The sequence below is a fragment of the Natator depressus genome, chromosome 14, assembly GCF_965152275.1.
Source record: "Natator depressus isolate rNatDep1 chromosome 14, rNatDep2.hap1, whole genome shotgun sequence".
NCBI lineage: Eukaryota > Metazoa > Chordata > Testudines > Cheloniidae > Natator > Natator depressus.
Window position 1 is genome coordinate 33401777 of NC_134247.1, and position 70154 is coordinate 33471930.

At 50.6% G+C, this 70154-nt stretch overlaps 3 protein-coding genes and 1 long non-coding RNA gene across 16 annotated transcripts in view; 3 read left to right on the forward strand and 1 right to left on the reverse strand.

Annotated features, from left to right (window-relative positions):
- LOC141998742 (uncharacterized) overlaps nt 1–979 on the forward strand; it is an 18935-nt gene extending 17956 nt beyond the window's left edge. For all 5 annotated transcript variants that reach the window (XM_074971744.1, XM_074971742.1, XM_074971740.1 and 2 more), the window contains one exon: nt 1–979. This exon is cut by the window's left edge. The gene's annotated coding sequence lies outside the window, so the exon portion shown is untranslated.
- A 10643-nt stretch (nt 980–11622) lies between these two features.
- Nucleotides 11623–50163, forward strand: LOC141998853 (uncharacterized). Its single transcript, XM_074971826.1, has 4 exons — nt 11623–11826; nt 12501–13523; nt 24851–25895; nt 45477–50163. Exons 2-4 carry the CDS (start codon nt 12567–12569, stop codon nt 46493–46495), a joined length of 3021 nt encoding a protein of 1006 aa, XP_074827927.1. The 5' UTR covers nt 11623–11826; nt 12501–12566; the 3' UTR covers nt 46496–50163.
- On the forward strand, nt 21140–22692 carry LOC141998769 (uncharacterized). The gene is made up of 3 exons (XR_012641914.1): nt 21140–21326; nt 22282–22416; nt 22636–22692. It is a non-coding gene; the product is annotated as an uncharacterized LOC141998769 (long non-coding RNA).
- An 8936-nt stretch (nt 50164–59099) lies between the features above and the next one.
- On the reverse strand, nt 59100–67116 carry LOC141998692 (zinc finger BED domain-containing protein 6-like). 9 transcript variants are annotated; one of them, XM_074971623.1, is made up of 2 exons: nt 67035–67116; nt 59100–64800 (listed from the first exon to the last, which is right to left on the reverse strand). In XM_074971623.1, the coding sequence occupies exon 2, from the start codon at nt 63217–63219 to the stop codon at nt 60514–60516; it is 2706 nt and encodes a 901-aa protein (XP_074827724.1). In that variant the 5' UTR covers nt 63220–64800; nt 67035–67116; the 3' UTR covers nt 59100–60513. The 9 variants fall into 9 exon arrangements, with proteins under 9 accessions (XP_074827724.1, XP_074827726.1, XP_074827731.1 ...); XM_074971625.1 differs by having other exon boundaries at nt 59100–64797; nt 67035–67102; XM_074971630.1 differs by having other exon boundaries at nt 59100–64797; nt 67066–67093.
- Between the last annotated feature and the right edge of the window lie 3038 nt (nt 67117–70154).

A 70154-nucleotide genomic window follows, 5' to 3' on the forward strand; every position in this document is an offset into this window, starting at 1 on the left:
AGATTTTCAAAGGTATTTAGGTACTTAGAGATGCAGATAGATGTCTAGTGGGATTTTCAAAAATGCCTAAGTGCCTAACTCTCATTGAAATACCTGCTCAAATCAATGGGTGTTAGGCATGTAGGCAATTGTGAAAATCCCTTTAGGTGCCTAAATAATTTTAAAAATCTAGCCCTTAGGCACTTTTGAAAATTTTACCCCCAATTTCCAGAGCTGGGTGTCCAAATCTCTTTAGATGGTTTTGAAAAATCTCAGCTGACCTCTGTCAATCATAAGGTTTTTTCATAGAACCCATCACCATACTATTTAAACACTTCCCAGGAAAATGAAATCTGATTTTAAACTGATGGCATGATCTGGCTCAAAGTGCATTGTGTTGCACTTACCTGCGCTGAATTCCATCTGCTGTCATGTTGTCTAGTTCATCTAACATTGTTAGGTCCCCTCTGAAGTAACTTAGCCTTCTTTATACACAAAGTAATGCAAATTTTGCCACCTCAGTTCTCATATTAAACACTGGCCCTAGGCATGGGCAAAGTTTGGATGGGGCAGAGAGGGTGTTGCCCCCAAAACTGCAAGCCTTGGGCAAGTGTGGAATTTGCCCCCCCAAGCACAGCCCCATTGGCCTGACTGGAGCTGCCCCCCAAATATAAAAGTCAAACTGTGACCAGATGTCCTCATTTTATCAGGACTATCCTGATTATTATGGGCTTTGTCTTATGTAGGATCCTATTTACTCCCTCACTCCCCCATTACCACTCCCTTGTCCTGATTTTTCACATTTGCTATCTGGTCACCCTAACTAGTTCTAATACAGGACTGTGAAGGCACCCCTCTGTTAACCTCTTACCATATTGAAAAACTGATTATTTATCTTTTTTGTTTTCTGCCTCTTAGCCAGTGTCCAATCCATAACAGTACATTTCTCGTTCATCCTGTGACTACTTGGCTGCCTTAAGAGCCTCTGCTGAGGGACTTTGTCAAAAGGTTTTTTTGAAAGTCTAAATAAATTAGATAAATGAGAACCAGTTTGTATATTAGTTTTTGTTAATAAATGATCAAAGAATTCCTCTAGATCAGGGAGACATGATTTTTCCTTTGCAGAAGCTGTGCAGGTTAGTCCCAAACATGGGCTGTTTTATGACTCTCTGTCTCTAGAGTTTGGCCTGAAGTGGACAAGTTGCCCCAACCTGCCATCTCATGCATTTGCAGCCCTGGCAGGTCTTCCTGCATCTCAAATAAAATCTCATGCATGATATGTGTTAGTGGGACTTGTGCATAAAACAGCACTTGGCCTAGGAGAAGGTGCACTTGTGAGCCAGGTGACTACATTCTATGCTCATTTCTGTTGCAGAGTAATATTATTATTTCTGTAGTTCACAACCTGATTGACTAAGCTAGGTCTCTAGCTGGAAATAGATCCAAGATCCCTACAATGCCAGATCCAAGTTTCATATCTTTACCGGTGATGTCTTTCAGAATACATATGCCATATCTATGTACGTGGCTACCCTGTCTCTAACCCCAGTTCTGAACACACTTCTCTGCCAAACCCAGGAGCCCTGATTCTCAACATTCCACTGTTGTATCACAAATAGTTGTATAATCCAATGGCAAAGTGTATGTTGCATCTCTCTCTGTATGGACCACCTCCTAGAGGTTAAAGCGTGGATTCACAAAGGAGCAAGGGTACTTGATCCTCGGTCACCAGGCTACAGAGTCATTCTCTCTCTCTTGCTATGGCCCCATGACTCTTTAATTATTTATACACAGTGGAACAGGAGAAATTGAGGGAGCCCCACACCAGAATATCCCATAGCTCAGTGGTTAGTGCTCTCCTGAGAGGTAAATACTGCGACCCGGAGCTTGGCTAGGCTATGCCTACTGTGAGAAAAGGTGGAGGCAAAACAACACCATGGAAATAACCTTACATTTTAAACTTTATAAAGGCAAAACAATCAAATAGAAAGTAACATCAAATACTCACTTAGGAAAATACTAACCTGTAAATCACCATTCACAATAAAAGAAGTTTTTCAACAACATGCTGTGTGACCCCAGGAGGGAATTAGTTCCTCCTGTCTCTGGCTGCAAAGTCCAGCTTTACCCCAGCTGTCCCACCTTTGCCTCTCTGCAGCGTGTGTTGCTCCTTTGATGACTGCACCTCTTTCTAATGAATGTCAGCTTCTCACCCAGCGATCCACACCTAGGCACCAAAGTATATTCCCTCTGTCAGTGTCCCAGTGGTCAACCTCACCGATCATATGCTCTGTGCCCCTCACCACCAGGCTGCTTGCACACAGGCCTTCAAGGGCCAGCTTTCCCCTTTCCAGCAAATCACATTTTTACCCAACACATCCTCTTTTCGGTGCCTTCTCTGCCTTTTTACTGGTAGATCCTGAGCCTCCTCCCCACTTGAGCTGCCCTCTTCTTGTCTGTCCCTCTCTTCAGGACATCATTTTATGCTGCTGCACCACATGTTAGTGCCAGGGCCATGGTTATTACCTGGGAGACCCTTGTTCAAATTATTTCTCCCCCACAGGCAGAGGGGGTAAGTGAACCTGGGTCTCCCACATCCCGGCTGAGTGCTCTAACCACTGAGTTAAGCTGGATGTCCACATTTTGAATGGTTCCCGGTCTGGTAGGTGGCCTCTGAGCACACCTACCAGACCTGGCCCTACAGGCAAGATAGGGGTTCACCCACCTGTCTTCTCCAGTTCATGGATTGTTCTGGGCCTTAGGTGGAGATACGTGTCTGGATGCCTAGAGGCAGGCAACAGTGTGCATGCTCAGAGGCAGAAACATAGGCACCTAGGGAACTTTTACCCTGAAAACTTAGATGGGGTAAGTTGGGGTGCTTGCAGGCAGTGGAGTGGGGTTTGTGGATCACAGGGGAGCCTAAACTTGGGACGTAGGTGCCTAGCAGCCTGCTTCTGCTACCAATTGCTCTGTTAGCTCAAGAAGAAATCCAGGGTGTGGGTCTGCATGGCCTCAGCCCAAATCCTCCTGAGGGAAAACACAGTCTGTGATCTTGCAGTGACAGAATGTATTATAATGCACCTGCACAAGGGGCAGGGTGAACATAAGAACAGCCAGATTGGGTCAGACCAAAGGCCCATCCAGCCCAGTATCCTGTCTGCCAACAGCGGCCAATGCCAGGTGCCCCAGAGGGAGTGAACCTAACAGGTAATGATCTAGTGATCTCTCTCCTGCCATCCATCTCTACCCGCTGACAAACAGAGGCTAGGGACACCATTCCTTACCCATCCTGGCTAACAGCCATTAATTGACTTAACCTCCATGAATTTATCCAGTTCTCTTTCAAACCTCTCTCATAAGTTTACAGTTACATTATTTATTTAACATTTAGACTGCGATAGAGCCTAGAAGCCGCATCCAGGTCCGATCTCCACTGTGCTGGGTGGGGTACAAACATACAGCTAGTGACAGTCCCTGTCCCAAAGAGCTTAGCACAGGGGTGGTGAACCTGTGGCTCCGGAGCCACATGCGGCTCTTCAGAAGTTAATATGCGGCTCCTTGTACAGGCACCAACTCCGAGGCTGGAGCTACAGGTGCCAGCTTTCCAGTGTGCCTTGGGTTGCTCACTGCTCAAACCCTGGCTCTGCCACAGGCCCTGCCCCCTTCCCACCCCGTCCCCTAAACCTGCCATGCCCTCACTCCCTCTCCTTCCCCCCCCCCGCCCCCCAGCCTCCTGCACGCCACGAAACAGCTGATTGGGAAGTGCAGGGAGGGAGGGGGAGATGCTGATTGGTGGGGCTGCTGGTGGGCAGAAGACACTGGGAGCAGGGGGGAGGAAGCTGATGGGGGCTGCTGACATATTACTGTGGCTCTTTGGCAATGTACATTGGTAAATTCTGGCTCCTCAGACTCAGGTTGGCTACCCTGGCTTAGCATATAACAGGTGGATAAGAGGAACAAAGGGACGGAACTGAGGTAACAAAAATAATGGGCTATACACAATACTTTGCCACTCAGGAGTAGTAATTATAAATATGCAAATTAGCTCATTAAATAATTTGCCTAAAACATCACACATGGATCTGCACAAAAGTTGGTAGCTCTGTACCACACACCTTCCACTGGAGCAGAAATGGAATATCGGTTCTTGTATTTCTCTCTCCTGCCTTCTCATCTGTCTGTGCTTGTTTGTGTGTGCTGGGGAAAGCTGGAGTGACCCAACAACTTTGTGAGTAAGCTGAGAACACTCTGGCTGAAACCCTGCAAACACTTCCAGCTTTAGCTGAGAAACGCTGCCGTTCTTCCCCAGCGGATTTAACTTTCAGATAGTTATTGCACATGATGAAAACCTCATGAGCTAAAGCAGGGGTGGCCAACCTGAGCCTGAGAAGGAGCCAGAATTTACCAATATACATTGCCAAAGAGCCACCGTAATACATCAGCAGCTCCCCACGCCCTGCTCCCAGCGCCTCCTACCCACCAGAAGCCCCGCAGATCAGTGCCTCCCCATCCCTCCTCACACCTCCTGATCAGCTGTTTTTAGAGTGCGGAGGCTGGGGCGGGGGGGGGGGGGAGGGCAGAGGAACGAGGGCATGGCAGGCTCAGGGGAGGGGGTGGGAAGGGGGCAGGGCCTGTGGCAGAGCCTGGGGTTGAGCAGTGAGCACTCCCCAGCACATTGGAAAGTTGGCGCCTATAGCTCCAGCCCCGGAGTCGGTGCTTGTACAAGGAGCCGCATATTAACTTCTGAAGAGCCACATGTGGCTCCGGAGCCACAGGTTGGCACACTCTAAGGCTTTAGCTCAGGGGTGAAGAAAGTAGCTGGATAGAAACATGGCCCTTTGGGAGACAATTGAAGCTGTGTAATTGACGCCATAAGGAACAGGATTCCACCTCTGAAGTTTCTGTCCCAGTTTTGAGCTGCACTAACTCCTGCTTAATCCATAAACCTCAACAACCCCCAGATACGTGCAGATTTTAAAGCCAGAAGAAACAACTCTGATCATCTAGACTTACATCCTTCCTAGCACCGGCCAGAGAGCCTCACCCAGTGATTCCTCCATCCAGCTCAATAACTTGTGGTTGAACCAGAGCAAATCTTTTTTTAAAAGCCTGCCAGTCCTGATTTAAAGGCTGCTGGTTAGATCCTCCGTTGGTGTAAATTGTCTGGAGCTATGATGCTTTATACCAGTAAAGGATGCGCCCCTCCATGTCCTGGAAAATCCATCACGTCTCTAGGTAAGTTCCTGTAGTTAATTACCCGCACTGCTAAAAAACTGCCTCTTATTTCCAGACTGATTTTCACCTAGCATCAGCTTCTAACTTTGGATCTCATTCTGCCTTTCTTTGCCAGATCAAAGATCCTTCTGCAATCAGAGATCTCCTCCGCATGTAGGTATTTCCATACTGTGATCAAGTAACTTCTCAGCCTTCTCTCAGATAAGCTAACAGTAGTGCCCAAGCATTCAAAAGTCATGAGTCAGATCCCCAAACCATAAGATTGGCTTAAAAATCATCAGATTTTTAATTGGATTTATTTAATTAATTTATTTATATTTTCATTTGCCTTCTGGTTTTTCAGCCTTCAGGGTAAAGCTGTGTCCCTCAAGACGTGAGAAATTTGGGTGCAAAATTCAACCTGAAATACATATGGGGAGAGGTAACCTCCCCACTGGCTGCTCAGAAGGACTTCCCTTACTCCTCTGCTCTGGGAGCTGTCCTCCTACTCCTCCATCTCCTCCCTGTCACTGTTCTGTCTCCCTCCGAACTCTACCCAGTCTCCTCCCCCACTCATATTCTCCCTCTGTACTCCCCAGCCCACCTCTGCATTAATCTGTCATCCACAATTTCCCTCCCTTTTCCGTTACAATATCTCCCTGCTCCACCCCCACACACACACACTTTGACATTTTTTTCTCTGCCTCCCCTATTCACTCCACATTCCCTGGTGACCTCTCAGCATCTCTCCTGTTTCCCAAATTTCCCTGTCTCCTCACATAGTCCTGTCCACTCCCCTAACCATAAAGCAGTGGACATCCTTCCTGAAGACAGCCTGGGCTCAGTCTAACTGAAAATCTGGGGAGGTGGCAGATGTTTTACTGGGAGCAGCCTCAGTCCCACACGCTGAGTCTGCAGGGAAAGGGCAGCCACTTTGAAGGAGAGCAGTCTTACTTGAGCCCCAGGGGGGAGGCCTAATGGAAGAATGGCCCAGTGGTTAGGGCACTAGGCTATGGGAGACCTGGGTTCAATTTCCTGTTCTGCCACAGGTCTCCTGTATTATCTGGGGCCAGTCACTTAGTCCCTTCTTGGAAGGATGTGGATAATAGTACTGTCCTACCTCCTAGGGGTGCTTTGTGGCTATGTACATTAAGGAGGGTAAGGCCCTAAGGGAAAGGGGACCATATATGTACTGTAGATAGATGGTTCAGGCAAACACACATGTTTGACACCAGTAAGTGTCTGCGATCACACAGAACATTAAAAAGCATTTACTATTGTGGATGGTGGCAAAATTACCAGAGGTGGCAACACGGTGCTAAACAGATTGAGCTCCTTAAGGCCTTGTCTACACTACATGGACAATAACAGCATAGCTACAGTGCCTTAGCTATGCCAGCATTACTCTGTAGTGCAGATGCAGGCTAGGGAAGGATTTTTTTCTTTGCTATAGGACAGCCACCTCCCTGAGTGATCGTAGCTAGATTGACAGTAGCACCTTCCATCAACCTAGCTGAGTCTACACCAGTAGTTAAGTTGGCAAAGCTAAGCAGCTGCTCACGGGTGTGGATATTTCACACCTCTGAGGGACATAGCTATGTTGACCTACATTTTATGTGTAGACCAGGCCTTACCTTCGTCTCTCACTGCAAGGCAGGTTTTCCCAAGATTGAATTGTTCTTGTAGCTCTTTTCTGAGATACCTACTTTATATTTCCCTGCTCAGACATTATCAATTTCCCCTTCTAAAGATCAATTCTCTGCTGCTTCCCTAAAATCATTCAACTCCCTGACAGCAATTAACTCTCCTACCCCCTTGCAATAATTAATCAGTGCCCTCCATGATCAATTCTCCCTAATCACCCTGTGTGAATCCCCCTACTCAGTACCTCTTTGCAAGTCTCAGGACATGCTAAATAGGTTCCTCATCTGCTCTTTTCCCGCTTCCCCCACATTCCTACACAGTGTAGCCCCATAGAGCTATCCCAAGCTGCAAGTCTGCCACCCCCACAGAGTTGGAGACAGACCAGAGAGCAAACAATGCCAGAATTTCTGACTAAGAGCTGGACTTGTAGCAGGTCTGATCCGAAGATCTCACAAGCAATGTCCGTCCCACCCACCAAGGCCATTTGTGGGTCATGGACTGCAGCAGGAGGGGGCTGGGAAGGGCTCTGGGCAGAAGCTCTGCAGTGAGACAGATAGATGCAGAGCAGCTCCAGGGTTAATTCTGCTTCCATCATTCCAACACTTACAATTCAGTGTTAGAAGAAAGTGGCTATTTCTGTGATTATTTATTTACACAAAACAACCCCTGCCAGCATCCAGTTGTCAATTGTGGTAGCCTTATTGGCATTGGCCTGCATCTTCTTGGCACAACAGGTACTAAGAATGCTGGGGCAGACAGGTCTAGGCCCAGTCATTGGACCCAGGCCACAAGTGAATTCTGGGGACAACAAATGAAAAAACAGGGACAGGAGTGAAGATTAAAGGTTGGAAATGAGGGATCCAAAGAGGGACACTGTGCAGAGAATCCCTGACAGCACCCACTGCTTCAAAGGTGTCTAAGGAGTCAGTGGAGAGCACCCAGAGGAACTCTGCCCCGTGGTATGATCAGATGAGGGAGTGGAAATAGGCCTCCCAGTCGCAGAGAACCCCTTGTCCAGCGTCCTCCTTCTGGAGTGATGGATGGCTGTCTTGGCCAGTGCCAGAAGGAGGTTGACAAGATCTCATGACTTTGTGGGCCTGCAGATGGGGTGTGCATGAATTAGGATGCGCAGGGAAGTGCAGTCAGAACCTCAGTAAGAGTTTCTGAAAGAGGAAAAGCACCTTGATGCATCTTACATAGATGTGCACCAGGGTCTCCGTCTCTGCAGAAGGGACAGGAATTACGTGAGTTCATGAACCATGCCAGGTACATGCCTATGCTTATGGCTCCATGGAGGGGCTGCCAACTAATATCCCTGGCAGGCTGTAGAACCATAGGAGAGTAGAGGCTGGCATTCCTCCCCCTCCTCAAGTGGCAGCAGGTTCCACCATGTGGTGTTGGGGTGGGACAGGCTGGTGAGGAAGTGGAGGATGTGACGCATGAGCATGTACTGGTATTTTCTGGGTGCGGTTCGGACACGGATTGGCTGAATGTCATGCAGGTGACTCAGGTGGCATGTTGGGAACAGCCAGTGAGGCTGTCGGAGCCCAATGACGAGTTCCAGAGGGCCAGGGGTGAGAGATGGACAGGAGGCACTCTCCCACAGGACCTGCTCAAGAAAAGCCAGAGAAGCACGAGGCAAGGCTGCCCTCACTTCCTGGAGCACATGACAGGGACACAGGGTGGGCAGCCCCATACACTGGCTGAATGCTGTCGGGTCCATGCCCTCCCTTTGCTGCTGCGCTGGGCAACACAGTATGGGGAGGAGGTGAGAAGCCCTGAGTGGTGAAAGAACAGGTTAAGGACTATTTAGAAAAGCTGGACATGCACAAGTCCATGGGTCCAGATCTAATGCATCCAAGGGTGCTGAGGGAGTTGGCTGACGTGATTGCAGAGCCATTGGCCATTATCTCTGAAAAATTGTGGCAATCGGGGGATGTCCCAGACAATAGGAAAAAGGCAAATATAGTGCCCATATTTAAAAAAGAGAAGAAAGAGAACCCAAGGAACTACAGAGCAGTCAGCCTCACTTCAGTCCCCAGCAAAATCATGGAGCAGATCCTCAAGGAATCCATTTTGAAGCACTTGGAGGAGAGGAAGGTGATCAGGAACAGTCAACATGGATTCACCAAGGGCAAATCATGCCTAACCAACCTGATTGCCTTCTATGATGGGATAACTGGCTTTGTGGATATGAGGAAAGTGGTGGATGTGATATATCTTGACTTTAGCAAAGCTTTTGATACGGTCTCCCACAGTATTCTTGCCAGCAAGTTAAAGAAGTACGGATAGGATGAATGGACTATAAGGTGGATAGAAAGCTGGCTAGATTGTCGGGCTCAACGGGTAATCATCAACGGCTCGATGTCTAGTTGGCAGCTGGTATCAAGCGGCGTGCCCCAGGGGTCGGTCCTGGGGCTGGTTTTGTTCAACATCTTTATTAATGATCTGGATGATGGGATGAATTGCACCCTCAGCAAGTTCGCAGATGACAGTAAGCTGGGGGGGAGAGGTAGATACACTGGAGGGTAGGAATAGGGTCCAGAGTGACCTAGACAAATTGGAGGATTGGGCCAAAAGAAATCTGACGAGGTTCAACAAGGACAAGAGCAGAGTCCTGCACTTAGGAAGGAAGAATCCCATGCACCCCTACAGGCTAGGGACTGACTGGCTAAGTGGCAGTTCTGCAGAAAAGGACCTGGGGATTACAGTGGATGAGAAGCTGGCTATGAGTCAGCAGTGTGCCCTTGTTGCCAAGAAGGCCAACGGCATATTGGGCTGTATTAGTAGGAGCATTGCCAGCAGATCGAGGGAAGTGATTATTCCCCTCTATGCGGCACTGGTGAGGCCACACCTGGAGTATTGCATCCAGTTTTGGTCCTCCCACTACAGAAAGGATGTGGAAAAATTGGAGAGAGTCCAGCGAAGGGTTATGAAAATGATTAGGGGGCTGGGGCACATGACTTATGAGGAGAGGCTTAGGGAACTGGGATTATTTAGTCTGCAGAAGAGTGAGGGGGGATTTGATAGCAGCCTTCAACTACTTGAAGGGGGGTTGCAAAGAGGATGGAGCTAGGCTGTTCTCAGTGGTGGCAGATGACAGAACAAGAAGCAGTGGTCTCAAGTTGCAGTGGGGGAGGTCTAAGTTGGATATTAGTAAACACTGTTTCACTAGGAGGGTGGTGAAGCACTGGAATAGGTTACCTAGGGAGGTGGTGGAATCTCCCATCCTTAGAAGTTTTTTAAGGCCTGGCTTGACAAAGCCCTGGCTGGGATGATTTAGTTGGTATTGGTCCTGCTTTGAGCAGGGGATTAGACTAGATGACCTCCTGAGGTCTTTTCCAACCCTAATATTCTATGATTCTATGATCGTAGTCCAGGTCTGTGAGTCTGGTGTCACCAACCAGAACCATCATCCATTGCACCAGCGGGGACTCCACCACTTCACAGTGAGGTGTGGATTGTGCAGCAGGGGTTCTGTGCAGAGGTTCTCCCACTCAGCAGCACTTACAGCCTGGTCTCTGAAACTAGCTTCCTGGTTCTGAGGCGGTCCTGGTAAAAGACCGGCGCTTACAGAGCTCTCTTGAGAGACCTCTTGGATGGAGATAAAAGAGTTATGTGGGACCCTCAGAGGCGGCATGGCATGGACCGGGCTGTGGATGCAAACCAGGCCCTGTCTGCCCTCACCCAGGGGGAGGATCAGGACACCCACAGAGACCCAGTGCAGTCCTGGCCAGAAAAACTTCAGGATCTTCTGGAGGCTAGCCAGGGTGCCCGGGGAGGGGCTCAGGATGTTGAACCAGTGCCAGAGTATGGACTAGACCAACAGGTTGATCACCAGCACCCTCCTCTGAAGGGAAAGGCACCAGAGCAGCCCTGTCTACCTCCACATCCAGTCAGACACCCTGGCCTCTAGATCAATCCAATTCTCCAGTGGGGAGGGATTGGTGGCAGAAAGGTATATGCCCAGATAGGCAGGCCACAAGCGACAGTCCTGCTTTTCTAGGGTTTGTGTCCCATTCAATACTCAGACAAAACCAGATGTGTTTTTTTTCCAGTGTGGAACAGGGGATGCCATTATGAAGCGCATGTCACTCCGCCGCTGCTGGTGTGACCTCGCATGCAAGGTCACACAGGAGGGGCAAGGGGGCACGTGAGGTGTGATTTCACATCCACCATGTGTCCAAGGTCATGCCAGCAGGGGCAGGCCCACGCCATTCTTGGAGGTACCAGAATGTCCGGTATTCTGGGTATGCATGAGCAACCACCCTAACATGAACCAGTGCACCTTGCCTCCACCCCCCCCTTCCATGGCACGGAGAGCAGGTGGGAGGGACCCATCCCAGATCATCAGGCCAGAGTTCCTGGCACAATTGACTTGGGTGGAAGAGACAGGCAAAGAGATGGCTTGGCATGGCATGCATCCACCTCTGATGAACACATGTGGTGGGGACAGGAAGGAGGAGAGTCCAGAAACTCCAGTCAGAAATTTTCTGAGGCATCCCTGAAATAAAGGCCCCAGGGGTTCTCAGAATCCCTGGCTGGCAGCAGGGGCAGGTTTCTCTGTGGCTCTGTCTCTGCTCCTTTACCTCTGGAGGTTTCTCTCTGCTCAGGAGAGACAGAAGGATTCTGGCCGAATCCCCATTGTGACACATTTCTGTGCTGGGTGTGGGGGCAGGGAACGTGTTTTCAGTCAATGTTGTCGCTAGAGGGCCCTGGTTGTTGCTAAGGGAGGGGAGGCTGCTGCTGTCCGCCTGTCTGTTCCGCACATCGGGGGTTGAGCTTCCTGGGTCAGATTCTGCCACCGCCTCCATTGTGAGCCGGGAGCCGGGGCTGAGCCGCTGCCGCTGCCCAGCGGGGTCTGTGCGGGGAGAGCCCTTCCCTAGCGCCCCTCCGGGCCCAGCCGGGGGAACTTTCTCCGGGGGCTGGAACCAGCCCCTGGGCAGCCCCGGGCTCTGCCGAGACCAGCCCCTGAGCCGGAGCCTGCAGGTGAGGGGAGAGACCCGGGGAAAGGGCTGGGGCCGGGCAGGAAAGTGACTCTGCACCAACGGCCCCTCCTCGCCCCAGCTCTGCTTCTGGGTGGGCTGGGGTCTGCGAGTCCCGGAGCTGCTGCCCTCCCTGACCCCACCCCGGCTCTGCCCCCCTGAGCGCCTGCAGGAGCCGAGCCAGCGCCGGGAGAGCGACTCCCCCAGGACCGGGCCAAGGACCGAGTCTCCCAGCCCGAGGGGAGGGGAGGGGGCAGGGGCAGCAGGAGCAATCAGTGGGGAAGGAGGTTCCAGGCTCCCAGCCCCGTTCCCTGCAGCACCCTGGGCAGATTGACTTTCCTGGGGCAGGGTGAGGAGCAGGGAGAGGAAAAGCCAGTTCCTGCCTCTGCCTGGTCCCCGCGCTGCTGCGGGGATGCGCTGCCCTGGGGACAGAGTCATTGGGATCTCCCAAAGCGGCTCCTTGGATTATGCTCTTTTCTAGTGTTTGGTTCAGAGAATCTATTGCTGGGGTGTTAAAAATGTCTCAGTTGGTTTAGTCTTGGTGCTAGATGATGGCTTTGCACCATAATAAAGTGACTAAGAATTTAATATTCTCTGAGTGGGTATTTCTGATGGATGCCCCATAAATACTAATACATTCTGAAGGAAATTAATTGAAGAGTTGTTTTGATTTTGCAGCTTGCAATGGGGTACAACTGAATGTAAGGAGCTGAATCGTTATCCAGGGAAGCCAATACACCGAAGATGTCACCCAGGAAATCCAAGAGGAATGTGAGCCAGAGCCCTGAGCAGGACAAACCCTGTGAGAGCCAGTGCAGGCCAGAGGAGCCAGATCCCATGAAGAAGAGACCAGTGAAACTCATCCAAGGAATTAAGAAGCGAAAGGACTTTGTGGTGCACCAGGGAACCCAGACAGAGGAGAGCCCCAATATCTGCATCGAGTGTGGGAAAAGCTTTACCCAGAACTCCAGCCTCATCAACCACCGTAGAACCCACACGGATGAGAAGCCCTACAAATGCCCTGACTGTGGGAAATGCTTCGGCGTCAGCTCCAGCCTCAGTAGGCACCAGCGCATCCACACAGGTGAGAAGCCCTATGCCTGCCCTGACTGCGGGAAGAGCTTCAGCGACAAGTCCAACCTAACCCAGCACCAGCGTGTCCACACGGGTGAGAAGCCCTACAAGTGTATTGACTGCGGGAAGAGCTTCAGCCGCAGCTCCCACAAGAAGAAGCACCTGCGGCACCTGATGGGCAAGAGGCCAGGCAAGTGTTCGTCACCGCAGCAGCGTGAGGGTGCCATGGGGAAGGCCAAGGCCAGGAGGAAGGTGGAGGTGCTGAACACGTGCACCGAGTGCTGGCAGAGCTTCAGCCAGAATGCCGATCTCATCAAGCACATGAGGATCCACACGGGCGAGAAGCCCTTCAAATGTACTGACTGCGGGAAGAGCTTCAGTGTCAGCTCCAACCTCTTCCGGCACCAGCGCATCCACACCGGGGAGAAACCCTACACATGCTCTGACTGTGGGAAAAGCTTCACTGACAAGTCCACCCTGACCCAGCACCAGCGCATCCACACGGGCGAGAAGCCCTACATCTGCACCTTCTGTGGGAAGGGCTTCAGCCACAGCTCCCACCACAAGAGACACGAGAAAATCCACAAGGGCGAGAACCCGCTACTGACCTTCCCCACCCAGACATTCTGAACAGCTCGAGGTTTGAGGATCATGCAGGGATCAGTGTGGGCTCCACTGTGGGGAGCGGTCTGCATGGTGGGGATTTGTCTTCTGGAGATTAGGAACGGCCACAGAGATTGCATAGATGTTCAGAACAGAAGGGACCATTAGATCATCTAGTCTAACTTCCTGCACATCACATGCCTGAGAATCTCACCCAGTGATTCCTGCATCCAGCCCAGTAACTTGTGGTTGAGTGAGAAAGTGTGTTTTAGAAGGAGGAATCCAAAATCAGTTTAAATGCTCCAAGTTATGGAGAATCCACCACAGCCTTTGGGATCTGTTCCCAGGGTTCACTACAATCCCGTAAAATCTTACCTCTTATTTTCAGTTTGAACACTGCTGACTTCAGCTCCCAGCCACTGGAACTTTGCTAGAGTAATCAGTCCTCTGGTATCAGCAATATGATCCTCATGTAGGTACCTAGAGGCTGTGATTAGATCCCCTCTTAACCTACCCTTCAATAGCTAGAGCTCCGTAAGTTTCCTTTCACTGTAAGGCATGTTACAAATCATTCTGTGTAGCCCTTCTCTGAATCCTCTGCAGTTTTGCAACAGCCTTTTTAAAGTGTGGACACTGGAACTGACACAGCACTCCAGAATGGTCTCTCATCCATAGGATCAGAGCAATTGTCCTTCTACTGCCATCACCTGTCTCCAAAAGTGGCTATTACCAACTCCCTCAAAGAAAGGTGTGAAACTCCCCTAATGAAAAGTTTTCCAGTAGCCTACTCATGGGGAAAAGCTGTCGCATCTATCCAGGAAATGGATGGATGGCTTCTGCTCTTTACATAAGCACCCCTTATAAATGTTCCTCCTAGCCATTGTAACTAAGGACGGTATTTCTGTCCTTCACATCAATGTCTAATGTCAATGCTACTGCTTGCCTCCATACACCTTGTGGCAGAGATTTCCACAGGTTGTTTATGCATTGTGTAGAATAGCATGTCTATCAGTTTTACATTTTCTGTCTCAGTTTCATTGACTGTACCCTTTTTCTTGTATGGAGAGAGAGGGCAAATAGGAGCACCTTCTCTATCCCATTCATTGTTTTATACACCTCTACTATGTCTTCTCATTAATCTCGTCTCTGACACGGTTCCAATCTTTTCATTCTCTCGTCATACAAAAATCTCTTCTGGGCCTGTAATTATTCTTGTCACCCATCTCTGAATACCTTCCGTTTCTCCTATGTCCTCTCTGAGATGGGGTGATCAGAACTACACACACCATTGATTTATATAGTGGCATTAGAATATTCTCAGTATTATTTTCTATCCAACTGTTTATATGTCTTGTGTGTGTGTGTTTCTTTGTTAGCCACTGCTGCACATTGTGCAGAGCTTTTCATTCAGTTGTCCACCAAGCCTTGTAGGCCTTTTTCCTGAGATGTTACTAGCATTGTGTATGAGTAGTTCATCTTGTTCCTTTTCATAGGCCATGTAGTGCCATTAATTTTTAAGCAGCTCTCCCTAATCAAGTGAATGGAGAGTTATAAAAAAATCTCATATCTATCTATAGTACGGTTTTGATAGCACCCATCACCATAGTATCTAAGCACTTTCTAGATAAATTGAATCTTCATTAAAAAATATGAAGGCATGCTGTTGTCTGGTGCATTACCTCACACTTGTCTGCACTGCATTCACTCTGCCATCACATTGCCTCAGCTTTGCTAGATCCCTCTGCACTCAGCCTCCTTTATACGTGACTAAACTAAAATAATTTTGTGTCATCTGCAAATGTTGTCACCTCACTGCTCACCCTGTTCCTTAGATCAGTAATAAATATATTAAACCACAGGGCGCCCTACCTATCATTTTCATCGCCTCTAATGCGCATCTCCTCTTTGCTGTGTCAGCATCTCTCTGTGCCTTGTTCTGACACACCACTCCTCTTCAGAGTCCCCTCTGTCCTATCCTTTGTCCTGAGTTGGGGGGTGAGCTCTAGGCAGCCAATAGCATTCTCAGCTTTTTATTTGCATTACAGTCCAGCCTAGAGTCCCTAACTGAGATCAGGGCCGCACTGTGCGGGAGCTGCACATACACATGTTGAGAGACAGTGCCTCCCGCAAAGAGCTCACAGGCTAAATGGACAAGACAGACAAATAGGGGAGGGGAACAGAGGGCAGGTCTACACTTAAAATGCTGCAGCGGCACAGTTGCACTGCAGCAGTTTCAGTGAAGACACTATTATGCCGACGAGAGAGCTTCTCTCCTTGGCATATTTAATCCACCTCCACGAGATTTTTCACACCCCTGAGTGATGTAGTTATACCGATTGTAAGTTTATAGTGTAGACCTGGCCAGAGACCCAGAGAGGGGTAAGGGACTTGCCTGAGGTCACCCACCTGGCCAGTGGCAGGACTGGGAATGGAATGCTTTTGCTCTCTTGGGTTGTCCAGAGTGAAATTACCCAGAGTCTCGTCCTTACTTAGTCTTACTCCTATCGTCTCCTTAAAAACAAACCAGATATATTCAAAATAGAGAAACTATTCTAGTAAACTCAAAGAAACGAATTTCATGACATATCTAGATGTAAACTGCTTGTAAACTACACTAGATGACGTACTCTCAGCTTAGTTACAGAAGACTAAAAGGAAAATATGTTAAATTTCTAGACATCAGGAAATTTCTCTACACAGGAAAGTTTTACCAGTTATAAACGTTTTACTATTTTACCAGTTAAACCCCCATGTGGACAGTTTTACTGCAGTATAGGAGTGACTTTTTTCAGCTTATTTTAAACCCTGTCCCAAGCGACATAAGCTATACCAGAAAAAAGCTGCTTTAACTGGAGTAGCTGTCCACATGGTGAGATATATACGCTGGTTTAAATTCACACTAGCCTATACCAAAAAAATCTTTCCTGTGTAGATGAGGCCTGACATTCTGTTTGTCAGAGCCCAGCTATCCGGCATCCATCTCCTTTAACCCCCAGGGTCTTTTCCTCTGTGATCTGTGTTTCAAGATCCTTGTCAGTGTTTCAGTTATTTTGATATGCCTGGGTTAGTGATCCTCAGCCACTGATACCCCTCACAAAGGCGATTTCTTGCGAATTTCTTGCAGTTTGTTTGCATGACAGACAGCTCCTGTCCCCAGCCTCATAGTTCTTTGTGGGCAAATCCACAAGAGGTGTTTGTTACCCATTCATCAGGTATGCTAATTAACCTCCTTCCAAATGGTTAACTTGGGTCAGATCCATTAAACATCTCTCTTTCTGCATTTATGAATGTAGCTGATAGACCTTCATAATATAACTCTATTCCATATTATATGTTATTGGTATTAGATCAGCGCCTCGAGACCCCAACCAAGATTAGGCCCCTTTGTTCTGGACGCTGACACATAGTGAGAGACAGTCCCTGCCCCAAAGAACATGAGGATATAGGAATTGCCAGACTGGATTAGATCATGGTCCATCTAGTCTAGCCTCCAACAGTGGCCAGCCCAGATGCTTCAGAGGAAAGTGAAGAAGCTCTGCAGTGAGTAATTATAGGCTTATCTATCTCCAGGAAAACTTTTCTCTTAACCCTGAATGGTTAAGTTCCAAAGCCTGAGGCTTCATACCCCTCCAAAACCTGTTTGGAGATGTTTAGTATTTATTCTGAATATTCTTGTCTGTATATAGAGCTTATTATCCAAATAGAGATGGGAGGGGAAACGACTTGTCCAAGCTCACAGAGCAGGTCAGAAGCAGACCCTTCATTTGGTGGCTCCTAGGCCAGTGCTCCATTCCTCAGACCACACTGCTTCCCACGACTCACTCAGCAGCTCCTTCCCACTGTCAGCCCACTGCCAATCTTCTGGGCTGGAAAACTGACCACTGAGCTCTGCTCTTTGTGCCCTTTCCCTTCCCAGTATACAATCCATGACAACACTTCACCACTCACCCCACGATGTCTTGGTTCCCTTCGTGGCTTCTTGGAGGAGCTTTGCCAACGGCTTTCTGGAAGTTGGAATAAAGGATGTCACCTGGATCTTCTTCATCCACTGTTCTGCTGAGGTGCTCTAGAGAATCCCAGTAGGTTCCTTTGGTCAGATCCCTTCATATCATCCTCATTTAGGTTCAGATTATTTTAGTGCCCATTTCAATCCATGTGCCTGGTATGGAAGCTGGTCTGTAATCTCTGCCTCTTCCCTAGCATCTCTTTTAATACAACAGTCTTCAGCTCCTCCTTTATAGTAGGTAACTTGAATGGTTTTAAATTATATTTAAATATTTTGGCTCAGCTGCATCCTCAGGAGTTTGGGAGGCAGAGCTAGTATAGTGTAAATGATGTTTGTTCCAGAACCTCCTCTTTTGACACCTCAGTCTCTTACAGTGCCTTATGTTTGCTACCTGCACAGAGAGCCTGGGGTAGGTTTCTCCACAACACTCTCTGGGATGGAGCCTGAGGCAAAGAAACCCCTTAGCTTCCCGGCAATGTCCTTGCCCTCCGGGATAGCTTCTGTTTCACCCAGGTGATGGAACAGCCATTCCCCAAGTGTGGATCAAGGGACTCTGGCCTTTGGTCCAGACAGCTGGCTGCTCCCATGCCCGTCTCTCCCTCTGGCCTGCCAGTGGCTACTCCAGTTGTTTTTGGCGCTTCATGGCGAGCCTGACAGCCTTGAAAAGTAGCTCGGAATAAGGAGGAGGAGCCAGACTAGCTGCCCCTGTACATGAAGGGAGAGGAAACGGGAATGGTGTCAGGCAATGGGAGAGGAGGTGGGGCCTGGGCAATGGGGACCAGGATAGGAAACAGGACACAAGACAATCTGTTAAGAGGGGTAAAAAGATTTGAGGGGCCGAGGTCTAATGGGCCCACTGACTTGTGCAACCTTCCTACTTCTGGGGTTAGTGAAGAATTTCCAGTTAAGTGTCTTTATGTCTTTGACTTCCCAGATTGCCTCTTCTCCCTCCTAATTCCCCCCTCACTGTTTATGTTCCTTTCTGTTGGCTGCCCACAGGCTGACTTTACACTGTGTGAATGATTCCTGCTGAGTGCAAATAAACTCTTCTACCTTGGCATTTAATCACACTGGGTTGTTCTCTTTTAAGCTTCCTTATTTCTTCAGGAGATGGCACAGGAGATTGGGGAATGGGACACGAGGACTTCACCCTCTAAGGGACACTGGCTCCAATCCAGTCCCGGGGTGGGGAAACAGGTTGGCCCTGGGCAGGGGAATGGGACACGGGGACTTCCCGCTGTAAGGGGCACTGGCTCCAATCGAGTCCCAGGGTGGAGGAACTGTCTGGCCCTGGGCGGGGGAGTGGGACATGGGGGCTTTCCCCTCTAGGGGCATTGGCTCCAATCTGGCTCCAGGGTGTGGGGGATTGTCTGAAGAATTGTGAAGTTATGGTGACTCACAATATCACGTCTTTGTCTTTTTAAACCTTCTCATTGTCTGAGGATAACTAAGAACAAACTCACAGAGTACTGCCCGCTTTCAGACCACTCACCACCTCCCCATTGTTCTCAGTGGAACAGAAGCCACTGGCTGCCCTCAGTCAAGATGGTTGCCACTTCTGCAGCCCTTGCAGGGGTTATGGATGTTTAGCTAGCAAAGAGGGCCAGTGGCTTCCATTGTTCCCAGTGGGGTGGAAGCCGGCCACCTGCAGGAAAAGCGGCTGTCCACCATGTCATTATGAGACAGAGAGGGACTGAGGGAGCAGCGATGGAGATGGTGGGGGCAGGGGAAGGTGGAGACACAGGAGAACACTTGTGGGGCAAATGACCTTGGGGGACAGCAGGAGCTAGAGGGGCAGAGAGGGATGCTGTGGGGCTGCAGCTCCCAGAATTTGTGGGAGACCCTCTGAGTGTCTCAGGTCTCTTGGCATGGACCTGAAGCCCCAGTTCTTACCAGGAGGAATGTCGCCTGGCCGCTCCATCATGATCATGGTTGGGAGCCAGGAGGCTGTGAGCTCAAGTCTCAGCTCTTCCACACACAGGTATCAACGAAGCTGTGTGCTTCCCAGGTCTTATTGGAGAGCAAGGTTTCCTACCTCTGCCCCAAAAGGCAAACAAGCGTCATTTCGCCTCTGACTTTAGAGATGAGGTAGTTCCAGCAGCACAGAGAAGAACCAAGTTCCTAATACCAGTGAGTGGAAATGTAGCCACGCTGCCCTTCAGAATGAATGTGCTGATTCTTTGTGCTTGGATATGCCATTTGTAGCCACTGCTGGAACAGCTTGACCACACTCCCCTCCCAAAGCCAGGAAAAGAGCCCAGGAGTTCTGTTTTTCAGTCTCCTTCCCTGCTTTAACCACTAAACAACACTCCCTTTCCAGAGCTGTGAACAGAAACCCCAAGTCCTGACAGGGGGCTGCCTGGGCCCCTGAATGGCACCAAGGGACACCTTTCTCTGGGACTCTGTCTCTGATCTCTTTGCTCTGGAGGTTTCTGGGGACCTAACTAAGCAAGGGGAATGGGCAACATGATGGCCAATTAAGTTCTTTCTGACAATTGTGAAGTAATGCACATTGGAGGGACACATTTTAAACTCTTCTAAATCAGAATTCTGAATGAACTGCATCAACCAAGAAAGGGACCATTGTGGGCAGCTCTATGAAAAGCTTGGTTTAATGCACAGCTGAGGCCAAAGAAGCTAACAAGATGTCAGCATGCATAAGGAATGGGATGGTGAACAATACAGAGAATATTCTAATGCCTTTATGTAAATCAATGGTGTGACCTCATCTGAAGACCACGGGCAGTAGTGGGCACCCCAGTTTTCACAGGTTACTGCAAAATCGGTGGTGGTGGTGGTGGTGGTTGGGGGGAGGGGGGGGTCAGAGAAGAACAGAGAAGGACAGGAAGAATGATCAAGGACCCAGAAGAATCTTCTTATGAAGATGGACTGAAAAGACTGGGATTGTTACCTTAGAAAGGAGATGAGTAAAAGGGGAGTAAAAAATAATAAATGGTCTAGAGATGGGAGATCAGGAGTTTCTGTTCTCCCTGTCTTATAACACAAGAACAAGGGACACACCACAAAGTTAAAAGGTGACAAATTCAAAACCAGTTAACAGGAAATACTTTTCACACTATATGTAATTAACCTAGGGAACTCATTGCCACAGGAAGTGGTTGAGAGCCACAGACTTAGCAAGATTTAAAAGGGATTGGACATTTCTATGGACAGCAAGACTATCCAGAGGTCCCCTAATCAACGACAACAAACATTTCTGAAGGGATATTGAACCCCCTAGTGTAGGGCGCGAGCCAATCTCTAGCTATTAGAACCCAGCATGAGACCAGTACTGAAGGGGGGGGGGGAGGTTTTCACACATCTGCTACTGCAGGGCTCTTGCACCTTCCTGGAGCATCTGGTTCTGCCAGTGCCGGAGCCAGGCCACTGGTCTCCACGTGGCTCTGGGGTCTGGTCCAGCAGGACTATTCCTGTGGGCTCTCTCGTCAGGAAGGAGGGCGCAGGATTCTGGGCGGTCCCCCTGCGCTGAGATTCTGTCCCTGGGGGAGCGCAGGGAGCCGGTGCCCCTAGAGTTTGTCGCTAGAGGTCTCTGGTTATTGCTAGGGGAGGGGAGGCGGCTCTCTCTGTATTTCTCCGCTCAGGATATCAGGGTTGAGCTTCCTGGGTCAGAGGCTGCTGCTGCTGCCTCCATTGTGAGCCCGGATTCCTTTCCAGGCTGAGCCACTGCTGCTCCCCAGCGGGGTCTATGCGGGGAGAGCACTTCCCTAGCGCCCCTCTGTGCCCAGCCGGGGGGACTTTCTCCGGGGGCTGGAACCAGCCCCGGGCTCTGCTGACACCAGCCCCTGAGCCGGAGCCTGCAGGTGAGGGGAGAGACCCGGGGAAAGGGCTGGGGCCGGGCAGGAAAGTGACTCTGCGCAAACAGCCCCTCCTCTGCTCCCGGGGGTCTGAGCTGCTGCCCTCCCTGACCCCCAGGCTCCCCCTCCCCCCCCCCCGGTGCCTGGCGCAGGATTGAAGTGGTGCTAGGCGTCCTGCTACCCCGTGCCCTGGGGTGAATTTCATCCGGAGGCATTGGAGCTGCTGAGCTAATTACCAACCACATCACTGCCAGTCTAGTACCGAATTGCGGCTCAGCTGTACTGGTCCCCGGTGTCCGCCCTCCCCGGCGCTCAGGGAGTGCTCAGTGCTTCTGAAAGGCGAGTTCTCAGTTTGGGTATTAACCCGAGCGCGTTTGGGAAAGGTTTGTTTGACAGTCTAATTTGCAGTTTTGTTCTGCTGTATAGTTGGAGGAGGGATGGGTTAAGACTCTGCAGGGCTCTCAGATGGGCTGGGTCCAGCTCTGTCCGAGGTGCGCCGTACTACCATGGCACTTCACTTACACCAAGAGTTTTGGAGGTGACTAGTGATTTTTGAGTGCCCAGCTTGCGACCCCACAAAAGGGCCTGATTTTCAGCAGGTGGGTGCTCAGCACTGTATGAAAATCAGGCCCCTTAAAGGGTCTCAAGTTGGCCACCCAAAGTCATTCATCACCTTAGAAATTACTGGCCTTACATTTCTCTGTGCCTCAGTTTCCCCATCTGTAAAACAGAGACAATAACATTTCCCTACCTCAGCGGGAGTGGCAGGTTACATTGGGGCGCTCACATTCTTTGCTGATAGGTGCTGTAGAGGTACTTAGATAGAGAGGGCCATCACAAAGGTAACTGTGCATTGTGCAGTTCATAACTGGTTACTTAGAGGGGTCAGGTAGTATCGTCTCTTCTCTCTGATTGGACGATTCATGAATCTAACCTACACCATGTCAATTTCATCTCGTAGCATTGGCCATAATATTCTGCTGGAATCTGCTGAGTGCTGTACACACACAGAGAAATACATGGTCCCTGCTTTGAAAAGCCTTATCATCCAATCAAAAAATAGAAGCAACACCATGTGACTTGTGTGCTCTAAGAGGTAAGCATTTTTTAATTATTATTTTTATCAAAGTAACCAAAATTGGTATGAGTTGCACGGACATTACTCACTATTCAAAACAATCCATGGGTCCAGAGCTACTCACTGAAGAACACGCATAATTAGCTAGAGTATATAAGGGATATCTGTGCTCTTGCTTTAAGGCATAAATCAACCTCTGACTGCCTGGGCTTAGTGAGACTGTATTCATATGTGCAGGTTATTCTGTAATTGCCCAAGACTGGATTCCTCACACCTTCCTCTGAACTATCTGGTACTCGACACTGACATGATCCTGGTTTGAGGTGAGGTAGTTGGGAGATGGGGATACTGCTCCAGAGGGACCACTAGTCTGAACTGGTGCAGCACAAAGGGTGGGATACCATTCTAGATGAGCCCATTGGTCCGATCTGCAGTGTGCTCCTAATTCTGAAGAACAAGCAGGTTTGAGAATTTTTGTGCCTGTTCAAGGACAATTTGTGAACATAAAAACTGGGAAAATACACTGTTCTGTTCAGGTTCGTGGATTGCGCCCATTAGTGTGGTATCCAAGCCCTGTGAAATGAGAAACTGTAAATGACTTGCTCAGCTCAAACAGATAGGTTTAATTGGTCCTGCCTCTGCCTAGTCCCTGCGCTGTTGTGGGAGTGTGCTGTCCTGCGGACAGTGTCAGAGGAATCCCACAAAGTGCTCCTTTGATTCAGACTCCCTTATTCGGGGTAGAAGGGGTGTTAAAAATTTCTTGGTGATTTTCTATCTTGTGCTGGATGCTGGGAAAACCATAGGAAATGCTAAAACAAATTATTATAATTTGTTTTTACATTTCCCATTCCTCTCTCTCAGATTCCTGTCCTCCAGTTCTGGGTAGAGGGGCCAGACTAGTGGAGGTCTGTTGACTGGGAATAGACTGTGTTCAGCTTATTGATGTTAAGGCAGAAGGGACCACTGTGTTCATCTAGTCCAGTGGTCACTAACTGGTCGATCGCGATTGACTGGTCAATCCTAGAGGATCTCCCAGTTGATTGTGACCTCTAGTGTTGCAGTGGGCTGCCGCTAAGGCAGGCTCCCTGCCTGCGCCGGCTGCCTGCCGTGGCCCTGGGGGCAGGGATCTCCCTCCACACGCTGATCCTGCCTGCAAGCACCACCCCCGCAGCTCCCATTGGCTGGGAACAGGGAGCTGTGGCCAGTGGGAGCTGCGTGCCCCCCTGCCCCCCCAGGGGCTGCAGGGGCGCATTGGGCCCTTGTGGGAGCAGTGTGGGGCCGGGGTAGGCAGGGAGCCTGCCTTAGTGGCCGCCATGCTGCACCGCCAACCGGAAGTGACCAATGCTGCCCAGTGGGAGGCTGCACCCCCAGCCCTGACCCACCTCCCAGAGCCAGCACCCCGTACCCACTCCTTCAACCCAACACTCTGCCCCAGCCCAGAGCCCCCTCCTGCACCCAAACTCCCTCCCAGAGCTTGCACCCCTCACCCTCTCCTGCACCCCAACCCCCTGCCCCAGGCTCAGCCCAGAGCCCACACCCCCTCCCGAACCCCTAACCCAGCCCAGTGAAAGTGAGTGAGGGTGGGGGAAAGGGAGCGACAGAGAGAGCGGGGGATGGAGTGAGTGGGGCGGGGCTTTGGGGAAGGGGCGGGGCCTTGGGGAAGGGGGCGGGTTAGATCCCGGGTTGCCCTTCCATTCAAAAAGTGATCTTGGGCATAAAAAGGTTGGAGACCACTGATCTAGTCTGACCTCCTGCACCATGCAGGCCAGGGACCCTCGCCGGTAATCAAGCTCAGTGACTCGTGGTTGAACCACAGCAGGAATTTTTGAAAGCGACACTCATTCTTGATTTAAGTTTCCAGCATGGACGACTCCCTGTGTGACCCTGGGCATCGGTGTCTCTGTTCCCAGCTGTACAGTGGGGGCAGTGGCAGGGGCCTGCCTCACGGGGTTATGTGAGGGGAAATACATTAAAGAGTATGAGGTGCTGAGATACTGCAGCGATGAGGGCCATATAAATACCTAGCTAAACAGCCGGAGGCAACACAAACCAGTGGCGTGGGGGCTGATCCCTTTGCCTCTGTTTCCCCCCCCCCTCCTCTTTTGTCTTGTCTATTTAGATGAAGTTTTTGGGGACAGGGACTCTCTCTCGCTGTGTGTCTGTGGAGTATCTGGCACAATGGGGCCCTGATCTCAGCGAAAATCTCTAGGCCCTGCTGGGATATGAATTATTTTTATTAATCAGGGGTTTATTATACAGGGCCTCAGGACCTACCAAGAGTGGGCCCCATCGTGCTGGGTGCTGTACGAACACAAAGTAGTAGACAGTCCCTGCCCTGAAGTAACGGCCCATGCCTGGGCTCTCTCTCTCTGTTCCAGCAGATGACAGTGCTGTGAGGGAGCACGAGGAAGTGAATATTTCTCCGGTGGCCCCAGGGGTTGAGTGCAAGTAGCCACCCAAAATGTCACCCAAAAAGTCCAAAGGGAATGTGGCCAAGACCCTGGAGAAGAAGAAGCCCAAGAACAAGCGTAAGTTGGAGAAGCCAAAGCGCAGCCCCCCAGAGGAGGAGACCCTGGTCTACCAGCCGCTGCCCAAGGGTGACAGGCCCAACCTGTGCTCCGAGTGTGGGAAGAGCTTCCTGCACAGCTCGGATCTGGTGAACCACCAGCGCATCCACACAGGTGACAAGCCTTTCATCTGCACTGACTGTGGCAAGAGCTTCCGGCAGAGCTCCACACTCATCACCCACCAGCGCATCCATACCGGTGAGACCCCCTACGAGTGCAGCTACTGCGGGAAGAGCTTCCGCGTCAGCTCCAACTTCGTGCGGCACCAGCGCATCCACACGGGCGAGAAGCCCTACAAGTGCCCCATCTGCGGGAAGAGCTTCACAGACAAGTCGACTCTGACCCAGCACCAGCGCACCCACACCGGCGAGAAGCCGTACAAATGTGCTGACTGTGGGAAGAGCTTCAGCCGCAGCTCGCACCGCAAGCGGCACCTGCGGAACCCGCCCGCCAAAGGCCGGGGCAAGTGCTCCCACCGGAGCGGGGAAGCCACTGTGGCCAAGGCCAAGGAGATCAAGGTCAAGAAGCGGACGCCGACCATCGAGATTCCCAACACGTGCGCTGAGTGCTGGCAGAGCTTCAGCCAGAACTCGGACCTGGTCAAACACATGCGGATCCACACGGGAGAGAAACCCTTCAAATGCACCCACTGCGGAAAGCGCTTCAGCGTCAGCTCCAACCTGACCCGGCACCAGCGCATCCACACCGGGGAGAAACCCTACAAGTGCCCCGATTGCGGGAAGAGCTTCACTGACAAATCCACCCTGACCCAGCACCAGCGCATCCACACGGGCGAGAAGCCCTACATCTGCATCTACTGTGGGAAGAGCTTCAGCCGCAGCTCCCACCACAAGAGACACGAGAGAACCCACTCTGGCGAGAACCCTGACACCTTCCTGCCCTTGTGGCACTACCCCAGCCAGAACTTCTAGAGTTGCCAACCCCTCTGGCAGGGCCCCAGAGACAGGGATGGGGTGGGGAGGGCTGTATGATTGGCTGGGTTATGGGGACAGGGGAGGGAGCGGACTGGCTTGCTTGTCGGGGTACAGCTGGCTCGTAGGAGAACTGATTGTTCAGGACCCTGGGGACATGGAAATTTGGTGGCTTAAGAAAGCGATGTGTGTGTGCGCATCTGTGACTGTGTGTTTTGTGTATGTGCTTCATGTGTGCTTTATAGAATCATAACAATGTAGGTTTGGAAGGGATCTCAAGAGGCCATCTAGTCTATCTCCCTGTGCCGAGGCCTAGACCATCCCTGACAGGTGTTTGTCTGACCTCTTCTTTAAAACTTCCATTGATGGGAACTCCACAGTCACTTAGTAACCTGTTCCAGTGCTGAACTAGCCTTATAGTTACAAAGTTTTTCCTAATATCAGACCTAAATCTCCATTGCTGCAAACAGCCTATTCTTATCCCACCTGCAGAGGGCATGGAGAACAATGGATGGCCTTCCTCTTTAAAACAGTCATTAACATATTTGAAGACTTATCAGGTTCCCCCTTGGTCCTCTGATCTCTGGGTTAAACATGCCCAGTTCTTGCAACCTATCTTCACAGGCCAAGTTTTCTAAGCCTCTTACCACTTTTGTTGCTCTCCTCTCGACTCTCTCCAATTTGATCACCTCCTTTTCAAAGTGTGGTACCCAAAACTGGACACAGTATTCCAGCTGAGGCCTCACCAGTGCCGAATAGAGAAGGACAAACACCTCCTCTGTCTTTGGCATGATCCTTCTATTAATACATCCCTGAGTGAAATTTCCTTTTTTTTCAACTGCATCACGTTGACTCTTATTCAATTTGTGATCCAGCCTGAGCTCCAGATCTTTTCTTGCTGTACGGTTGCCTAGACAGTTATTCCTCATTTTGTCTTTGTGCATTTCATTTTTTTCTTCCTAAGTGTAGTTCTTTGCACTTGTTTTTATTGAGTTTCATCTTATTGATTTTGGACCAAGTCTCGAATTTGTCAAGGTCATTTGAAGTCTAATTGTATCCTCCGTAGTGCTTGCAACCCCTCCCAGCTTGGTGTCATCCATAGATTTTATAAGTCATTAACAGAAACATTGAATAGTACTGGACTGAGGACAGACCTGTGGGACCCCACTTGATACATATCCCTAGTCTGATATCAAATCATTGATAACTACTCTTTGAATACGGTCTTTTAACCAGTTGTGCACTCACTTTGTAGTAATTTCATCTAGACCCCATTCTCCTAGCTTGCTTATGAGAATGTCATGTGGCAATGCATCAAAAGCTTTGCTAGTCAAGATTTATTATGTCTACTTCCTCCCCCCAGCCACTAGGCCAGTAACCCTATCAAAAAGGGAAATTAAGTTGGTTTGGCATGATTTGTTGTTGACAAATCCATGCTGGCTGTCACTTATCATCCTATTATCCTCTAGGTGCTTACAAATTGTTTGTTTAATAATTTGTTCCATATCTTTCTGGATATTGAAGTTAGGCTGATTAGTCTTTCCCCCCTTTTTAAAGATAAGTGCTATGTTCACCCTTCTCCAGTCTTCTGGGACCACACCCATTCTCCGTGAGTTCTCAAAGATAATTCTAACAGTTCAGAGATTGCTTCAGCTTGTTCCTTAAATTACTTCAGCTATTTCCTTAAGTACCCTAGGGTGAATTTCACCAGACCCTGGCAACTTGAATACTTCATCTATCTTATCTAAATGTTCTTTAACCCATTTTCCCCTATTCTGGCTTGTGTTCCTTCCCCCTTGTAAATATTAACAGTTTTAATCACCTGGTCACAGTCCACCATTTTAAGGAAGACTGAAGCAAAAATGGCATTAAACACTTCAGCCTTTTATGTGTTTCATCCATTATTGCTCTTTTTTCCCATTGAATACTGGACCTGCCCTTTCTACCTTCTTACTCTTCTAATGTATTTACAGAACTTCTTCTTATTGCCCTTTATGTCTCTTGCTAGGTGTAACTCATTTTGTGTCTTAGTCTTTCTGATTTTGTCCCTACATGCTTATGCTATTCTTTTGTACTAATCTGTAGCAATTTGTCCTTGTTTCTCCTTTTTGTACCATTCCTTTTTGATTTTCAGGTTATTAAATAACTCCTGATGCAGCTATGTTGGTATCTTACTATTCTACCTAGAGGTTGCTGTTGAGTCTTTAATATTGTCTCTTTTAGAAACTGCCTCTATAACTCCTTTTTCCCTTAGATTTCCTTCCAGTGGGACCTTACCTATCAATTCTCTGAGTTATTGAAATTTGCTTTTTTTGAAGTGCATTGTCTGTGTTCTGTAGCTCTCACTCCTTCCTGCCCCTAGAATCACAAAATATGTCATGTTCACTTTCACACAAGTTGCCTTCCACCTTCAGATTCTAACCAGTTCCTCCCTGAACATAAAAACATAAGAATGGCCATATCAGGTCAGGCCAATGGTCCATCTAGCCTAATATTTTGTCTTCTGACAGTGGCCTGTGCCAAATGCTTCAGAGGGAATGAACAGAACAGGGCAGTTTTCGAGGGATCCACCCCCGTCATCCAGCCACAGCATCTAGCAGTTAGTTTTAGGGACACCCAGAGCATGGGGTTTCCGTCCCTGCCCATCTTGGCTAATAGCCATTGATGGACCTATCTTCCATGAACTTATCTAGTTCTTTATTGAACCCAGTTACAGTTCTGGCCTTCACAACATCCTCTGGCAAAGAGTTCTTCACACAACGCACACGGAGCATGTGGAAGTACTTCCTTATGTTGTTTTCAACCTGTTGCCTATTAATTTCATTGGGTGACCCCTGGTTCTTGTGTTATGTGAACAAGTAAAAAATACTTCCCTATTCATTTTCTCTACACCAGTCGTCATTTTATTTATATCTATCACATCTTCCCTCAGTCGTCTCTTTTCCAAGCTGCACTATCCCAGTCTTTTTAATCGCTCCTTGGATGGAAGCTGTTCCATTCCCCTAATCATTTTTGTTGCCCTTCTCTGTAATTTTTTCAATAATCTTTTTTGAGATGGGGTGATCTGAACTGCACAGGGTACTGAAGGTGTGGGCATACCATGGATTTATATAGTGGCATTATGATATTTTCTGTCTTATCTATCCCTTTCCTGATGGTTCCTAACATTCTGTTAGCTTTTAAAGCTCCTTCCCATTGCCTGAGCTATGAACAGAGGCTTTGGTGTCTGTGAGACTCAGACCTTTTGTTTTAACGCCTATATGATATGAGTTCCAGGGTCTCAGCCCTGTCTCTAGCAGCTCAGGTATTTACATCAAAAAAACACCACCAGCATCAAGATCAGAACTAGCTGGTCCCCTGGGGACAGTGTCATCTGGGAGGTGAAGTCTTTTATGGGGAAGAAACTGAACTTCTGTCTTCTTCCTGGAACCGATTCCTGCAGACCAGGAGAGAAGAGAGAGAGCGTGTGTGTGTGTGTGAGAGAAAGAGAATGAGTGGTTGTGTGTGTGAGCGTAAGAGTGTGTGTGTGTACGTGTATGCATGTGTGTGAGTGGTTTGTGTGTGTATATGCATGCGTGTGTGCATATACATGTGTATGTGCAGCGCACGTGTGTGAACGAGTGTGAGTTGTGTGTCTGCTTGTGAGTGTGCAGGTGTGTGGGTGAGAGAGAGAGAGCATGCAGGTGTGTGTGTGTGCGCGCACAGTTTGGACTGCACTACCAGTGCTGTGCATCACACAGGACCGCTGAGCCTGGCTCCTCTCCCCAGCACTGATCCCCCATCTCTCTCTCATACAGTTGGTTGGATCCGACACGGATCCAGCAGATCCCCATGGGCTGATACATTTAGAAAAGGGGGGTTGTCGCTCCTGCTTTCCTGTGTAAATAGCCCCTCTCCCCAGTTAATGTCACTGTCTCTCTGTGCTGGCCCCCCCAGCTCATCCGTGACACACAGGACATGGATTGTCATTAACAAAACCTTTGAACCACACATGACCCCCAGCTCCAGTTTGTCTTGGTGTCGGAGCTGAGCTGATGAGAGTCAAGAGCCAGGAGCTGGCGATTCCCTGGTTCTGCAGTTGGAGGCAAAGTGCCCAGGGGTGGGTTACATTCCCTTCAGTCCATCCATTGTTACCCTGCTCCCCACATCACAACCAGCCCATTAATTGACATCTCTGCCCCAGAATGGAGAGCTGGGCACTGCCGTGGTTCTGCTCCCCTGGCTCCGACTACCTGGGCCTCAGTCTCCAGAGTCTGTTCCTCCCCTGGAGCTTGGGTCAGTTCAGGGGACTCACAGCTGCACCAGCAGAGTCCTGGAGCCCAGGGGGTGTGTGGGAGGCTGCTCAGAGGTAGAGCAACTTCTCCCAGGGAGGCTGGGTGCATGGACCCTCCCGGCTGGGCTGCATGTCTCCTCCTTGGCAGTGTCTCCAGAGCAGAGGGATAAAGACAAATCAAGGCTTCCCTGACATCATGCAGCCTTAGAGGCCTGGGCATGTCCTAGCCAGACTCTGGCCCTGACTTTTGACTGGGCATTTGTAGCCCCTTTGGGAGCATTTGCTTTTCTTCATAAGAAACCTGCAGTGATGCAAGATGAGTGGTGGCAGCTGCCCACTCAGACATTACCTGTGATGGTCCCTCTCTGGGCTTGCCCAGCACATCTCTATCGGCCTAGGCTAGGAGCAGCTACAGCAGAGCTCCTTTCAGCCTAAGCAGATCCACCGACACATGGCAGGGCCAGTCTGAGGAGGGCAGAGCCGCAGGGAGTCCATTTGCTGAGACTGTGTGGCGCCTAGAACCTCAGCATGCAGGAAGGGGCGCTATGCATCTGGAGCTCACTGGGCTGCAGAATGACCCTGGTGAGCAGCACTCTTGGAAGGATTGGCACTATCAGCTTCTGTCCCCCAAAAACGCCTGCAGCATTTCCAGGTGGATACAGGGCTCTCCTTTGTGTTCTGTCCAAAGTGCTGGGCTTCGTGGCTGTGCAGCGTTTAGCAGAACTGCTGGCCAGCAGTGCGGGAAGGAGGCTGATACTTCACAGAACTGGCTGAAAGCAGCAGTTCTGCAGAGTTAGCTGTTTTCTCTTTGAGCAAATTCTCTGCCACCGGGTGACAATTTCTAAGAAAATGTTTATTATTTGAAATGGTTAGAGTAGTTTTTATGAACATATTTGAAATTGGGACTGTTCGCAGAATGTAGAAGTTTTCCATCAGTTATTCAGTAGTTGTGATTTCCTACTTTGAGCTGTGCCATTTGTCTGTCTGGATCATCTATCTATCTATGGCCCTTGTCACCATAGTGTATGAGTACCTCCACAGTGTTTCAATATAGAGGTATGGAATATCCCGTGGTACAGATTCTGCTCCCTGATTGGCAGACTGACTTGACTTTTATAAACTGCTTCCATCCACCATTCATTTTCTTTCATTGCAAAACAAATTTTGTTCGTTCCTCGAACAAATCTCAGCTAAAGGCTTCTGGCCATGAACACTGGTTTGGGCAAAGCTCTATTTGGAGAACTGTTCACAAATAACAGGGCATGAACAAAACAATTTGAAAGCTGGTCTTCAAAGTTCGAGGAACTGTTCGCCTGGTTTTTACACTACTCAGTCTGCTTTAGTCTAATTAAAGATGCTATTCATTATTTTGGGTCAAAATAAAATACACAGGTGAAGTATAGTTGAATGCACTGGAAAGGCACATGTGTCTAATGAAACTTGGCCTGTATTGCAACAAAACTCCAGCTTGTGGGGGCTGCAAGAGCTACTGAGCTGAAGACATCAGAACAGGAATTGTCAGACTGGCTCTTACACATGGTCCCTCCAGCTCAGTTCTCCCATCTCCAACAGTGGCCAGAACTAGACACTTAACAGGAAGGTGCCAGAAACTGTGCAGTGGGCAGTTATGGAATAGCCTGCCCATAGGAGAGGTTTTCTCTGGGAGCCACCGGAGTTCACATCACTGTCTGCAGAAGCATCTTCTCTGTGCAGACTTCTTTGGCTCTCTCTCTCATGGCGAGTGATAATGAAACTGCTTATAAGGAAATCAAGCTGTGGAAAATATGGTTTTGTTAGAAGTAGGTTCCTCTCACCGAGAGAGAGAGAGTGCAGAACATACAATGCTGTGGTGTGGGATACAGGTCGTGGCTGGGCTTTCCAAAGGGGCACTGTTTTAGGGTGACTGATACAAAAGGTGAAGGAATACAGCCGAGCAGAGACAGAAGACATTCTGCATTTCAGTAGGCAGACAAATTGCTTTGGTAAAAGTTATATCAATTTTCTTTTTTCATCAGTTCAACCCATTTGCCCCATCTTCCCTTGGAGAGTTCACAGATAATCTCACACGGACAGTGAGACTCTCCATGGCTCTTCTGATCATTCCTCTTTCCACAGACACCATTTTGTTCTGCACCCCTTGGCAGCAGTGACAAGAATCTTAAACAGGCTCCTGCCTTTGTGTCATTTCAGCAACCCTGAACCTTTCCTTGACACCAGCGTTAGAGATTTTGGGAATGTGTTTCTGAAATAACTTGTGCATCAATTCTCCAACATCGGACCAGAAGCTTTTTGACTTGAGGCGATCCCAGATGATACAGAGACACTCCCCTACATTCTGGTGTCCCCTCCACCGTTTGGATCAGAACTCTGTCTCTGTTTTGTTTTGTATTGTTTTGTGTGAAAATATCATTTCTACAGAAGGAGAAGCATGCTCTATTTCTAGTAGCACAGCATTATAGCCTTCCAATTATCTAGGGAAATTTGCTAGGTCATTTCCTTTCCCCAATCTAATCTCCCATTATCATGTCCCTGTAACTATGTAGGAACTAGTTCAGACAATGTCGCTATTTGATTTTGTTTTCATTTAACCAGAGATCTGATTATCTTGTAATTTCCTTATATGGATTTTCTACTGGGGAGAAATCTACTTTTATCAGTCTCCAGTTCTTATGTTTTTGTAAATAATATCTTAATTGTAACACAGAAGACCTGTCTTTTGACTTATATTGCTCTTAAAAACAGTCTTGTAAACGATTGTATGAATGCTATTTTTCATATCCCTCTGCCTTTAAAACTAGGCTGCCTTAGTACCTTGAGAGTAACTGTGCAAGGCTCACTAGGACAGGAAAGCTGCGTTAATACATCTTACTTTTAAAACTCTCTGTAAACAGCTTGTTCCTACATCCTACTGCCACGATTTTAAAGTCCAATTCCTTGGGATAGCTCATATTGTCAGTTCACATGGGTCAGAGACTGTCTTTTTGTTCTGTGTCTGTAGAGCACCTAGCACAATGGGGTCCTGGGCCATTGCTGGGGCTCAATCATGAAGAGTAATAATGGGAACAGTCCAGGGCTGGAACCACTGGGAAGCTCTGAATTCTGGCCAGGAACAGTTGTTAGCAAAGTGAAACAAAGTCCAAAGTCAACGAGCTCCTTCCCCAGTCTCCTCGGTACAGGAGGAGACTGTTGCCCATTCAGTGAAACTGGGAGGAAATTCAACTCCGGGAGGAAAGAGGGACATGTTTCTCTGGCATCCTGAGGCATCCGGGGGTTCGACTGTTAGATGGATTTGTGGGCAGAATGCACAATAAATTCAATGTATCATGTTGATGTCACCACCACATGTCAAACTAGCAACTCCTACACCCTGAGCTGTTCTTTCCTACCCTGGTCTCTATTTAGAAATATCAGCGTGTATACGAGTGGGTATTTTTATTATGTGATCATGTTATTCTTTTATATTTGTCTTAATGCCCATCCTTCCGTTCCCTGCCTTCTTACTGTGACTATCTTCATGTCCTAGGTATGGCTCAAATAGGTCCTAATCCTGTGCTGTTAAAAAGTCAATGGGACTGTTAAAATCAAGCCCATAGATTGTAAACTCTTTGGGGCAGGAAGCATATATAGTTTTTAATCTCTAAAGCACCATGCTATGTTATGGTGCTATATAAATGTTTATTATTAATGATAGTAGTTAAAAATTGTGAAGTCTGGCTGCAGCCACTGTAGTTAGGATTGTAATCCTTTATTAAGTTTCCATTATAACCACTGCAACACAAGTAGCTTTTGACATTTTCAAAGCTTTGCATCTCCCTGGGTTTTTTTGGTTTGGGGGGGGGGGGGGGATTTAAGTTTTAGCTGGATCTGTTCAACTACTTTGGAGTTATGCAAGGGTGAAAAAAAATACATTTTCCCCACTGTTTCAAAAACAATTGTTGTGGCTTTTTGTTAATGTGGGACAACTAAAAGGAGAGAGACAGAGAGAGAACCAACGAACATCTGAAACAGAGTTGGCCAAGAAAAGGAAAACTAGTTTTGTCAAAAATGACTAAATGTCTATGTTGTTTTCATTTTAAAGGACTTGAAATTGACTTTTTTCTTTTAGTGAATTTTTTTGCAATTTTTTTAATACTTTTTTTAGCAAAAATTTATTGAAATGTTTTGTTTACCGAAAACTGGGTTTTCATTTAAAAAAAAAAAAAGCCTTATCATTATGATGTTTTCACTAGTATTTTCAATAAAAATATCAACGTGTTTCATTTTTTGCATAGAAAATGAAAAACGTTGATGTTGAAAATTTTTCATGAAAAATTTCAGTTGAGAAAAAAGGCAATTTTTGTATGAAAAAAAAATCCATTTAAAAAAATGGTGCCCAGCTCCAATATGAAATGTGGCTAGTTTCCCCACACTTTTCTTATTTTGCAGAACATTGCATTAAAACCAAGTATACAATGAACCTGGCCCCATCAATTCTCTGGAACTAGCTACAGTCCTATGCACCAGGTCAGTGCATTGGCATGAGTAGTTGGATGCATCATCATCATGTTCCTATTACGTCTCTAGCGTATAGGGCAGTGATGAGGCTCCTCCACTTCTGTCTCTTTCTGGCAAGCCTTTCAGTGGCTCCCCAGTTGTACCCAAGGTTTTTCAGCTCGGCTTCCACAGCTCTTCGCCATGTTGTTTTTGGGCGGCCTCATTTTCACTTGCCTTCAGGTGTCCATCTTATTGCTACTCTGGTGATGGAATCAGTTTCCATCCGACGTATGTGACCGATCCATGTCCAATGCCTCCTGGCAATGATGGTACTCAGATCCTCTTGGCTGCACTGTGTCAATAGATCTTGGTTTGAGATTGTTCTGGGCCAAAAGATATGGAGGATTTTTCTGAGGCAGATTGTACATTTTGTAAACAGAGCCATCTTGGTCGCCACCAGGGATTGAACCGTGGGCCTCCAGAGCTAAAAATATGACCATACACAGCGTGAGCTATGGGCCTAACACCACCCTGTTGTAGACCCGTTGCCTGTGGGCTCGAGCACAGCAGAAGATATGTAACAGAATGAACGCAGGTTACACTGCTCAGTTGAGTTCATGGGGACATGCAAAGGGCTTCTTTTTAAACGGCTCCTGATGCTGCTGAATGCTGTGTGGCCAATGGATAGGCAGAGGCCCTGAGGTGGTTAGCTCCTTCCTACTTCTGATGGGCTGTAATAAAACCTTACAAGCTGTTTAGCTGAGCCTCAAAGTTCCGCTCTGAAGCATCACCCCTGATTTTCAGCCAAGCAAGCAGAGCGCTACAGTCACTTGAATGCAAGATGCCAGGTTAGAACTCAGGCTTCACCTCAGTGCTTGCTGAATGGACAAGCCTGCAGAACCAGCCAGTTCACCTCTCTATGTGGTGCTGCAGCATCTCCATCTGTAACACAGAGGTAATGCTGGTGCCAGACCAACCTGATTTCTTTGAGAAGATAACTGATTTTTTAGACAAAGAAAATGCAGTAGATCTAATCTATTTGATACAGTTTCACAGGGGAAATTACTAGTTAAATTGGAGAAGATGGGGATTAATATGAGAACTGAAAGGTGGATAAGAAATTAGTTAAAGGGGAGTGTAACCGGAGACTCACCAGCGGCACCTCCTGCTGGTCATCTCAGGGAATTAGCATTCCAGCCTCCGGAGCGCCCTCTTCAGGCCAGCATCTTGCCTTGCTGCTGGCTCCCATGTCCCTCCCAGGACCCCGGTGCCCCTTTCACTGGGTGCTGCCCCCTGGCAATACCCCACAGTTCTGGGTCTCCCGCTCCCAGGGGAACCCCCCACCCACTATCCCTACCTTGCCTTAGTCGTAGGCTCCTGCCAGTCACCAGCTAGCCCCCATGCCCTGGGGCAGATTGCAGTATGAGCCACTCATCACAGGCAAGGTTGGGTTTGGACCTGCTGCCTCTGTCTAACCTTGGACTGTCCCCTGCAACCCCTGTACCTGCTGGGCCTAATGCTAGGCCGCAGCCTGGGGCTTTCCTGGCTGGAGCTCCCCAGCTCCTCAGGCCCTTCCCCAGCCCTGCTCCAATCTAGGTACTCTGCTTAGGTCCCTGTAGCCAGGTCCCTCCCTCTCAGAAGCTAGAGAGAGTGTCTCTTCTGCTCCTGGCTTCCCTGGCTTTCATAAGGCCCACTGGGTATGTTTGGGGCGTGGCCCCGAGCTGCGGCTGCTCTGCCAATCAGACCAGCTCTTCCCCTGCCCCAGCCCTCTCCCTAGGCTATCTTAAACCCTTCTAGGCCCAAGCAGGTGTTCACCCTGCTACACCCCCAACCTCAAAACCCCCATGCCTGGTGGAAGGGAGGCCTCTCAGCCGGGTTGCCCCTCCAGGCTCGCACACCTTCTCCGTGGAAGGAAAAGGCCAGGGTAGGGATCGTCGAATCGTGGAAGTCAATGAATGGCTACGCAGGTGATGTCGGAGAGAAGGCTTTGGATTCTTTGACCATGGGATGGTGTTCCAAGAAGGAGGAGTGCTAGGCAGAGACGGGCTCCACCTAACAAAAGAGGGAATAGCATCTTCGCGAGCAGGCTGGCTAACCTAGTGAGGAGGGCTTTAAACTAGGTTCACCGTGGAAAGGAGACCAAAGCCCTGAGGTAGGTGGGGAAGTGGGATACCAGGAGGAAGCACGAGCAGGAGCGTGTGAGAGGGGAGGGCTCCTGCCTCATACTGAGAATGAGGGGCGATCAGCGGGTTATCTCAAGTGCCTATATACAAATGCACAAAGCCTGGGAAACAAGCAGGGAGAACTGGAGGTCCTGGCAAAGTCAGGGAATTATGATGTGATTGGAATAACAGAGATTTGGTGAGATAACTTGCATGATTGGAGTACTGTCACGGATGGGTATAAACTGTTCAGGAAGGACAGGGAAGCCAGAAAAGGTGGGGGAGTTGCACTGTATGTAAGGGAGCAGTATGACTGCTCAGAGCTCAAGTATGAAATTACAGAAAAACCTCAGAGTCTCTGGATTAAGTTTAGAAGCGTGAGCAACAAGGGTGATGTCGTGGTGGGAGTCTGCTATAGACCACCAGACCAGGGGGATGAGGTGGACAAGGCTTTCTTCCAGCAACTCGCAGAAGCTACTAGATCGCACGCCCTAGTTCTCATGGGAGACTTCAATCACCCTGATATCTGCTGGGAGAGCAATACAGCGGTGCACAGACAATCCAGGAAGTTTTTGGAAAATGTAGGGGACAATTTCCTGGTGCAAGTGCTGGAGGAACCAACGAGGGGCGGAGCTCTTCTTGACCTGCTGCTCACAAACTGGGAAGAATTAGTAGGGGAAGCAAAAGTGGATGGGAACCTGGGAGGCAATGACTATGAGTTGGTTGAGTTCAGGATCCTGACACAGGGAAGAAAGGTAAGCAGCAGGATACGGACCCTGGACTTCAGGAAAGCAGACTTCGACTCCCTCAGGGAACGGATGGGTAGGATCCCCTGGGAGAATAACATGATGGGGAAAGGAGTCCAGGAGAGCTGGCTGTATTTTAAAGAATCCTTATTGTGGTTACAGGGACAAACCATCCCAATGTGTAGAAAGAATAGTAAATATGGCAGGCGACCAGCTTGGCTTAACAGTGAAATCCTTGCTGATCTTAAACACAAAAAAGAGGCTTACAAGAAGTGGCAGGTTGGACAAATGACCAGGGATGAGTATAAAAATATTGCTCGGGCATGTAGGAGTGAAATCAGGAAGGCTAAATCACACCTGGAGTTGTAGCTAGCGAGAGATGTTAAGAGTAACAAGAAGGGTTTCTTCAGGTATGTTGGCAACAAGAAGAAAGTCAAGGAAAGTGTGGGCCCCTTACTGAATGAGGGAGGCAACCTAGTGACAGAGGATGTGTAAAAAGCTAATGTACTCAGTGCTTTTTTTGCCTCTGTCTTCATGAACAAGGTCAGCTCCCAGACGACTGCACTGGGCAGCACAACATGGGGCGGAGGTGGCCAGCCCTCTGTGAAGGAAGAAGTGGTTTGGGACTATTTAGAAAAGCTAGACGTGCACAAGTCCATGGGGCCGGATGCGTTGCATCTGAGAGTGCTGAAGGAATTGGCGGATGTGATTGCAGAGCCATTGGCCATTATCTTTGAAAACTCATGGCGATCAGGGGAAGTCCCGGAAGACTGGAAAAAGGCTAATGTAATGCCAATCTTTAAAAAAGGGAAGAAGGAGGATCCTGGGAACTACAGGCCAGTCAGCCTCACCTCAGTCTCCGGAAAAATCATGGAGCAGGTCCTCAAGGAATCAGTTCTGAAGCACTTAGAGGACAGGAAAGTGATCAGGAACAGTCAGCGTGGATTCACCAAGGGAAAGTGGTAGTGATCAATGATTCCATGTGTAGCTGGCAGCCGGTATCTAGCGGAGTGCCCCAAGGGTCGATCCTGGGGCCAGTTTTGTTCAATATCTTCATTAATGATCTGGAGGATGGTGTGGATTGCACCCTCAGCAAGTTTGCAGATGACACTAAACTGGGAGGAGTGGTAGATACGTTGGAGGGTAGGGATAGGATACAGAGGGACCTAGACAAATTGGAGGATTGGGCCAAAAGAAATCTGATGAGGTTCAACAAGGACAAATGCAGAGTCCTGCACTTAGGACGGAAGAATCCAATGCACCACTATAGACTAGGGACCGAATGGCGAGGCAGCAGTTCTGCAGAAAAGGACCCTAGGGGTGACAGTGGACGAGAAGCTGGATATGAGTCAACAGTGTGCCCTTGTTTCCAAGAAGGCCAATGGCATTTTGGGGTGTATAAGTAGGGGCATTGCCAGCAGATCGAGGGACGTGATCGTTCCCCTCTATTCAACATTGGTGAGGCCTCATCTGGAGTACTGTGTCCAGTTTTGGGCCCCACACTACAAGAAGGATGTGGATAAATTGGAGAGAGTCCAGCGAAGGGCAACAAAAATGATTAGGGGTCTGTAACACATGACTTTATGAGGAGAGGCTGAGGGAACTGAGATTGTTTAGTCTACGGAAGAGAAGAATGAGGGGGGATTTGATAGTTGCTTTCAACTACCTGAAAGGGGGTTCCAAAGAGGATGGCTCTAGACTGTTCTCAGTAGTAGCAGATGACAGAACAAGGAGTAATGGTCTCAAGTTGCAGTGGGGGAGATTTAGGTTGGATATTAGGAAAAACTTTTTTTCACTAGGAGGGTGGTGAAACACTGGAATGCGCTACCTAGGGAGGTGGTGGAATCCCCTTCCTTAGAAGTTTTTAAGGTCAGGCTTGACAAAGCCCTGGCTGGGATGATTTAGTTGGGGATTGGTCCTGCTCTGGGCAGGGGGTTGGACTAGATGACCTCCAGAGGTCCCTTCCAACTCTGATATTCTATGATTCTATGATTCTCTCTGAGGCCTCCCAGGCCCGGGCCATCTCCCGGACCTGGGTCTCCGCCCTCTGGCGGGCCCGTTCCGCAGCCCCAAGTCGTGCCCTTAGGTCCAGGTCCCCCAGAGCCTCTTCTCTATCTGTCTGGGTCCGCTATTCCCTGTCCTACCCCAACCTGGGTCCCAGCCTCCTGCTGGGCCCAGTCCGTTTGGGTTTCCCTGTCACAGACCTCCCCGGTGACGGTCTGGGTCCCGCCTGGTCGCAGGATCCCCGCCGTCCTGGTTGCGGTCTTCGCCACCTCCCCTGGGTGGCCCACTGGCTGGTTAGCCACTCTCTCAACCACCTCCAGCTGCGTTTGCCCTAGTGGGCAGTCTTTCTGTAGGTGTCCCGGCTCCCAGCAACACAAACAGGTTCCCCGCCTCTGTGTTGCCCGGGCCTCCTGCTTCTTCCCGTTGTCCCTCGCTGGGCCAGCCATTCCTGGGTTGCCCTGGGTTGTGTTCCTTCGGCCAGGGCACTCTCACCAAAGGTGTCCCCACTGCCCACAGTACCAACATGCCCAGAGCTGCCTGGGTTCCTTTACCCAGCGGACGGCTTGAGGGAACTGCCGCCGTCCTGTCCCAGGTTGAGGCATCCTGCCCCCAGCCCCGTAGGGACAGTCCTGTCCTATGTGCCCGTGCCTGGCACAGGCGTAACAAGTCCTTGTTTCTGCACCGGGCCTCCTGGCCCTAGCGCCAGGCTCCTCCCTCTGGCCTCGGCGGTTCCTCCTGAACACGCGCCGGAGGAGCTTCCGCAAGGCCCACTGTTCACCCACCAGCTGGGCCATCTGTCCTTGGAGGCCCACTGCACCTCCCATAATCAATCCTGGGTCTCCCGGTCCCCCTTCAGGCTGTCAGCCCCCTTCCACTGGGCCGCTGACACCAAGCCCCACCCAGGGACAACACCTGGGGACTCCCCGTAGAAGACCTGGGATACGTTGTCCCTGCTTCTCCACCTTCAAGTTCTCCTTTCTGATTCGCAAAAAGAAAAGGAGTACTTGTGGCACCTTAAAAACTAACAAATTTATTTGAGCATAAGCTTTCGTGAGCTATAGCTCACTTCATCGGATGCATTCTGATTCGGGCAATCGTCCCACAGTCCGTGCCCTTGCCCTTTGTGTCGGGGCGGACCACTCATGCCTGCATTCTCCACCACTTTGTAACCAGGTGTAGACTCACCAGCGGCATCTCCTGCTGGTCGTCTCACAAGCTCAGGGTCTAACTGATCACTATATTTGGAGTTGTGAAGGAATTTTCCCCTGAGTCAGATTGGCAAAGACCCTGGGGTTTTTTTGCCTTCCTCTGAAGCATGGGTGACATGCAAGTTTAAACTAATGTAAATGGTGAATTCTCTGTAACACAAGTCACTTTACACAGGGGAGCAGGCCAGTTTATCCCATGGGGCTTCTCACAAGAGTCAAGATATGTATGTGCTTAAAGAGGGTGCAGGATTGGAGCCCTAGGGCTTGTCTAAAATATTGGAACATCAGCTGAGCAGCTTCTGGTGGTAGATATTAACCAGCCACCACCCAGGCTGTCAGGCGCAGGGATGCTGGATCTGGCCCAATTCCATAAAACTATGTTGGTTGGCAGGATCTTGGGTGGATTGGGCTAAAGGGGACCCACCAACCCCAACCCCCAGATCTGAGCCCCACCACCACCACTGCCCTTGTGCATAGCCGAGATCTACAAGAGAAGCATGGAGAGTCCCTGGAACCTGGCCACAGCAGTGAGGTGAGGCCATGAGGCCCTGGCATGGTGCTGCAGGCAGAGTCCATCCCCAGTGCAGCCAGCGCCCAGCGAGTCAGCTCTGGTCCACCCTGCTGGTGCCTACAAGGGAGGGAGGGCGAGGACTGAGCAGTGCGAGGGAAGAGAGGAGAAAGGGAGCTGTGGTGGAGGAAGACAGACACAGACACAGGCAGAGCCAGCTGCAGCCAACGGATCGCTGCAGTCCCAGCCCCCCTCCAATCACCCTCCAACCCCCCACCATAGACCCCAAATAACCCCCCACCCACAGCCCTTAACCCCCCTGTCATAGTCCCCCAAGTAACCCCCTCCCCTAGCCACCAACCCTCCACTATAGACCCCCAAATAACCCCTTCCCACAGCCTCTAACCCCACCCACCACACATGCCAAATAACCCCCTCCAATAGCCTCTAACCCTTGCCATAGACCCCCAAATAACCCCCTCCCACAGCCTCTAGCCCCCTGCCATAAACCCCAAATAACCCCCTGCCATAGACCCCAAGTAACCCCCTCCTACAGCCCCTAACCCCCCACCATAGATCCCAAATAATCCCTTCCCCTAGCTCTTAGCCCCCTGCCACAGACCCCCAAATACCCTCCTGCCATTGACCTCTCCTCCTTCAGTGTCATCACCTTGGTGTGTTGACATCTCATGAACAGCTGCCACCCTAAGGAAGCCCAGCTCAGTGTGTGTAGAAACAATCAAAGCCCCTTGGTGGGACCAGGTAGCATCAGTCAGCCCCCTTTGACATGGCAGGGACAGAGGCAGGAGTCTGCTCTAAACCATTGTCAGGGTCCAGGACTCCTTCACCAACAGGCATTGCAAATGTGCCAGGCATAGAGCAGTGGAGAATAGCAAATCATTTGTGAACCACTTCAAGGGGGTGTCGAGAGAGGTCTGCCCAGGAGACCCAGGAAGATCTTGGCGTCACCTGGAGGAGAAAGTGTCATTGCCAGATTCACAGCCCCATCAGGGGAGGAGGGAGAAAGAGCATCAGGGATCAGCTGCTCTGCAGGATTTCCCAAATGGCCCTGGCCCTCCAGTTCTGGTGGCTGTGCCTGGGTGACCAGGGGAGAGGCTCTCAGCACAGGTGGTGGTGGCCTGCATGGGTGAGATTTCTTTTCCATGGGCCGAGAAAGGCCAGCTGTAAGGGTGAGGAACCAATAGCCTCTGGGTAGGGAACTATGCAGTGTACTCCTTAAATGACTAAAGTCTCTTATGCTTTGGTGGATGGTTCCCCATTAGGATTTGATGCTGGAGAGGATGTGTAAGAATAAACCTCCTCAAATGTTGGTGCTACCTCCTCTGGTGCCTTAGGTGCCCTCAGGAAGGGGTTACTAGCTGTGTAGCAGGGCAGGGGGAGCCAGATGGTACCAGGTAGGAAGTATGTGGTAAGGAGGTCTCTGGAGCTGGGAAATAATGGGTGAGCATCACTGAAGGATTCAGTGATATCGGTTCCAGAGTCACAGGGTGCTCCCTGGTGCTATGTAGGCAATGGGTCTCAATGGGGTCAGTGCTGTAACAACTGGTGCCACTAGCATCTGTCCCAACAACATAGGCACCAAGTGTGTCAGTACCGAGAGTATCAGTGCCAAGGTGTTGGTGCCAGACAAGGGCTGGTCAGTGGCCAGGTGGGTACCAAGGGAACCCAGTGCACAATGAATGCCGAAGTGTTGGTACTGGACAAGACTGCTCAGTGGCTGGGTCAGTACTGAGGGCACCGGTGCACAGACAGTGCTGAGGTGTCAGTAGAGCACTGAGAATCCAGAGATGAGTCAGAGACATTTGTCTCGTAGGCACTGCAGGAGGTGACCTTGAAGCAATGCGCCTGCCTAGCTGGGTCAGTAGCAGTTGAGGCCTGGATCAAGGAGGCCTGTGCAGCCTTCTCAGCTATCAACAACAGGGGCCATTCAGTAGAGAAGAGGCTTGAGCTCTCAGGGAGGCATCCTGGCTCAATGGGGCGCTGGCTGAGTGGGGTTTTTCAGAGGGGTAGCCCCCTGACACCCTTGATGTTTGGGTCTGAAGCCCGCTCCGTGGAGTGCACCAATATGAATGACATCAGATGGGCACCTCGCACCTTCTGGGTCCACGTAGAAAAGGAGCAGCGGATGGAGAAGTGGTCTGGATATTCCCTTCCCCTGGATAAAAACATCACCTGGAGTGCCCATTGTGAAGTGGCACCGGGCAGAGAGCAAAATTTACAGCCTGGGGACTTAGCCGGAAGATTTCAGCACTGAGAAGCCCCCAGTATGCACAAAAAAAACCTTAAAATATCATGCAGGGGGAGGAGGGGCAACTGTTTGTGTTCTCTTGCCAATGGCATAAAAAAAACCTAATTAAACCAACAAAGTCCCTAATTAAGCTAACTATAAACGATCTGAAGGACAAAGTGTGGTGGGGAAACAGATGGATCCTGCTCAAGTTCTGTCCCATTGCTGAGAGGGTCAGAAAGAACTGAGGGGCAGGTGGGCCCGCTCTGCCCTGGACTGGGGCCCCTGGGAACAGCACAGATCCTGCAGACACCGCTGGCCAAAAGAAACTGCTCTCACCTGCATGAGAACTGAGTGCGGGATCCACAAGAACAAAAGCCTAGAGAACGACGGGCAGTGTCAGGATATGGTGCCTTTGTCCTGGTGTGATCACTGACATCTGCACCAGGCCCGCATTGGGAGTGCTATTGCAGGAGAAAAGCCCACCCTCTGCTGACAGTTCAAACACCAGGACGCACCCTCAGCCTTACATTTGTGAGTGTGAGCCCCCAAAAGGGTGTGTTTTCCTTCCTTCGTTAAGGGCAGGGTAGGAGCTCCTGCACCACTGGCACTAGGCCTTTCCTGAGCATCTGTGCAGCTCCGCTCACACCTGGGGCAGCCAGGAAGAGTCTTTCCCATGCTACCAGAGCCTCTGGGCTATACAGGCAGCCAGATGACCAGGATGGACACTCCTGCCCCAGCACTGTGCACCCCTGTTTGGGTGGCTGCAGAACCGAGTCCCCGCGCCGACACGCCTCCCCCTGTACTGGCTGGGGGTGTCCGTGTGTTTCTGGTCCACAGCCCATGTAAAGCGGGACAGACGGATCCGGCTCTGACCCCGAACTTGCGGCGTTGCGGGCGGGGGCGATTTCCTCAGCACTGGCCGCCAGGTGGCTCTGCCGCTTGCTTGGGCGGGCCGGGCGCTCGCTCCGCGCTCTTGGTCCCTCTGCTCAGCGGGCTGGGGCGGAGCTTCCCGGGTCAGCTGCTGCGCGGCCTCCATAGCTGTGACCCGAAACCCTGCCCTGAGCCGCTGCTGCTCCCCAGCCGGGAGAGCCCGTCCCTAGCGCCCCTCTGGGCCCAGCCGGGGGGACTTTCTCCGGGGGCCGACCCCAGCCCCTGAGCCGGAGCCTGCAGGTGAGGGGAGAGACCCGGGGGAAGGGCTGGGGCCGGGCAGGAAAGTGACTCCGCACCAACGGCCCCTCCTCGCCCCAGCTCTGCTCCCGGGGGGCGGGGGTCTGCGAGTCCTGGAGCTGCTGCCCTCCCTGACCCCCCCGGCTCTGCCCCCCTGAGCGCCTGCAGGAGCCGAGCCAGCGCCGGGAGAGGGGCCGCCCTGGGCCGGGCCAGGGACCGAGTCTCCCAGCCGGAGGGGAGGGGAGGGGAGGGGGCAGGAGGGAGACAGGGGCAGAGACTGGCAGGGGCAGCAGGAGCAGTCAGCGGGGAGGGAGGTTCCCGGCTCCCAGCCCTGCCCAGCCCCATTCCCTGCAGCACCCCGGGCAGATTGACTTCCCTGGGACAAGAGGAGGTGCAGGGAGAGGAAAAGCCAGTTCCTGCCTCTGCCTGGTCCCCGCGCTGCTGGGGGGATGTGCCGCCCTGGGGACAGTGGCAGGGGGACACCCCCCCAAAGTGGCTCCTTTGATTCTTTTTCAGTGTCTGTTTCAGGGACTGTGACTGTGGAGCCAGGCTAAAAATGTGTCAGTGGTTTGAGTCTGGGTGAGAGGGGCCAGATCTGCACTGGAATGAATTCTAACATGAATTATCAACAGATGCTTGCATTGTGGTGCAGCTTTTGCCCTTCCCTCTCTGAGGTCCTTTCCTTCCTCTCCCCGCCCCTCCCCCCTGCACAAGGAATGACTTTGTCTCTGTCTCAGCAGGTGAGTGCAAGCAGGAAACATCTTCATTTGCATGTGCTGGTAAAAAGCAACTCATGACAAGATGCCTCCGAAGCGATCCAGAGGAAATGGTTCACAGGGACTGAACCAGAAAAAGTCCCTCAAGAATCAGAGGAAGTCGGACAAGCTACAGAAGACTTCTCTTGTGCAGAGAGAGGGTAAATCAGCCATCCGCGGGAGAGCTGTGAGGAAGAGCAAAGACACCATCGTCTGCCAGAGAGCATATGCAGGGGAGAGGCCCAACATCTGCATCGAGTGTGGGAAAAGCTTCACCCAGAACTCAGACCTTATGAACCATCAGAGAACCCACACGGGGGAGAAACCCTATAAATGCATCGACTGCGGGAAGAGCTTCAGCGTCAGCTCAAACCTGAGTCGACACCAGAGAACCCACACGGGGGTGAAGCCCTATCCCTGCACTGATTGCGGGAAAAGCTTCACAGACAAGTCCACCCTGACCCAGCACCAACGCCTCCATACGGGTGAGAAGCCTTATAAATGCATCGACTGTGGGAAGAGCTTCAGCCGCAGCTCCCACCACAAGAGGCATCTGAGGAGCCCTCCAGGGAAGAGGCAGGACAAATGCATACACTGGGAAAGTGCCACTATTGGGAAGGTGAAAGAAACTAAAGTGTCTAAGAAGAAAACCCCGACCATCGAGATCCCCAACACGTGTGCCGAGTGCTGGCAAAGCTTCAGCCAGAACTCGGACCTGGTCAAACACATGAGGATCCACACAGGAGAAAAACCCTACGAGTGTCCTGACTGCGGAAAAAGATTCAATGTCAGCTCAAACCTGATCCGACACCAGAGGATCCACACGGGAGAGAAGCCCTACACGTGCTCTGACTGCGGGAAAAGCTTCACTGACAAATCCACTCTGACCCAGCACCACCGGATCCACACAGGAGAGAAACCCTACATATGCACTTACTGCGGGAAAAGCTTCAGCCGCAGTTCCCACCACAAGAGACATGAGCGAACCCACACCGGGGAGAATGCTGTGTCTTTTCTGCCCTTGTGGCCCTACCCCACCCAGACATACTGAAATCATTGCATTGGTTCTGGGCAGTGGGAGCTGAGGGCCCAGGAACCAAGTGGGAGATTTTCCCAAGCCCCAGCGTGATTCAGTAGCACAATCCCCCATCAGGTTCCAGTAAGACATAGGGTCCCCTGTGCTTGTGTCACTTCTGGGCTTGAGACCTAGGTACCTAAATCAGTTAGGTGTTGCAATGTTGCATAGAGTTACGTCTTGACAACTGTAAGAATTTGGGCCTCAAATCCCACCCAGAGCAAAGGGAGATCTCTGAGGGGTTTTCATTAGAGAATTAAGGAGTAAGCTACCCCAATTCCATTAGTATTATTTGTATCGTGGTAGCACCTAGCAGCCCCAGTCATGGACAAGGAACCGCAGTGCTAGGCGCAGTACAAACACAGAACAGAGAGATGGTCCCTGCCCCACAGAATCAACAGGATCTGGGTGCCTAACTCACTTAGACCCCGTGAACATCCAGAATTTCATAGAGTTTAGGGCCGGAGAGGACAATTAGATCGTCTAGCCTGACCTCCTGTATATCACAGGCGATGAATCTCACTCAAATACCGCTATATTGAGCCTAATTACTTTAGTTAAACTAAAACCTTTCAGCGCTTAAGAGACTAAACTGTTGTGAACCAGAGAAGAGAACAGGAGAGACCAAGGGGCCCCTGCCATGGCTGGGAATTGATTAGGTGAGAGATGCCGGTATGATCCCAGCATCTCTGCACCAGGGGGAAAATTCTTACCCAACCCCAAATCTGGTGATCAGTCTGACCCTGAGCAAGTGAGCAAAACCTACCAGCCAGGCATATAGAAAAAGGATTCTCTGAACCACTTCAGAGCATTGGTTTACCTCACCTGGGTCTTGTTGCCAATCTCTGATGCTTCAGGGAAAGGTGAAAAAGGAACCCAGATACATCTGGCCAATGGTGCATTGGAAAAAAAATTCCTTCCTGTCCCCTGTAGGGGAGCATCTGAAGCATGAGATTTGGTTATTGTCATTACATAGTACAGCCAGTGTGCAGGGTGGGGGTGGGATAAAGAGCCTGTTCTTTGGGGCACCTCTTTCAGCAGGGAGCTACTTCTTAGAAGAATTTATTTGGTTTTACATGATCATTGGCCTGTATGGATGAGTTGAGGTGGACAGTGGAGCCCTGTTCCCAGCTGGGCTGGTGTGTACAATGTGATTGGATACCCCGGAACTGGCACTCGCTAGTCTTTTTGCACAGTGTCAGCTGGGAAGGTAAGCACTCAGGAAGCCCAGAGGATCTGAACTTTCCTGAGCCCCAGGGAAGCCCTGTAGACTTCAGCTGGAGCTATGAAATCAGGGCTCAGTCTGGGTTTAGCCTGCACTTCCGTTACCTGTGGTGAGGATATGAAGGGGCCGTTGAGCCTGGCTCCTCTCCCCAGCACTGATCCCCATCTCTTGTGCAGTTGGTCAGATTGGACACGGATCCAGCAGATCCCCCTGTGCTGATGCATTCAGAAAAGGGGGTTTCTCTCTCCTTTTCTGTGTAAATAGCCTCTCCCCCCTCAGTTAACTTTGCTGGTTCTCTGCGCTGGCACCTTCAACCAGTCTGTGACACATCACTCCAAACTCCAGTTTGTCATGCCGTCGGAGCTGAGCTGATAAGATGCTGGAGCCAGGGGCCTGGGGATTCCCCCGTTTTCCAGCTGGGAGCAAACTGCCTTGAGGCAGGTTATATTCCCCTCAGTCCACCCCACCCACCGGCTTTCGTTACCCTGCTCCCCATATCACACCCAGCCCATTAATTGACATCTCTGCCCCAGAACAGGGAGCTGGGCGCTGCTGTGGTTCTGCTCCCCTGGCTCCAACACCCTGGGCCTCAGTCTCCAGAGTTTATTCGTCCCCATCCCATGGAATTTGGGTCAGTTGAGGGGACTCACAGCTGCACCAGCTGAGTCCCGGAGCCCAGGGTGCGTGTGAGAGGTTACTCAGAGCTGGAGCGGCTGCTCCCAGGGAGGCTGGGTGCATGGACACTCCCAGTTGTGGCAGAGCCCCTCTCTGTTGCATGTGTAGTTGCAAAACATGTTAGATGCATTATGCTTTATAGAGAACAATTCTATTTAAAAAGCCTCGGGCGCCTTGGAAAATCCCAGCTTGAGATTTTGGACCATTGTGAGAACAATGAACAGTAATTGCCCAAGGACAAGCCGCTATGTAAAATATCCCCTGTTGTATTATTTCAGCACTAGCTTGTAGGGAGAGTTGGATGGTAGCAGAGAGCAACCAGGGCACAGGGGTAGCGTTACATATTCAGAACCCTGACTTGTTTGCTCACCTGCTCAGCCCGAATGCTCCCTTCATCTGGGCATTTTTTATTTTGCATAGATGCCACTGATGCTATTCTAGTGACTGCTGATGCTCTGATTTTTCCTGCTCTGCTGATGATCGGCTTGTATCTGTTGCAGGTGCTAACATTTTGCCTTTTTAAAGTATCATTAAATGGGAAACTGACTGTCTTTTATCTGCTGTTTCCTGCCCCCCTGACATCTCCACCTCCCACAGTTGGTTTCTAAAGCCAAACCCCAGGCCCTGGAATGTTAATTTCCTTAGAAAATACAGAGGGAGCAGTTGGGCCTTTCCATGTCTAGTGGTCCAGCCAGCTGAAGCTTCAGTCACACTTCACCTTCACATGGGAATTTTCTGTTGGCTTTTCCTTGTGTTGAGGCTGCAGGTTGAGAGGGGGACAGCTGACATGGGGTTCAGCTTGTCCAAAAGAAGGTTCATTGATTCATAGAACTTGCGGCCAGAAGGGACCATTAGTTCATTTACTCTGTCCTGTCTAAACAGGCCATTAAATATCACCCATTACCCCGTATAGAGCCCAGGAGCTTGTGTTTGGCTGAAGCATCCCTTCCAGAAAGGCACCAGTCTGGATGTGAAGACATCAAGAGATGGAGAATGGACCACTTTCATTAGGAGTTTGTTCCAGAGGTAATCACCCTCTCTGTTAAAAATGTGTTTTATTTCTCATCTGAATGTGTCTGGCTTCAGCTTGCAGCCAGTGGTTCTTGTCCTGCCTTTCTTTGCTAGATTAAAGAGCCCTTTAGGATCCAGTATTTTCTCCCCATGAAGGTGTTTAAATACTGTAATCAAGTCACCTCTCAATCTTCTTGAGCTAAACAGATTGAGCTCTTTAAATCTGTCATATAAGGCATTTTCTCCAGCTGTCCAGTGATTTTTGTATCTCTTTTCTGCACCCTCTCCAATTTTTCAGCATTCCTTTTAAAATGTGGACATCAGAAGTAGATGCAGTATTCCAGTGTCGGTCTGAGAGGTAAAATTAACTCATGTGTCCGACTCGCTACTCCCCTGTTTATACACCCAAGGATCACATTGCACTGGGAGCTCATGTTAGTTACTTGTCCGCTATAACCCCAAACACTTTCCAGAGTCACTGCTTTCCCAGATAGTCCCCTGTTCTGTAGGTCTGGGTTACATCCTTTGTTCTTAGCTTTATAACTGCACTGGGCTGCATTAAAACACATTGTGTTTCAATGGGTCCTGTTTATTAAGTGATCCAGATTACCCTGCATGACTGCCCTGTCCTCATTATTTACCACTCTGCCGGTCTCTATGACAGCTGCATCTTGTATCAGCAGTGATTTTATATTTGCTACCAGATTTATTGATGAAAATGTTGAATAGTTTGGGGCCTAGATTCCCCCCCCCCCCCCCCCCGCTGAACCCCTAGAAAAAACCCCATTTGATGGTCATTCCCCATTGACTACTTTTTGCGGTCTGGGGGGTACTGGTCAGGGAATGGGGTAGGGGAGCCTTTACCATCCAGGGCCTCAATTTCAGGCCAGTTGCTTTGGTTGACTTAGGAGGACAGGAGACAGAAACATTGAGGCTTTAGAGCACTAGTTCTAATCAGTGCAAAAATCAACATGCAGGCAGCAGATACTTGGCTGCTCCAGAAAAGCAGCTGTGCTACCATAGTGATAAGTGGGGCACAGAAACATACACAGACTAAATCAGATCCCTAGGACCCACCCTACAAGTGGGATTGGAACCCAGAGCAGGTACAGGATTTAAAATAAACCAGGAAATGAGAGATTCCTCTTCAAAAGAATGAAATTCCCCTAAGTAAACAGGAGGATGAGCTGCCAGGACAAGGGCCGCTGTACTGCACCTCTCAGCCTCTGAGAGATTGCTGCTTCTCTCCTCCTCCTTGGTTCTCACCTTAGTCAGTCAGCTGACAATTCCCCTGGGGCTGGGGCCTGGTGCTTAACTGACACCTAGCCTGCTCCTTCACAGCTGGGGCAGGGCAGAGCACAGCTGCACTCTGTCAATTCACAACTGGCACGTTATCCCTTAAGGACCACAGGTGATGTGTATTAGAACAATCCCTAGGCTGCTCTAGCATATGCCGATGGGGAGCAGATGCAGTTTATGAAGCAAGGAGCCATAACAAGCTCTCTGAGAGCCTGTCACTGTCCTCTGGCTCTTTATTGTTGAGTTGGAGCTGGAGAAAATCTGGCTCGGAAAATGGAGTTGGGTCCTCGGAGTAGGATTGTCCAGTGGGTAGAGCACTCGATTGGCCCTTCAGAGGCTTGGGATCCATTTAATAAAGAAATAAACCACTAAAAACATAGTGCAAATCCTCACCTCACAAAGTCAGTATGTTGTTTTTAATTTAGATCATGGTAGCACACAGCGACCTGAAACAATATCAGAGCCCCACAGTGTGTGGACATAGTGACAGATGCCATGTTGCACAACTCTCACAATTTTATTGTGGGTCTTGTCATATTTGGTTATTTCTTAAATCCCCAGCTTCTGGAATCATGTTAATATGTGAGACTCTCAGCTTTCTTTTAAAAAAATGTCTGGCCTTGTGTGTGCAGCGAAAAGTTTGAAAACATGACTAAGTGTGCTAGAAAGGTTCAAAACCAGAGGGCCAAGAAAAATAGTCCAACATACTGCTGCTGCTTTTTTTTAAAAGTAATATTATTTTAAACCATTATCCTGATCTTGGGACATCTGACTCATGATTTTTAATGCTTTACTTGAAGGAGGGGAAACTGAGGCACAGACCCGTGCTGTGACTTGCCTGAGGTCACACACCAGGCCACTGGTAGAGTGTTAAGGAAAAGTTAGCATATGTGACTCCATTTTGGTTTGGGGCCCACCATTGTCTAAAAGCAAGCACATCATGCACCAGGAGAAGTGTTCCTTAAATACTGCATTCCTGTGAAAACCCTCTCCCTTGACTCCTGGTTTCTGTTCTTTGTCTGTTCCTAACTCCCTGCCTCCTGGCCTTGATGTGAGCCTCCCATCCTGATAAGAAAGGCTACTGGTGCATTGCTTTAGGACCATGTTGTGTAGTTGAAGTAATGGTTTAGCACAGGGAATGTATCTAGCAGGGATAGGTGATAGATAAGGGAAGGGTTTGTCTATTGGCTAAGGTTTCCGATGCACAAGGGCAACATGCTTTGCTAAAAGGTATATAATCTCTGTATAACCTGCATTCGGGATCCCCTCCTGACTAGCAGGGGGGCACCACGCTCGAGCGTAATAAACTTAGTATCTTTGGGAACTCTGCAGTTGTGGACTTTGTCCGTGTGCCTCAGCCTAGACTCAAACTGTGCATGACCTATCGGGTATAATTCGTAACAAGAGCCAGGAAGAGAACCCAGCGCCCTAGTCCCATGCCCCAGCCACTAGATCCTTTTGCCTTACTGGAGCGTGTTGCTCTTCTGCCAGTGTACACCAGCTGAGGGAGGCTCTGGTTTCCTGCACTTAAGTACACTCAAAACTATAAACCAATATACAAGCTCTAGCCTTTTCCTGTTCTGCCTCCCTGTGTCCACACGCCCCAACACGTAAACTAGTTGCTGCAGCTCTAGCCTGTGATCTAGCAAGATCACTCCCAGACACCGAGTAAGTGGGCCCTGCTTGGGCACCTTCCATTCTCTGAGCACCGTGCACATCCTAGCGGAGTCAATTCATATAGCCCTCGGTTTGCAGGTGAAAGGCTCCACAGCAGCCACATGGTAGGGGTCTCAATCCCCTTCAGCCCCTGCCTGGCTTAGCTGGTGCAATCTGGCCACCACCTCCCAGGGCTGCAAATGCTGAATAGAACGATTCCCAATGATTTCACCCGCCCACTAAATGCACCGTCACTCACCGCTGCTTTGCTGGATCCTCCCCCTGCCAGCATTGCTCCCTGCCCCTAGCCAGACACTCCCAGGCCAGCCTTCCTGCGTGGACTCAAGCTTGGCACAGGCCCTGGGGCATGGCAGAGTTTCTGTGGAGTGGGTCTGTTCTCAGCAGGGCATCACTCCCATGAGCCCAGGGTATCTGTGCTGCTGCCATGTTGCCATGGGGCTGCCTGCTACTTGCAGCGATGGAGCTGTCGGGTGGGAACGTGTCTTGGCTCTGTAGGGTGATGGCATGACAAGTACCAGCTTTGTCCCAGTTCTCATACACACTAATGGTCGCCTGTCTACTGGGTCAGGGTTAGGGATGAGAAGGAAGGAATAAACCAGAAAAGTCACAGGGGGAGCTCAGTGGATATGAGGAGAGGGGAATTTAGGTCTGATGCCAAATGACTCTGAGTCTAACAGCTAGTGGTTGGGAGATGGTTTCTGTTTCAGCAGGCTGGTCTTGGTAGGGCTCTGAACTGGGCTCCAGGAGAGCTGTGTTCAGTTCCTGGCTCCGACATCAGGTCTTTGTGTGCCCTGCGCAAGGCCCTTTATCTCTCTGGTCTCAATTCCCCGGCTCTGAAAGGGGAAATGATCCTTCCTGTGGCGGCCTGGTGTACTTAGCCCATAAACTCTTCAGGGCAGGGCCTGTCCATCCATATGTGTCCATGCAGGGCCCAGCACAAGGGGTGCTGGGTCCTGACTGGGCCAGTCACTGCTGATGTAATACAAATACATCATGAAATCACCAATGTGCTTTGCCCCTTTGGCTGCTGCAGTGTGAGAGCACTGCTACACAAGCTCAGGGGTGGCAATGCAGGGGAATACAGCACAAGCTTCTTTTGTCATAGCCTGAGCTTTCATCAAAGACCTCACACATCCTGGCCCAACCCACCCCAGCTCAGCATACACCCACCCTTGAAATACCAGTTCAGATTAGCAGGGCCCCAGCTTCCATCAGAAAGGCTCTGAGAAGGCAACACTGAGCTCTCCCCTGCCAGCTAGCTGGGGAGGGGAAAAGGCATAGGGACCAGACTATATGACCACACCAACGCTGCCTAGGTATCTAGCAGACAGAGCTGTGTTGCCCAAGTCATCAACTTTGGCAGGTGTTGGGTTACAAATCACTCTAGTACTGAATGCAGGGGGTAATGCAACGTTCTTATCTTTATTGTGTGAGTAAAGGGCAGCAGAACTGTGCTTAGCCTGTCCTGTTTGAGGGGGTCACCCTCAACTGGACTGAACTCGCTAAGCCGGGGGCTCTGATGCCAGATTCTTGTGAAAGTGGAGGGGGGGGGGGATAGGTGTTCCTGCTGGGAGGAGTAGGCTCTTCCTAAGAGTCCTGGACATGGTTTAACCTGCCCCTTTCCACTGTTCAAAAACAGAGCTAATTAGGGCTCCATTAGGAGTCTTTTGTTTTTGTTAAGTGATTGCTAGAGCTGAAATCACTTCTTGTGGGACATTTCTGGCCAGCCTGCTTCAGCAATGAAGTTCCCACACACACAACTGGGTAGAACCTCAAGAGACTGTCCTGCAGAGATCACAGTAGAGAAGCAGGTAGCAGCAGGTGATGGTGTGCAACAGCAACAGCAGGTGAAGCAGTGAGCAGCTGGCAGGGTGACCGGCAGAGCAGTGATGCCAGAGCAAGTGTTGGACAGTAGAGTGAGAAAGGTGCTTTCTCTCTCTTCCCTCACCCACCTTCGGGTGGGAGGTGAACTCACCCAGATGCACTTCTGAACTCTGGGTCTTCACTGACCAAGGACAACCACAGTGAGAGGGATGTGGTGGAGGGAGCAGGGAAGGGCACATTAAAGGAGCTTTTGGTTGTTGAACTCAAGAACCTGAGGTGAAAGACACTGCCCCATGCACTCTACGGTGGGTGTTAGCCTTAGGGGCTGAACACAATCCAGAGAGAGGAGGCTAGGGAGATGGAGATAAACCATTGCTCCTCTGGAAGTGTCTCTATCTCCTGCTCTGAGTGGGCTCACATCTCCCCATGTCTCCTAATCTATGCTAGTGAGGCCCCTGTGCCCACTGAAGGGGAACAGGAATGGAGAGACAGAACAAGGACATCATCAATGGGGCTTGGGTTTTTTCTGGCTCAAACATTTTGTCAGCTGCAGTTCCCTCTCCACATGCACTTTGATCCTCATCCCAGACCTTTTGCCTCACAGAGATGGGGTTGCAGCATGGAGTGAGAGAGATGTTAATAACTGGGGCAAAAATGGGAATGATGGACCCCCCTTTTCTAAGCTAATTGACCCAGGGGAACCCCTGCATTCATGCTTCAAATACACAAGTAGTGCCTAGAACTGAATCCCTCTCTGTCCATGGCTGGAGTGTAACAATGACACTGATCCAGCAATTCATGTAGCAATAGTAGCATGTGCTTTTTAGATGCAGCTGTCGAGATTCAGCCCTGCAGGTGGACCCCCCAGGGAAGGGGAGGTATTGTACAAACTTCCCCATCACACACCTGATCTGAATGACAGCCCAACACTATCCGGGTAATACTATAGGGCTCTGGCTGGGCTCACGACCTGTATGTGCTTATACAGATGCTGGCAGTGAGCCAACCACCATCTTGCAGGCTTGAGTCCTTGGCTTTTGAAACTGCCTTGGCATGATGCTGAGGGCACCTCTGGACATGTGCTCTATGGGTGCACGAGGAAGAGATGGGTTGAGAGATACAGAAAGGAGTACAGCACTAAGGACAAGGCAGGAGAGGAAGGATGGGCTTGTGACTACGGCCCTCGTGTGGGATTCGTGAGCTGTAGATTTAGTTCCTTGTTCTGCCCCTGACCCTAGGGTACACCTGCACTGCAATTAAACCCCGTGGCTGATCAACAGTGGCAGACTTGGGCTCGCAGGGCTTGGGCTATGGGGCTGTAAAACTGCAGTGTAGACAGTTGTTCGCAGGCTGGAGCCTTAGCTCTGGGACCGCACAAGTGGGGAGGGCCTGGCAGAGCCTGGGCCCCAGCCCGAGCCCGAACGTTTACACCACAGTTTTGCAGCCCAAGTCAGCTTACCAGACCAGCCACTTGTGTTTAACTGCAGTGTAGACATACCCTGGGTGCATAGCCGCTGACTTCTACTGGCGCTGGTGGGTGCTCGACCCCCGTCTGCCCCCTGCCCCACCCCCATTCCAACCCCTTCCCCGAGGTCCCCACCCCACCTCTGCCCCCTCCGTGCTCCTATTCCAACTCCTTCCCCAAATCCCCACCCCCTCCCCTGAGCGTTCCAGAGGATAGCCCGGTGACTCTGTAACGGGGGAGGCGCGGGAACTACTCCATAAGAAGCCAGTCAGGACTCTGGGGGAGCCTCCTCTCTCTGAGCAAACTGTCTCAAGGGCAAGAAGCTTACACAGCTTCAACCTTCCTGAGTCTGAGCTCGGAGCATTCAGCACCCCTGTCCTCACTATGCACTTTCCGCAGCGAGTCTGCCTGGGCGGGGCTCCTGGGGAAGCCAGAGTGTCCTGCACCCCAACTCCGCAGTCAGATGTGACTCACAGCCAGCCAGTAAAACAGAAGGTTTAGTAGATGACAGGAACACAGTCCAAAACAGAGCTTGTAGTTATAGGAAACAGGACCCCTCAGTCAGGTCCATCTTGGGGCCAGGGAGGCCAGACCCTGGGTCTGGGCCTCCCTCCATTTCCCCAACCAGCTCCAAACTCAAGCCCCCTCCAGCCTCTTCTCTGGCCTTTGTCTCTTTCCAGGGCCAGGAGGTCACCTGATCTCTTTGTTCTCCAACACCTTCAGTTGGCACCTTGCAGGGGAGGGTACCCAGGCCATCAGTTGCCAGGAGACAGGGTGTCTGCCATTCTCTGTGCAAACAGCATCACAGTGGCCCGCTAAGGCTCTGCATCAATCACACACCCTTATCCCACCACCTAGATACTTAAGAAATGCACAGGGGACACCGAGGCACCCACACAGTATTCAGAGAAAACAATAAGAACATTCCCACTTTGTCACACCCCCTCCCTCCCGGAGCTTGCTACAGCGGTTTGGCGGCGGCAAGTACTGTGAGGTAAGTGGAGGAGCGGGGACGCAGCACGCTCAACAGAGGAGGAGGTGGTGGTGAGGGGAGCTTGGCTGCCGGAGGGTGCAGAGCACCCGCTAATTTTTCCCCATGGGTGCTCCAGCCCCAGAGCACCCATGGAGTCGGCGCCTATGCCTGGGTGTGTCCCTGGGCTAGTCATCTCTGAGATCCTTTCTGAAGAATGGAGATAATAATGTTGACCTGGCTCTCGGTGCGATATGAGCTGCTCAGATCCTGTGGTGGTGAGGGTCATACACAGATAGAGAGTTAGCACATCTGCAACCTGCAGCTCATGGCTTCTGGCCAGCAGTGTGGGAATGGGATTTGGCATTACCATTATTAACCAAGATCTGGGTCCCATTGTGCCAGCTGCTGCACAGATACAGCATGAGCAATGGTTCCTGCCTGACAGCTTACAAACCCAAAAGACAAGGCAGACCAATGGCAGGAGGGGGAATGGTCACACAGCTGGTTAGTGGCAGCAGGAATAACCCACAGCTGTCCTAAGTCTCAGCCCAGTAGACCACATCCAGTACACCACACTTAGCTACCAACCATACACAACAACTAGCTCTTATACAGCATATCTCATCAGCAGATCTCAAAGCACTTACAAAGAAAGTTGGTGTCATTAATTCCTTTTTACAGCTGGGGAAACTGAGGTACAGAAGGGGCAGCATCTTCCCAGAGTTACCCAGCAGGTTGGTGAGGCTCCTGAGCCCCAGTAAAGTACAGCGCTCTATCCACTAGGAAACACTGCCTCCAAAACCCTGGACTCGCAGACAGTGGGGACAGATCAGAGACAAGGGAACCTGGGGCAGCTACTAGAAGCATGTCAGTCATTCAGTTACCGACGTAGCACTGTCAACACCCCAGAGTCCAAGGGCTATTCTGGACAGCAAAGTACATAAAAGACCATTTCTGGCAATTGAAATGATAATATTGTTTGTGGAAAATAAATGATGATTGTAGAGCAAAATTTGTAACTATTATTCAAAAAGAATGTCTCAGGGTTAGTGTCCTCACAGCACATTAATAAGCACAGGGAATTATGCAAAATTAATGCAAATAACCTTTTATTTATGTTCCTAAGGTATTTTGGGGTGAGGAATACATCTCCTTTTAAATATATAATCTTTATTCAAATTATTTTGGAGAAACTCATTTAGCATTGAACAGTGAGTGCAAATCAATATGCATACAGCACCAAAAACATCTCTGGTGGCTGCATGTCTGTCATTATTTTCAAAGACTGTTGTCCAAATTTAAGCACCTAAATCCAGATTTAGGCACCTACATAAACATACGGCGGTACAGTGAGATTTTCATAGAAAGGGAACATACTGATCAAGTTTGCAAATGCACAAATACAGAATGGGGGATAACTGGCTTGGAAGCAGCATGGCTGAGAAGGATCGGGGAGTGTGGTGGGTCACAATCTCAACATGAATCAGCAATGCGATGCTGTTGCAAAAAAAGTCAAATGCAATTTTGGTTCATTAACAGAAGAATAGCATGCAAGTCACGGGAGGGGATAGTACAGCTCTATTTCGCACTGGTTAGGCCTCAGCTAGAGTACTGTGTCCAATTTAGGTCACCAATACATAGAAAGGATGTAGATAAACTGGAAAGGATCCAGAGGTGAGCAACAAAGATGTTCAAAGGGATGGAATGCAAGCCATATGAGCAAGGGCTGAAAGAATGGGGTATGTTTCATTTGGAAAAGAAAAGATTAAGGGGGGGACATGACAGCAGTCTTCAAATACTTGAAAGGCTGCCATAAAAAAGATGGAGAAAAATTGGTCTCTTTCGCCACAGAGGGCAGGACAAGAGGGAATGGGTTCAAACTGCAGCATAGCAGATTTAGATTAAATCTCCTGACAAACTTCCTCACTGTAAGAACAGGAGGACAGTGGAACAGATGCTTGGGGAGGTCTTGGAAGCTCCTTCACTGGAGGTTCAGAAGGAGGCTGGGTAGCCCTCTGTCTTGGCAGGGGGTTAGACCAGATGACCCCTGAGGTCCCTTCTAACCCTATGGGTCTATGACCTCGTGTATCACCGAGTCCAGTCCCCTGCTATCGCAGGCAGCCCAATCAGATAATCATATCCAGAAACTTATCAAGCTCCATCTTCAAACTAGTTAGGTTGCCTCCACTCCTCCTATTGGGAGTCTGTTCCAGAACCTCACTTCTCTGATGGTTAGAAATTCTCTTCTAATTTCCAGCCTGAAGTTATTAACTGCCAGTTTATCCCCATTTGTTCTTGTGCCAATATTGTCTATTAGCTTCAATAGCTTTTCTCCCTCCCTGCTGTTCACTTCTCTGCTATAGTTAAAGAGAGCAATCACATCCCTTCTTCTCAGCTAAGCTAACCAAGCCAAGCTCTTTGATCTCCTCTCGTAAGACAAGCTCTACATTCCCCTGATCATCCTCATAGCCCTGTCCCAGTTTGAATTCATTTTCTTGTATAAAAGCACCTCCAGGGGTTAGGAGCACAAATTCCACAGAAAAATCAGTCCGACTCGTGCTTAGACCCTTTAGAAAATTTCACCGTTAGGCCCCTAATTTTAATCATCTCATTTTTGAAAATACTGGCCTTAATTTTCAGGTCATTTTCTTAAAACATTTCAGAGACCAGCCATACATGGGATTGTATATGAAAAGATTCCAGACTCTAATCACTGCTAGGGCATGTTTTTCTGCAGCCAGTTTGCTAACAGGTCATGTAAATCGAAGGGCAGGAGGCCCCGTAATGCAGAGCTTCCAAAGAGATAATTGACCTTGTACCCCAAAATGGCTTTGCTGTTTTCCCACCCCACATTCCTCCACTAGAGCTTTCCTTGCTGATGGCCTGTTGACTAGAGACCATTGAGGCCAAGCCAGTGGCAGGAATGTAGATGACCAAATCTTTATACAAGTTAATGCCCATAAACTGAAGCACTCTGTCAGCAGCAGCATTGACATGTGCCAAGGGGTTCACAGCTGTCTATTTACTGGTCCCAATGGGGTGTTTTAAACTGGACAATAACACTGCCCTTTTCCAGGGAATACTCAACAATTTCCCATGACAGATCAAAACACTGCAATATATATATATATATATTTCCCCCTAGTGGTATATACACAGATATACCACTAGACAGATGATGGTAATTACAGTGAAAACCATGGGGCCACTCTTCCCACACCTGTCCATTGCAGTAGAATACAAATGTAGAGCTGAGAGAATAGTTGATTTTCCAGTTTAGCAAATGAATCAAAAAATCAGGGGAAAAAATGCCATTTCTGGCCCAGCAAAACATTTTGTTCAAACCGACGCAATTTTTTTCCACTTTTTCATTTCATTTTCAAGTGTTTTTACCCTTTTAAAAAATTAAATCCAGCTACATTTCTAATGAAACATCACTTTGAAATGAAAGGTCAACACATTGTGTTTTGAAAATTTCAAAATAAAACATTTTGACTAATTTGTTTTTATTCAACTGAAACTATTTGCTGAATGTGACCTGAATTTGTCATTAGTTGCCCCAAACTGCATTTCATGGTGAACTATTTGACTGAAACCTTTTGCCAAGCTCTATACAAATGTCCATGAACCACAACCAAGACAAAAGCCAGGGAGGAATGAGTTCTGAGATGGTGACTGGCACCAGTGCCCACTGCTGTGCTCTGCACCCATCTCACACCAATGCACATGAAAGCATATTGTACAATTGGTCTCCATGAAGAAAGGCAACGTAGGCTCCCAGTGTCAAAGAGGCGGGCCAGGGATGGTTTCGACCATCAAGGACATTAAGTAGGTGGCATCAGTGGTCAGAGTCCCTCCATGTTATCTTCCTCCTCCTCCCATTCTTCCTCCTCCATGTTCCATGTCGCTTTGTCCCTGGCACCGGCTGCATGTTCTGGCACCTGGTACTGCCGGGGGAGCAGGTGCTTGTTCATTTTGATGAAGGCCAGGCTCTCCACACTGCCAGTAGAGAGGCAAGTACGCCTGTTCCGCACGATGGTCCCCGCTGTGGTGAAGAGCTGCTCAGAATAGAGGCTGGAGGGGGGGCAGCTCAGGTGCTGCACAGCCACCTGGAAGAGGGGCAGCCACATGTCCCGCTTCAGCTGCCAATACAGCAAGGGCTCGGCACTGGCTGACAGGACCACAGTGTCCTGCAGGTAGCCTTCCACAATCTGGGCTGCCTGGGTCTTGGCTGAGTCCAGTAGTACCGGGGCCACGCTGATGAGGCCGAAGTCCTCCAGGCTGTCCCACAGGGACCTACCCCGGTCTGAGGCACTGCCCTTGCGCTGTTGCTGTGTCTGTCTCTGGCTGGTGCCACGGTCCTGGACATCCCTGATGTTCTCAGCCACCTCGTCAATGAGTCTCTGCGTCCAGCGGTGCAGACCACCCTCCCCTTCAGGCACGAAGGAGGCCATGTTGTTCTTGAAGCGGGGGTCTACATAGGTGGCCAGGACATAGTGCTCCTGAGCGCGGATCTCAGCAATCTGTCGGTTGCCCCGCAGGGTTTGCAGCAGGCGGTGGGCCAGCACCTGGCCAGTCTCCTCGCCCTCGCCCTCAAACTGCTGCACCAGTGAGAGCAGCTTCTTCTCCAGCAGGCAGATGAGCGGGATGGCCTGACTGATGCTGGCATCAGTCCCGCTCACCAGCTTGGTGGCGTCGTCAAAGGGCCGCAGGATCTGGCACAAGATGTGGATGAGGGGCCAGTCGGTCTGGGCCATGTGCAGCCCGCCAGCCCGCTGGACCTGGGCAGAATGGCGCTGGCAGAAGGCCTGGACAGCAGCTCGCAGCTCATACAGCCGCTCCAGCATGTGCAGGGTGGAGCTCCACCGCACCGCCACCTCCTTCTTCAGCTGGTGCCGTGGCAGCTGATTCTCCACCTGCAGTTCCCAGAGCAGGTGGCGGGCAGCGTAGGAGCACCTGAAGTGGGCACAGACCTTCCTGGCCGCTGCCAGCACCCGGTCCACCTCCTCATTGCTGTGCAGGAACTCCCGCACCACCAGGCCGAGGCAGTGTGCCAGGCAGGTGACGCGGGGGAAGCCGCCTTCCCGCAGCACTCGCCGCACCCGCTGTCCATCGTCTGAGGCCACAAAGCCCGATGAGAGGGAGAGGGGCATGAGCCACTCTCTAATGACCCCCCGCAGCCTCTCCAGCACGTGCCCGGTGCCGTGCTGCTTCTCCAGGCCACACATGTACAGGGTGGCATGCTGGCGCAGGATGCTGCTGTTGCTCATGCTCACCCAGTGGGCACTGATGGACATGTAGTCAGTGGTTTGCCCGCTGGTCCACATATCCACTATTAGGTGCACGCGGTCACCCTCACAGCCCCCCAGAGCCTGCAGCACCGCAGTCTTTACTGCACGGCAGAGCTCCGGCACTGCCTTCTTGGAGAAGAAGGAGCGACTGGGCACCTGCCACCGGGGGGCGGCCGCCGCCATCATCTCCCTGAAGCCCTCGCCCTCTACATGGGAGAAAGGTAGGAGGTCCAGGGCCAGCATCTTGGCACAGGCAGAGTTCAGCGCCAGTGCCCGGGAGTGGGCCCGATGGTACTTGGTGCCCCTCTTCAGGCTCTCATCGATGGACAGGTGGGTGTAAGTGCCCCCAGGTCTCCTGGCAATACTGGGGGCCCGGCCAGTGCCACTCTGCTGCCTGCTCAGTGCAGCCCCGCGTGGTGTAAGGGGGGGCTCTGCCACTCCGGGCTGCCTGCCCTCCATGTTCTTCTGGCGCATGTAGACAATGCTGTGGTTGTGCTTAATGTGGTTGCCAAGCGACGACGTGCCCAGGCGTTTGGGGTCAGTCCCACGCTTGACCATCTGCTGGCAGATCATACAGGTGACACGGGTCGGGTTCCCAGGGTCAATGGAGAAATACTCCCAGACCCATGATTTCTGCCGGTGGTATCTCCCAGGCCCGGGGCCCTGCGTCGCCACCACAGGCATGGTGCCGATGCTGTGGGAATTGCACTCTGCCCTGCTGTTCCCTGTGGTTTCCCCAGCTCCAGCACTGAGGTCTCCCCCACTCCAGATGGGCAACTCATCCTGCTTTTGGACACTGGTGAAATATGAGGCTATCAGCATCTGATGCTGGGCTACCCCTTCTTGCGTGCTGCCCTCCTCCTCCATGTCCTCTGGGGTAGCTGGCTCCATGGGAGCTTCCCCGTCCACCCCAGAGGAGTAGCCTGAAAGTGTGTCACCCCCTGATGAGCCTGCCTCCCCGGCCACGCTGGCTCCGTCCTCGTCGGCCTCAGACATGACAACCTGCAATACCTCATCTGGGATGAAGAGGGGTCCCCCAGTGCCTGACTCCCCTATGACACCGGATACAGCAGGCTCAGCCAAGCAGTATTTCTGTGTGGTGGATCGTGGTGATCGGCGGCTGGCAGACACGTACGGCTGTGACGACAATCCTAGACCAGCGCCAATGCTGAGGCTGGCCGCATGCTGCCTGGGGCTTAAGCGTGGCTGTTTGGCAGAGGACTTTCTCCATCCTCTGCTGCTATGATTATTTCTCTTCATTGTGTGCTAGCCAGTGGTAAAGGCTGATATATAAAACAACCTAAAACCCTGCTTAACACCAATGAGGAACAAGGACAGGACTCCTAAATCCCCACTAAAGCCCTGACACTGAGACACTCTGACCGGACCCTGGACATACATGAAATTACGGGGTGCAGATGTGGCAAGAGAAAGTTACATTGAAATCCTGCACCCAGCCAATAAATCTGACAGCAGCCTCAGTTATCCAGAGATGGCACCCCAGAAGTGAGGCCAGTGGTGCCTTACGGGAGAGGTTTAAAACGATCTACTTTCCTCATCTTCTTCTTTCCTACCCTGCTAAATTGTCCCTCTCCATGAGACATTCACAACAGCTTCTTCAAGCCCCTCTCCTTGTCACAAGTTATTCCTATGGTGCCAGGGAACTTGGAAAATACCATGTGTCTAATCACCACTAACCAAAGCAGCTGACTGTGGCTATCAAATATTGTTACAAACTATTCACCATCCAGCCAAAGAGTTACCAAAAAACCCAAAAAAACATGTCAAGTGAATTCACACAGGTAGTAGATCAGAGGAATTTCCAGTTTGCTGTCTCCAACAGGAAGAGAGCTTGAATAATTTGCTGAGTAAATAATTTGCAAAGAGTTATTCTCCATGCAGGTCCTCACAAATTGTACACCAGGTGAGCAGCAAAGAACTCATTATCTGGGGCCCATTCACTCCTTGGCCTCTTTGCTGAGACAACAGATCCTGTAAATGGTTTTCCTGTGTGGATACCTATCCTGCTAGGAACTGCACTGAGACTATCCAGCTCACATCACAAGGGCCACTGAAATAAAAAGCAGACTCCACCCCCAGCTCACTTCCTGCCATATGCTGTTCACTCCCACAAATCCTCACACAATCAGCGAGTTCCCTTTAGGAACCTGCTCCCTCTGCCTATGATCTATCTGACAAACAAGTCATCCAGCTCCTGTGCTGACTGGCTATCAGCACTGAACCCACAAACACAGTCCCATCCTCTCTGCCCCATCTCCCACCACCATTCCTACCCACAAATGATCAATGTTTCCGTTTAAACAGGGCGGAGTCTCTGATCTCTACATGGAGTTAGCTCTGACTGAACAATTTCCCTCAGTGAGTAGCTACACAGGGCTCTTCTCCCATGTAGGTTCTCTGAGGCTGGGTAAGAGCTGATTTGGCAACGACACTTTTTGCACGCTCAGGACAGTCACGGATTCTCTCTTCCATGTGGCTCCTCGGACAGCAGGTAAGGTCTGAGCTCTGAGCAAAGCCTCGCCCCTTAGTCAGCACACGTGCTATATCTTTCTTCTTTATGGGGTTTGCTGGTAGAAAAATGTCATCTCTGAGCTGCCTGATGTCTCTTTGATGGTGAGTGTGTTTACCCTCTCTCCCCACTGGAGTGGTTCCCCTGCTGTCTTCCCTGCCTGTGCTTATTCCTGTAAAATTTCCACTGGGGTGAACTCTGGGAAACATTCCCTTTGGATCTGCTTAGTGACATCTCATGAGGTTCCCCCTTCCTCTGGACATTTAGATCAAGATTATCCTCCTCCTTCTCCCTCACGATCCCACCGTCTGCTGGAAATAAAAAATAAAGAGATTCCAAGCGTCAACCACTCTGCCTAGTTTGAAATCCTTGGCAATAAAAACAACAAACAGTATCACAATAAAAACAAGTATTGATAATCTATTTTGGCTCATGTGACAGGGTTCACCTGGCATAAAGCTCATAGGGATGACTTTGAAACAACTAATTAATAAAGGAGAGAAATTAAGCACAGATTTATAATTTCTCACTTCTGCTAAATAAAAGGGCTTTAGGGGTCATAGTGGAAACCAAATGAACATGCACTTCCAATGTGGCTAAAATGCCTAATGCAATCTTTGAGTAAAGGGACTACTGAGTTGAAGAGGTGATATTGCCCCAATATATGGCCTTGGAGAGACCACCATTGGAATACTGTCTCCAGTTGTGGTTATCCACATTTTTGAAAACTTGGAAAGGATTCAGAAAAAAGTTACAAGAATGATTCCAAGTCTGGAAAACCTGCCTTCCGTTGAGAGACTTAAGGAGCTGAATCTCTTTAGCTTACCAAAGAGAAGGTTGATCATGGTCTATAAGTAGCTACATGATGAGCAGACAACAACAGAACAAGGTCTAGTGGCTAAACGCTGAAGTGAGACAAATTCAAACTGGAAATAACACTTTTAACAGGGTTATTAAGAGCTGATCCAGGGAGTTGGTGGAAAGTGGGTCACTTGAAATCTTTAAATCATTGGGCTGGATGCAGGAATGACGCAGAAATTCCCTGGCCAGTGTGATGCAGCAGGTCAAATTCATTAGACAACCATACTGGTCCCTTCTGGCCTCAAAAATCTTTGAAATTTTAAGTATCTGGTGTCAAATGAAAAGGGCTGGGCCTTGGGCTAACATTTTAAAAAATAACAACAACTGACATTATTTTATACAAGTAACAATCATACAAACGTGCCTCAGTGTAAGCTGTTTTAACACATCAAACTCTCAAAATAAGAAACAAATCACAAAGACTTCAATGGTAGATTCTGACTGCTCAGCTCTTCCGAAAGGCACACCACTACCTATGATATTATGAATGGTACGGTAGGCACCTGTGTTTGAAAATCCAGCTTGATATGTCTAATTGTTATAAGTAAATGATAGATTTTTGAGGCAAAAAAAGTCAAACATAAGGACACTACCAGGTTTATCACCTTCACTGATTCTTTTTGTTCTTTGAATCAGCTGGGATTTTAACTAAATTATTCTTGGTATTAACTTTTAAACACTGTTACATTACTCAGTAGTTCAAATATTAAGTTAAAATGCTTACATTTTGTCTGGGAATAAAAATATTTTCTAAAGAAATCTTTTCAGAAAGTCTATAATTTCTCCTGCTGCCCCTTCCAGTCTCTCTCCTTCCCCTCTAGACTCGGTCCCTAGCCCGGCCCAGGCTGGTCGCTCTCCCGGCGCTGGCTCGGCTCCTGCAGGCGCTCAGGGGAGCAGAGCCGGGGGGGGGGGGGGGGCAGCAGCAGCAGCTCCGGGACTCGCAGACTCCCGCCCCCCCGGGAGCAGAGCTGGGGTGAGGAGGAGCCGTTGGTGCCGAGTCACTTTCCTGCCCGGCCCCAGCCCTTCCCCCGGGTCTCTCCCCTCACCTGCAGGCTCCGGCTCAGGGGCTGGTGTCGGCAGAGCCCGGGGCTGGTTCCAGCCCCCGCAGAAAGTCCCCCCGGCTGGCCCCGAGGGGCGCTGGGGAAGGGCTCTCCCCGCACACACCCCGCTGGGCGGCAGCAGCGGCGGCGGCTCAGCGCGGGCTCTCAGGTCACTTACGGATGCGGCAGAAGCGTGTGACCCGGGAAGCTCAGCCCCGGCAGATAAAACAGAGGGAGAAAGAGAGCGCAGCCTCCCCAGCCTAGCAACAGCCAGAGCCCTCTGGTGGTCACAGCTAAGGAGACCCCGCCCTGCGCTGCCCCGGGACAGAAAACCCAGCCGTGGTCCTTCCCTCCCACCTGAGCGGCGCCGAACCTCCAGAGACTGAACCGGAGACAGAGCCGCCGGCGGGCGCCCAGGCGCCCCGCGCTCCGGCGGCTCCTCCCCCGCCGCTGGAGCCGGGGGAGAGAGGAGGAGGCTGCAGGCAGCGATGGCGGCGCAGCCGTGTTTACATCGCTGCTGGCCCCAGCGGCGCGGGGTGAGTGGAGTCGGCCCAGGGGACCAGCTCCACCAATATTTGGGGCCAGGTGTCCCCCCGGCCCCACCTGCCGCCCTCCCCCAGCCCCCTCTTGCTGCCCCCACACACCTCCCCGGGCCCTGGAGCAGAGCGTCCTTGCCTCTCCCGTGCAGCCTCCCTGCAGCAACGGCTGCCGCAGGGTCCTAGTGCCTCTCCTCGTCTCCACTGCCAGGGCAGACTGACTGCCAGGGCTTGCCCTTCCACCTCAGACCCTTCACTTTTCCTGCGGGACCCTTCACCAGCACAGGGGGACCCCCACGCTAGACAAGGAGGCAGCTCCATCCCTCACCCCCAGTGAGGCTACAGTCAGGGGCAACAGCAGGGGAGGGGGCGCACGCAGCACCCCCTGGCACCCACCATGGGGGAGGTGAGGGAGATTCCTGAATCTGAGAGGGGCCCTAGGAGCACATGTAATGACCGTGGTGGGGGTGAGTGTGCTGCTGGGGGGGGGCCTAAAAGGGGGGCTCCTCCCCCAGAGCTTGCTGCTGCCAGCAGGGAAAGGGCTGGGGGAGTCCTCCTCTCTGGCCCCTGTCCCGGAGCAGCCTGCCTGCACCCCAAACTCATCCCCAGCCCTGCCCTGCCCCACCCCAGAGCCCACATCCCCAGCCAGAGCTTTCAGCACCTCCACCACACCCTCAACCCTCTACCCTAGCCCTGAGCCCCTCCAACACCACAAACCCCTCATCTCCAGCCCCAGCCAGAACCCTCATCCCCCCACACCCCAACCCTCTGCTCCAGCCCTGAGCTGCCTCCAACACCACAAACCCCTCGTCTCCAGCCCCAGCCAGAACCCTCATTCCCCTGCACTCCAACCCTCTGCCCCAGCCCTGAGCCTCTCTAACACCCAAAAACCCCCAGCCCCAAACAGAGCCCTCAGCCCCCCCCACTCCTACTCTTGCCCTGAGCCCCTCCCATATCCCAAACTCCTCATCTGCAGCCACAGCCCTCACCCACACCCCTCACCTCTGCACCCCGTCCCATCCCCAAACTCCCTCCCAGAACCTGCACCCCATCCCATCCCCAAACTCCCTTCTAGAGCCTGCACCCCAATCCCCTGCCCCAGCCTAGGGCCTGCACTCCAGACCTCCCCCCACCCAAACTCCCTCCCAGAGCCTTGGGCAGGTGGGGGGCGGAGTTTGGGCAGGGGTGGGTTCTGGGCACCACCAAAATTTGTGGAGAGGTGTCGGGGCAGGCAGGGAGCAGGGTAGCCACCCCAGCCGAATGGTGCTGAGGTGGCTAAAATAAACCCCGTCCCCCCACTCCAGCCACCAGCTAGCCTCGGTGGCTGGAGCCGTGTGAGTCTCCTGCAGGAAGATCACAGAGTACCGCCCCTCCCAAAGGAAGGAGAGCACCCAGCTCCTGCGGCGACCCACCCTACAGCCCCAGGTGTTTAATGTGGCAAAGATGGTAATTGTCATAGTGAGGGCTGGGGTGGATCCTCACGGGCAGGGTGATCAAGAGCTTCCAGCGGGCCCCACAATAACCTGGGTCGGGATTTCTGGGGGTCCTGTCAGGGCGCGGGGAGCAGTTGGATAGGTGTGGGAGTCCCGGGGGTCTGTCTGGGGGCGGGGGTGTGGATAAGGGTTGGGGCAGTCAGGGGACAGGTAGGGGGTAGGGTCCTAGGGAGGCAGTTACAGTGGGGGGGTCTCAGGAGGGGGCAGTCAGGGGACAAGGAGCAGGAAGGCTTAGATAGGGGGTGGGGTCCTGGGGGGTGGTTAGGGGCAGGTTCCCAGGAGAGGGCAGTCAGGGGACAAGGACCAGCGGGGGTTGGGGGTTCTGAGGGGGGCAGTCAGGGGGCGGGAAGTGGGAGGGAGTAGATGGGGCTGGGGCTAGAACAGGGCTCCCTGGGTGCACACCCTAATGTGCTGCACATGCCTATGGACAGAGCCGCAGAGAAACCTGGCCCCCTGACTGCTATCCAGGGCTCCGGGCAGCCTCTCAAGGGCTCATCAGCCCCAGAGCCCTTTTATTTGATGCTTCGCTCCTTGCAGCAGTCCCAAATCCCTGCAGGATGCTGCATCCCCACCAGCTCCTGGAATCTCTCCTGTCCTTCCCCACCCGCCACTCCTGAGCAGGGAGGCCACTGCTAGTGCAGGGTCCTTCATGGCTGGCAACTTACAAACAAAAAAAGAACAGGAGTACTTGTGGCACCTTAGAGACTAACAAATTTATTAGAGCATAAGCTTTTGTGGGCTACAGCCCACTTCATCGGATGTTAGTCTCTAAGGTGCCACAAGTATTCCTGTTCTTTTTGTGGATACAGACTAACACGACTGCTACTCTGGCCACAGGGCAATTTCTTACTGACACCCACAGAGAACTTCCAGGCAGCTAGAGCAGTGGTTTTCAAACTGTGGGTCGTGACCCAGTACTGGGTTGTGGAATATAAGGTACTGGGTCGTGGCGACTCTGGTCAGCCCCACTGACTGGGACAGTAAAAGTCCCATCAGCAGTGCTGCCCAGCTAAGGCAGGCTAGTCCCTAGACGTTCCAATACCACGCTGTGCCCCAGAAGCAGCCAGCAGCAGGTCCGGATCCTGGGGTAGGGGTGGGGGTTTCCAAATGGAAAAGAAAAGGGGGTAAGGAAAAGAAAGAGGGAGAAAAACAGAAAACTGAAAAGCAAAAAAATTCTGTTTCAATCTGAATTGAATCAAAACAATTTTTTAAATTGTGAATCAAATTGAATTAAAAAAATTCCAGAAAACTTTTTGGAAAAAAAATCCATTTCTTTCAGTTATTTTTCGAGGAAGATATGTACTGTTTCCAACCTGCATTATTATTAAATTATAATATAATATTAAACTTTTATTAGAAACCACTTTCACTAGTCCAGATTTGTTTCCTTGCTCAGGACACTTTTCACTTGCTTTTTTTCCAACTGTTTTGCATGGCTATTGCTGCAGTATTTCTCATTTCACCTGAGGGAGGCGTGGAAAGAGCACTTCAGCAGTGAGCCACAATAGTGCGTTTTGGTGTACGGTGGGCTATTGTAACACTGAGAGACCTGGCAGGCAGGTGGGATTGAACCAGAGACCTCTGGAGCTTAGTGCATGAGCCTCTATTCCATGAGCTAAAAGCCAGTGGGCTGTTAGCTAAGGCTGTAGAGCAGACTCATGAATTGCTCTCTCCTAAGTGGTCTGGGTGACACTAGATGGGACAGAACACCACAACCAGGAGGTGTGTGGGTTAC

Excerpts from the sequence above, each read along its gene's own strand:
- LOC141998853 (XM_074971826.1), top strand. The coding sequence starts at position 12,567 with ATGTCACCCAGGAAATCCAAGAGGAATGTGAGCCAGAGCCCTGAGCAG. Across the intron at positions 13,524-24,850 it reads CCTTCCCCACCCAGACATTC|CCACCCAAAATGTCACCCAA; the intron begins TGAACAGCTCGA and ends GAGTGCAAGTAG. Across the intron at positions 25,896-45,476 it reads CTACCCCAGCCAGAACTTCT|CAACTCATGACAAGATGCCT; the intron begins AGAGTTGCCAAC and ends GCTGGTAAAAAG.
- LOC141998692 (XM_074971623.1), bottom strand. The coding sequence starts at position 63,219 with ATGAAGAGAAATAATCATAGCAGCAGAGGATGGAGAAAGTCCTCTGCC.